This window comes from Callorhinus ursinus, unplaced genomic scaffold (assembly GCF_003265705.2).
Source record: "Callorhinus ursinus isolate GAN/ISIS: 27379988/994484 unplaced genomic scaffold, GSC_fseal_2.0 scaffold4, whole genome shotgun sequence".
NCBI lineage: Eukaryota > Metazoa > Chordata > Mammalia > Carnivora > Otariidae > Callorhinus > Callorhinus ursinus.
Genome location: NW_027397066.1, coordinates 74,534,754 through 74,606,842, shown reverse-complemented (window position 1 = coordinate 74,606,842; position 72,089 = coordinate 74,534,754). Strand labels below are relative to the sequence as shown.

The window sequence follows — 72,089 nt, the reverse complement described above, 5'->3', positions numbered from 1 at the left end:
CTATTCCCATATGAGTTTACTGCCTATTGGTATAAGATTTAAAGTTTTATAATGCACTTTTTCCTTTAAGTGATTGTTTAGCAAAAATTAAAATTTACTCTCCACACTTTATATGATAGCAGATTATCACATACAGGAAATTCCGTACAAAATTCTGGTGTTACACAGTTTTGCTAAATATATACTACTGTAAAGGCTTCTAAAAATATAGTTAGAAGGTTTTTTTAAGTGTTAGGTACAATCTTTAGGTTTTAAGAGTTTTATACCATTTATGTATGTTGTGTTATTATGTGACACACTGCCTCACATGTCTTTTAAAAATTGTTCAAAATGCTTTTTTTTAAACTTTTGCTACAAATCAACTCACATGAAAATTTGACATCTACAGTAGGCAACTACAATGTGCTAAGTACTTCCTTTTTTCTAATTTTATCATCTATTGTCATACTGACCCAGTAAAGTATATTAATACTACACAGTAATATGTAGTGGTTAAAAGCATGGAGTCACACGGCTGTGGCTTAAATCTCACTTACTGTATCATTTACCAGCTCTGTGATCTTGGGAAAGTCACTCAACCTCTGCAAGTCTCACTTCCTTCATCTTTAAGGGGAAATAATAATAGTACCTACTCTATAGGTCGGCTGTAAGCTAATATGCTCAAGCCTTTTAATGCAATGCCTGACAGATAATAAACAAACAGTAACTATTCTTCTTGGTGCTATACTTATTAACATATACAGTAATCAAATGGAAGATAAAGGCATTAAAAAATATGGAAACATCACCAGGTGTAGACATAATGGGGTTTTAAAAATAAATCCCACTAGCACCATGGATTCCAATGATCAAAAACTCTATTCATTGTACTTAAGATCCTGGAACGCTCAAATTAGTATAATTTAAGAAAGATTGCCCTAGGACTCTTTACATGGGCAAAACATGGAACTAAAAGGGAAAATGCAGAACTCCAGAGTTATTTACAATGGGGCCCCTTTAAGATTCTTTTCGGGGGAGAGAGTGAGCAGTTACCGGAATCTGATGAAAAAGACGATTTTGTTGACAGGGCTGCATGACTGAAGCGACTGAGACCTTTGGCCAAGGGGACTAGCCAGCTTGCTGAGTCTCTGCAGATTGGGCACCAGGGAAATCAATATTTCAAAATTGCTCTCCTTGCCCCCTCCAATCTTCTGCCCTTGTTCCTCTTAGAGAAAATCAACTGGAAGCCAGAGGGTAAGGAAGCCCAGTGATAAGTCAATACAGGAAAAATCCTAGGGCACAGAGCAGAGTGGGCAAAGATGGAGCTTGGGTACAGAATTGCAAGCAGATAAAATGCAACCTTCTGTCTGCCTGTCATCTAGCTATTTATTGATCTACCAAATGTTGAATTTGGGGCAGGTAAACAAGATATAAGTACACATTTAACTTCTGGAGATTATGAATGCAGGTACTATTACTTGTTAAAATACTTCAAGTCAATAAATACTCCATAGACTCAAAAGTTGCCAGAACATTCGCTTAGTCAAATAGTGTAGTTTTTTTTTTTTACACAGAAGTAGGCATAAATTTCCCATGGAATTGTTCTTACAATCGTTGATTTTTTTCAATCTGAAATCTTCACTATCCCCTGCTATTATGCTTTTAATTTCCCAAGACTTTTACATTAAAAAACGTTAACCATCTTCAAAATTCAAATGTTCCTGGAAAATACATTTCACACTGGTGTGAATTAATAAGTCAGACTGTGAATAGAAGAAAGAACAAGAAAGTTGGTTTGTGAAGGGACAAGAAGAAAAGGGAAATGTCAAAGTTGCAGAGGTGCCAAAGGTGGCTTAACTCATATTTTAAGCTTACTACAATCTTGTTTACATAATCAGCAGCTTACTGGCTTACATGATTCCATATCTTGTTTATACACAGTCTTTTTTATGTATGCATTATCAAGTTGATACATATGTAGAATCTAAAATTCAAACCCTATTACAAGGATCAAGATGAGAGATGCTTGTCTCCTGACCCAACTTTCCCCTAGAACATTCCCTCGCCAGGGGCCAAGCACATCCTATCTTTCCACTACTTCTTCTTATGTTTATCTCCTATTTCTATATATTTTTAAATTTCTATTTCTCAATTTTAAAGCTGAGGAATGTATAGGAATGAACAGAAATTACTTCGTGAAGACAAAACAAAAAAACACCAACATAGTCCTGAAGGTTATTTTTTGTTGTTGTTAAATTAGTATAATAGCCAAATATCATATTTTGTTAATATCATAGTTGGTTAAAACAATATTTAGAGCTTACATTATGAAAAATGAATAAATAAAATTCCTACTCAACCCACGTATATAATAATGACATTTTTCTTTTTCCAGATATAAATTGTTTTAGTCATGAGTTAACTGTTAAAATTTATGAGTTGTAAGAATTTTAGTATTATCCAGTAATGCTGTTAAAATCCTCTAGTTGATGATATTTGAGAAGTATTTACCCTTTATTTTATATATGCAGCATAAAGGAAAATCATCTGCAACAATTTTATTGTTGCTAAATAAACAAAATTTACAAAGTAAAATTATTATAAAAGACCACACCTGAATAAAAAGTGATTTAAGAAAGCAGGTTTAATCTATGGACAAATGGGAATGCAAAGATATTCACTAATTTCTTTGTTTGGCCTTTCATTCATAATTTCACTTATTGAGCAAATTTTTATTGAACTTCTATCAATGTGCAAAGCAATTTAGTATATCAAAGAAGGTTTATATATATTCTATTTGGTTTTAAGTATGCTAAAATCTAATAGGAGAGAAATGCCATTCATTTATAAGAGAGTAAATTATTACAGCTAAGAAACAATATAAGGCAATAGTATGTTGGCAAATAACCTAATGATAGTAACATTAGTAACAACAGCAAAAGCAGCAACACTTGTACCATGTTTATATTTTCTATAGATTAATTAATTTCATCCTCATAGCAAACCCATGTGATATTAGTGCTATTATTTCCAATTTTGACCAGTAAATATAGAGCACAAAGATTTTCCATTAATTGCTCATGGACATAAAACTGATGAATGTCACAGTGGAGTTTCATATTCATATAAACTGACTTTAAAGGACTATACAACAGAGACTGGCAGAAAGACATCAGGAGATGGATGGATCTTTAAAACTATTATCATTTAGATAGAGAAGGAAGAGAACAAAAGGAATTTAATGAGACGAATCAATATAAGCAAAATCATAAAAATGCATGCAGCTAATTTGAGTACACCTATTTGGAAAAAGTATGAATTGGCAAACAGTAGTGGCTAATGAAAATACAAATTTAAATAGGCTTTGGAAAAGTGACTAGGTGCAGACTGAGGTTGCCTTGAATGGAATACCAGCTCTCTAAATTTGGTTTAAATTCTGAAGATAACATACAATCACCAGAGATTTGTGAGGAAACCATTTTATATGGAACAATGTCTCTAGGCATAAATGATTCGCATATCTATTTGTAACTATTTTCTCAGCTTGGTTTAGATATACTCCTTGCAGCACATAGAGAAATAAGCTACATAGCTTACTGTGAACTCTGCTAATATTCTAATGCTACAATAAAAACAAATCAAGGTATAATTGAAAACCATATGAATGAACAATTTTTATTAATTCATCTTATTTTAGTCACCTAAAGATTATTGATGGAGAAATGTAGGGATGATGGGCTTATGGAGAAGCTTGTGATGATTTCTTCATCCTTCTCTGATATACAAGCAGAATTCAACCTATTAAATCCAACAAAAGGGCCTTTCAAATTCAAGTGCTCAGCAATTTATTCTAAAGTCACTGCAATTTTTATATTTGATTATTTGACTTATCTTGTCTTATACCAATAATCACAGACAGCCTTCAGCAAAATTGAGAGAAAGAGCTATTTGTCTTCTAAACCTATTCTCATTCACTTTTCTTGCCCTCTTTCCATCCATATTTCAACTACCTAAATCCACACCCCCACTCCATCCTCCCCATTCTCATCTTTATGAGAGGTTATAGAAGAAACTCCAACATACCTCATAAAATTAGATAAAATGCAGCTCCAAAACTCTTTCCAGAGTATCTGAGATTTTATAATCATATGAAAAGGTATGGCTTATTTTATATTGTAGAGATTGACACTCTAGTAAGTGTCAAATGGGAAGGAATTTGCTTAACTCATCCATATTAATATTTTAAAACTTCTGTCACTAAAATTAGGTGAAAAGCTAAAATAATTCTGTAATAAATGGTCTAAAGTAATTACTATGAAAAGAAGAGAAGTGAGGTAGAATTAATTATTCAGCTCTCTGGTATATGTTAATTAATTTTATAAATAATAATTTATTATCTCTGCATTTACCTGAACACATTTAAATGCATTAGTCTTTCTGTTCCCGGCACCTAACATATAGCATATAATAGGTAGATTATAATGTTTCTTGGATGAGTGAATAATGAAAATCAACGTTGCAAAAATTAGCTGAGAAAAGAAGGAATTAAGATAATGATTAAATCTGAATTTCAACGTGGTGGTTCAAAAAGTGAATTTTAAGGCATATTTCCTTTTAACAGTCACCAAAGCTTTCATATTTATCAATGATATCTCTGTGAGCTATTTCCACAATGGAGATATAAATATAATTTCTTCATTCCTCTTGGAAAGAGTAACTTTTAATGGAAAATATGCTAACCATCAAAATGTCCACTGATTATATGGATTTTTGCTTTGCAAATTACTTTGTCTTTTTTGATTCTATTTTCTTATTCCCAATCTAGGAACTATTACAGTTAGCTTAAGTGTATGTCATAATTACCTAATGATAGTGCAGATGAGATAAAAATCAATGAGATTTGTTCCTTTATATAGTAACTACTCAGACTATATTTATAACTAGATGAATACTTCCAAAGCATTAGAGAATCAGTTATCCCTAATAATCTCTCATCTTCTAGTTTGAAAGGCACCTAAAATCCAACTGTTAAAGACAGTCAGAAAACAGTAGTTGAAACCTTCATTTTAGAATTTATCACTGTATATAAAAATCCAAAATTCCTTTCCAGTATGAAGCTCAGTGATATCCCCAGCTAATTATCTGAGCTTTCAATTAAACTTTATAAATAGCTGAGAATTTTAAGTTTCTTGGCTTTTGTCTTGAATTTCTCAAGTCTGTTTAAGAGCAATAGTTATATCATGGTGAGGAGAAGTTCTGATTGGCTGTTACATGTTAATGATTTAGGAAATTTTAGGAATAAATAATTTCTTAAGTATTTACTATAGCACAGTTTTTTATATCATAGCATGTAGGGTAGGGTAGGAGAGCTTAGGGAAATAGGAAGATAAGGAATTAGGGGAAAAAACAGTAATAAATGAGTATTTAATGCTTTAAAGAAATTCTAAACTAAATATATATCCTAGTAACTTTAAGTGGGAATGGGGGGGGGGGACTGAAATATTGCTTCCTCTGAAGATTTGATTAAACCATCACAGCCAAATCTATTATACTCCTACCTTTTATCTGTGTCATTCATTTGCAATAAATTGTGTTCTGCTTTGTAACACCTTTCATGCTTTGGTACTGGTAATTTTAACTTATTTTCTCTACTATATTATAAACTCTATGAGAATAATGCTTATTAGATGATTTTGATAAGAGTAACCAATTGTTATCACACTTTTGACATCTCTTTTAAATGTTTTCTCCTTTTCATTGACTACTGACTTTCCAAAGCTTTAGTAAGTTTTGCTATAATTTTTTGGCATTTTCTTATACTATTCTATTTTACTTAACCCTTGAACTCCAAAAACAAGTAAAATGAATAACTCACTACACTGGAAATTACAAGAGAGGCTACTTCCATATGGCTAATAAGATCTCCAACTACTATGCTCCTATAACAAGGTTGGGATATTTTAGGCAAAGAGAAAAGGCAACACATTTTATACGGTGCTTACTATCAGATCTGAAAAGAGAGTAATTCTCTAATTATTAATCTTTAAACAATGTATATAATTAAATAGGGTCTCATTTTTTTAATTCCAGATTTTCTTTGATTTTTTTATACCTCTTATTAGAATTAAATTTGTCAATGCCTTAGCCTAATTAGTATTTGTGTACATTAAGTTGGAACTGTTTTAGTCATCTTTTTAACGTGTGCAGGGCCTCATAAGGTACCTGGTACATCTTCAATAAATAGCTGTCAAATTTTTATTGAATAAATAATTTTGAACAAAAACACAAGGTTCTTTACAGCAGACTGCTTCTTTGCCTTTTCTTTTTTCCTTGCTAGGCACATAGTTGTAGAAGCCAATAAGCTAGAGATTAGAAAAACAATTGTAATGGCTCCACATTTAACAATTAGCACATCTATGAATTTAATAATGCACTTTTTAATGTAATTCCTAATTTTTTTAGTAATTCCATTTTTAAATATTACAATTTATCTGATATGAAAAATACTAAAATCAAATTATACACAAGAAATAAATAGGTAAAACTGGGGCGCCTAGGTGGCTCAGTTAAGCGACTGCCTTCGGCTCAGGTCATGATCCTGGAGAACCAGGATCGAGTCCCACATCAGGCTCCCTGCTCAGCAGGGAGTCTGCTGCTCCCTCTGACCCTCTTCCCTCTTGTGCTATCTCTCATTCTCTCTCTCAAATAAATAAATAAAATCTTTAAAAAAAAAAAGAAATAGGTAAAAGATAATGAACAACTCCAAGCTAATTTGATTTTATCTTTATTAAAGACTAAGACTTAGAGTGAAAATAGCTATTACTTTGAGTTAAACATTATTTTGAATAAATTCATTAAAGTGATTTTTAAAGAACTATCTCTTGGGAAAATGGTAAGTTTTCATGTCATGAGTAGAAAACAGGAACTATCAAAGTGTAAATAAATGGACAATGTACATATTTGTTAAAATAAGGCCCAATAAAACATTATTATAACAGACTGTGCAAAGTATAGAAAGTTAAATATATCTGACAAAGCCAAGAATACAGGTAGTATCAGTGGAGCCCTTACAAGATGGACAATTGGCTTGTTTATTCATTTTTACTGTTTTGTTGCTTACAATAACAACAACAGATTTGGAATAACTTTTTTTAAAAAAGATTTATTTATTTTAGAAAGAAAGCATGTGTGCCATGTGTCCACGACCTGTGAGGTCATGACCTGAGCTGAAACCAAGAGTCTGATGCTTAAGCCACCCAGGTGCCCCCGGATTGGCAATAACTTTTAATAATTATCTGTAGCCTTTTAGACTTTATTAGGCTAAAACTAAAAGTTATCTCATTTTTAATAACTTTTATAAATTAATCATAACTTTCACACGTTATATAGATGTAATCTAAATAAGTTAAAAAATTAGGCTACCATATTTATTATTGTATGTAATTTAATATATGCCTTTAATAAAAGCATATGCTTTTAATAAAAGAACATATGCTTTTTGTGAGACTCAAGGTACTTTTATTGATCATTTTCCTTTTTTATTACCATTGTGAGGTAAATTGATTCAGTGATTCATTTGGATTAAGAATAATATTCAAGTATGATACATCCATAGTTTTTTAAAAGGCATTTTATTCTTTAGATGCTTTTCATTTCTGATTGATTTACAGTATTAAGCAGATATGGAAATAGTTCATGATAAGGGGAAATACTCCTGGGATATGAAATTGCTTCAGGGAGGAAATGTAATATGCATTCAGAAAGAAAATAAATTCCCGGGGTTGGACCTCTCATGTGAATTCTAGTAAATATCTACAACCTGTTCCGTCAATACTAATGATCAGAACATGTATCAGAGATGCAGTAAAGGAGAGAACACATTCAGACAAAAATCTATTAACTTTCCTTAGCAGGTCAAAAGAAATCAAAGAGAGACTTCTTGACTAGGGGAAAAGAATAGCTTAGATCTCTTTGGCAACTACTCAATCTAATGAACTACTTAGTAGCTTACCACAAAAGATAGTCTCAGCCACATATAAAACAAACCAACAAAAAAAGCCACTTATGTTTCTACATTAAACAGTGACAATGTTTTCTGTTGGCTTCACATGATTTCTAAACTATTACAACAAATGAAGATAAAAAAATGAATAGTAATAAATGGTTTAAGCATGTGAAAGCAAACCAATTAAAATATTTCTATTTAATTGAAACCATCAAAATATGATTAAGAAAACAACGGATTTTTTAGAATCAACATTTAACTGGAAATTCCTTGTTGCCCTATATGGTTCTTGCTGGAACCAATATTACCACTAAAGCTATAGAAAGTAGATGAACACATCAGAATACTTTTTTTTTAAAGGACACATATCAATAAAAACTCTTTACAATTCCCTATAATTCTCTAGCTTAATAAATAGTCTATAGCAATTTTACTGCTATTTAAATGACCCACTCCAAATTTTCCTTCATAAAACTAGTCCTTTCTTTTTGAAACTAATTTAACTTATACGTATACCAATATAGTTAAATAGAACTCACTGCCAAGAGAATGAGTCAAGAGAGTAATCTGATAAAAATCAGTGATATTGGTGAAGCATTAAGAAACAAAATTGGGGGCGCCTGGGTGGCTCAGTTGGTTAAGCGACTGCCTTCAGCTCAGGTCATGATCCTGGAGTCCCGGGATCGAGTCCCGCATCGGGCTCCCTGCTCAGCAGGGAGTCTGCTTCTCCCTCTGACCCTTCCCCCTCTCATGTGCTCTCTCTCTCTCTCTCTCTCTCTCATTCTCGCTCTCTCAAATAAATAAATAAAATCTTAAAAAAAAAGAAACAAAATTGGTCAAGTCAGAAGATGGCAGTGGAGAAGGGGGACCCAAGATTCACCTCATCCCATGAATACAACTGGTAACTATCAAATCATCCTAAATACTCTAGACATTGACATAAAGCCTGGCAGAACAAACACCATGACTAAAGGTAGAGAAGAGGCCACACCAAAGAAAGTAGAAAGTGTAGAGACACAGTTTGGGAGATAGATAAATCTTAGTTGCTCTGGTGGGGAGGGAGCAACAGTCATAGAGAAAGGCAAGATACAGATTAACACAAAGGGGAGCACATGGGGAAAATAGCCAAAGCAATTGGCTTGGAAAGTTGGAGGGGCCAAATTTCTTGATTCCAGCAGAGCTTAAAGCCTGGAGTTTAAATGGTCAGCAGGCTTGGTTGGGATAGAGCCCAGAAAGCACTGTGCTGCTCCGGGACAGAAGGCAGGCAAACAACTCTCAGACATACAGCATGAAATATCGATCTGAAGAGTGCCTGGGGCACACAGTGGAGAGGTTATTTGCTCACTTGAGAGTGCATCACAGAGAAGCAGCATCACAGAAAGATCTATCTGGGAACAAAGGAACTGGCAGACACCATTTCCACTCGTGGCCCCTTAGCATAAGATTAGGAACACCTGTCAGAACCAGTGCAGTGCCAACACTCCCTAACTAACTGGCTTACACCCAGCCCTGCCCGCTCCCCCCCCGCCCCCATGACATGCTCATGGGTAACAGCTTTCCCAGTCTCACTAGCCTCAATCCTGGGTCCGCTCCCCCAGAAGACCAGACCAAAGCCCTACTCACACTATATCTCCCAATTCATAAGTTTTGCTGAGCTTTGGTTCTGGCAGTGGTAGTACCAGGTCTCATTTCACAAGCAGACTAGAGCACACCTCATTAAAGCACAGCACATTCAGGCCAGAGACCAAACACTGCTCACAACAGTCAAAAAGAGCCTTAGCAGTTGACTGGCCTGAAGGTAAAGCAGTCAGGAAAAAAAACAGCAGAGCACACAACACACACTGGAGACATTCCCAGAAGCACCAGACCCTGGGAAACAGGGTACACTACATAGTAGGGCGCTACAGGACTACAGGACTTATTCCTTATAAAGTCATTATCCTCAAGAGCAGGGGACATAGCTGATTTTTCTAACACAGAAACAGAGAGACATAGATGAAATGAAAAGACGAAGAATTTTATCCCAAATAAATGAATAGGACAAGGCCACAGCCAGGGATCTAAGCAAAACAGATAGAAGTAACATGCCCCAACTTATCCCCCAAAACACTGAGAATCTCCTGGCCTCCAATGTTTCCATCCCAGACCCCCTGAAGAAGGGGAGGGGCTTGGGGAGCCTTACCTTGTCATGTACCATCAATAAAGCATACTGTACCTAGCCAAAAAAAAAAGTAACATGTCTGATGGAGTATTTAAAGCAATGATCATAAGGATACTCATTAGACTTGAGGAAAGAGTGGAAGACATGAGTGAGACCCTTAACACAGAGATAAGGAATAATATAGCAGAGATACCAGGCTCAAAAAGTAAGAAACATGCTAGATGGAATGAACAGCAGGCTGGAAGAAGCAGAAGAATGAATTAAGGACCTAGAGAGAGGGTAATGGAAGTAATCAAGCTGAACAAAAGAGAGAAGAAAGAATTATGCAAAACAAGAATTGACTTAGGGAACTCAGTGACTCCAACAAACATAATAACACTTGTATTATAAATTTGAAGAAATAATAACTGAAAACTTCCCTAATATAGGAAAGGAAATAGATATCCAGATCCAGGAGGCAGGAGGCCCCACAACAAAATCAACAAAAGCCAATCTACACCAAAACATAATGTAATTAAATTTGCAAAATATAGTGATAAAAAAAAGCAGCAATACAAAAGAAGACAATAACATATAAGGCAAATTCCGTAAGGCTAGCAAGGGATTTTTCAGCAGAAACTTTCCAAGTCAGGAAGGAGTAGCATGATATATTCAAAGTGCTGAACGGGAAAAATCTGAAGCCAAGAATAATCGATCCACCAAGGCTGTCATTCAGAATAGAAGGAGAGAAAAAGAGTTTCCCAAGCAAACAAAAACTAAAGGAGTTTATGACCACTAAACCAAGAAATATTAAAGGGTACTCTTTGAATGGAAAGGAGAAAGCAAAAGTGACAGAATGAAGGTAAGAAATGCAAAAGCCATAAAAATGAATATCTCTGTAAAAAATCAGTCAAACAACTCACAAAGGATGTAAAATATGAAATATATACCTAAAAAAAAATAGGGAAGAGAGGAGTAAAGAATGGGTTCAAACTTAAATGACCATCAACTTAATATTGATGGCTATTTGCAGAAAAGCTTATAAACAAACCTAATGATAACCATATATCAAAAACCACTAATAAATATGCAAAGAATAAAGAGAAAGAAATCCAAATATATCACTAAAGAAAGTCAGCAAACCATGAAAGAGAGAGAGAGGAAAGGATCAGAGAAATCTTCAGAACCAACAAAATAAATAATAAAGTGGCAATAAATACATGTCTACAAATAATGACTTTGAATGTAAATGGACTAAATTCTCTAATCAAAAGACATAGGGTGACAGAATGGATAAAAAATAAGACCCACCTATATGATGCCTACAAGAGACTCATTTTAGATCCATAGGCCCCCTACATTTTGAAAGTGAGGGGATAGAGAAACATCTAACATGCAAATGGATGTCAATTGAAAGCTTGAATAACAATACTTACATGGACAAAACAGACTCTAAACCAAAGACTATAACAAGAGACAAAGAAGGACACTATATATAATAAAGGGAACAATCCAAAAAGAAGACATAACAACTGAAAATATTTATGCACCCAACTTAGGAGCACCCAAATACATAAAACACATAAAAAATGTAAAAGAACTGATCGATAATGATACAAAAATAGTAGGTGACTTTAACACCCAACTTACATCAATGGACAAATCATTTAAAAAGAAAACAAACAAGAAAACAATGGCTTTGAACGACACACTTGACAGATGGGCTTAACAGATATATTTAGGACATTCCATCCTAAAACAGTAGAATACAAATTCCTTTCAAGTGCACATGACATTCTCCAGAATAGATCACATTAGGCCACAAAACAGGCCTCAACAAATACAAGAAGACTGAAGTCATACCATGCATATTTTCTGACCACAACACTATGAAACCAGAAATGAACCACAGGAAACAATCTGGAAAGACTACAAATATATGGAGGAAAAAGAACATGCTACTGAACACTGAATGGATATAAAAAAAGAAACTGAAAAAGAAGTATATAGAAAACAGTGAAAATGAAAACACAACTGTCCAAAATCTATGGGATGTAGCAAAAAAAAAAAAAAAAAAATACTGGCATACCTCAAGAAACAAGAAAAGTCTCAAAAAACCTAACCTAACACCTAAAGGAGCTAGAAAAAGAACAACAAACAAAACCTAAATCCAGCAGGAGAAAGGAAATTGTAAAGATCAGAGCAGATATAAATGATATAGAAACTAAAATAAACAAAACCAATAGATCAGATTGATGACACCAGGAGCTGATAATTTGAAAAAAATAATAAAATTGATAAATCTCTAGCCAGACTTACCAAGAAGAAAAGAAAAAGGACCTAAACAAATAAAACCAGAAGAGAGGGAAATAACAATGAACATGACAGAAATACAAACAAGTATAAGAGAATATTAAGAAAAAATATTTGCTAACCAATTGGGCAATATAAAAATGGATAAATTCCTTAGAAACATATAAGCTACCAAAACTGAAACAGGAGGAAACAGAAAATTTCAACATACTGACAACCAGCAAAGAAATTGAATCAGTAATCAAAAAACTCCCAATAAACAAAGTCCAGGACCAGATGGCTTGACAGGTGAATTCTACCAAACATTTGTAGAAGAGTTAATACCTATTCTTCTCAAACTATTACAAAAAAAAAAAAAAAAGAAAGTAAAGGAAAACTTCCAAATTCATTTTGTGAAGTCAGCATTACCCTGATACCTAAACCAGATAAAGACACCACAAAAAAAAGAGAACTACAGGCCAAAATCCCAGGTGAACATAGATGCAAAAATCCTCAACAAAATACTGGCAAATTGAATCCAATAATACATTTAAAACAATCATTCACCATAATCAAGGGGGATTTATTCCTGGGTTTTGGATGCTTCAATATTTTCAAATGAAACAATGTGAAACATCACATCAGTAAGTGAATAAGAGCTATATGATCCTTTAAATAGATGCAGGAGAAGCATTTGAGAATGTGCAACATCCACTCATGATAAAAACCCTCAACAAAGTAGGTTTAGATGGAACATAATAAAAATAGTAAAGGTCATCTATGAAAAACCCACAGCTAATCTCATCCTTTAATGGGGATAAACTGAGAGCTTTTCCTCTATGGTCAGAAACAAGACAGGGATGTCCACTCTCACCACTTTTATTTAGCATAGTACTGGAAGTCCTAGCCATAGCAATCAGACAACAAAAAGAAATAACAGGCATCCACATCAGTTAGGAAGAAGTAAAACTGTCACTATTTGCAGATGACATGATACTGTACATAGAAAACCCTAAAGACTCCACCAAAAAAACTGCTAGAACCAATATACAAATTCAAGAAAGAAACAGAATACAAAATCAATGTACAGAAACCTGTTGCATTTTTATACACCAATAACGAAACAGCAGAAAGAGAAATTAAGAAAAAAAATCTCATTTACAATTGCACCAAAAATAATAAAATACCTAGGAATAAACCTAATCAAAGACATGAAAGACCTGTACTCTGAAAACTATAAAACACTGGTGAACAAAACTGAAGATGACACAAGGAAATGGAAAAATATTCCATGATCATGGATTGGAAGAACAGTATTAAAATGTCTATACTGCCCAAAGCAATTTACAGATTTAATGCAAACCCTATCAAAACACCAACAGCATTTTGCACAGAACTAGAACAAACGATCCTAAACTTTATATGGAACCACAAAAGACCGCAAATAGCCAAAGTAAACTTGAAAAAGAAAAGCAAATCTGGAGGCATCATAATTCCAGACTTCAAGTTATATTACAAAGCTGTAGTTAACAGAATAGTATGGTACTGGCACAAATCAGACACATAGATCAATAGGACAGAAGAGAAAACCCAGAAATAAAGCCACAACTACATGGCTAATTAATCTTAGATAAAGCAGGATAGAATATCCAATGAGAAAAAGAGTCTCTTCAATAAAGGTATTGGGAAAACTGGACAGCTACATGCAAAAGAATGAAACTGTACCACTTTCTTACACCATACACAAAAATAAAGTAAAAATGAGACCTGACACCATAAAAATCCTAGTAGAGAACACAGGCAGTAACTTCTTTCACATCAGCCACAGCAACTTTTGTCTTGATATGTCTCTCGAGGCAAAGAAAAAAAAAGCAAAACTAAACTATTGGCACTTCATCAAAATTAAAAGCTCTGCACAGCAAAGGAAACAATCAAAACTAAAAGGCAACCTATGGAATGGGAGAAGATATTTGCAAATGACATATCTGATAAAGGGTTAGTGTCCAAAATATATAAAGAACTTATATACATACATTTGTTGTCTTGAAAAGAAAAAGAAACAAGGGTTGGTGAGGATGTGGAGAAAAAGGAACCCTCATGCACTGTTCATGGAAATGCAAACTGGTACAGCCATTGTGGAAAACTGTATGGAGGTTCTTCAAAAAGTTAAAAATAAAATTACCCTATGATCCAGCAATCACATTACTCTGTATTTATCCAGAGAATACAAAAACACATATTCAATGTGATACATGCACCCCTATGTTTATAGCAGCATTATTTACAATAGACAGATTATAGAAGCATCCCAAGTATTCATTGATTGATGAATGGATAAAGGAGACACACACACACACACACACACACACACACACACACACACACACATATAAGCAGATACTTTATTCACTCTGGATAGACTTTCTGTGAATAATGTGCTTATTTACAATTTATTTTATTTTACAGGCACACCCAATCCTGAGCAGAATAGACAACAGGGAGGAAAATGAAGACATTACACAGAAGGGGATATTTAAAAAGCACGGGGCAGGAGTTTTGACACAGGAAAGGATGAATCTTTTACATCAAGCACCCATTATTTGACTCCTTGAACAAATATATATTGTGTTTGATATGTGCCAATGATTGTGATGGATATAGAAGTGAAAAATATATATCTATAAGCCATCTCTGTCATCAAACCAACCACTTTAACCTAGCATACATTCCTGAGGAAATGAGAGACAAAGATGAAATATATATTTTATGGGGAAGTGGAGTTAAGAATAAGATCTATTAAATGTGTATTACTATGAAAGACAATGGCCAAGCATTGGGAATTAGGAGAGGATTGTACACCAGAAGTCAGACTAAGAGGTTTCTAAAATATAACTCATTTTCTTTCACAGTTTTTAAAGGGCCACCCTGGCAATATGTTTTAATAAATCAAACGGTAGTGAATAGAGTTGACAGTGGGGAGCATTCTGGACTTGGGGCTCTTTTTCAATACAAAGAATAAAACAATTTCCTTGAATGAAGAAACAATTTAGAATGAAGCAGTGACTATATCCCCAAATGATTATGGGAGTATATATTCAGTTTTCCACACTCTATTTCACACATGTTAATATCCAGGATTGGCATTCTTATGGGTGGATACAAAAATACTAAATTTGGGAAGTATTCAAGTAGATGACCAGTAACTACTATAAGCATATCTATAAACATATAAAGTTATCAGCATATACCCAATAAACTTCTAATCTACAAATAAACAATATATTATTTGAAAATGTAATTGATTAGCAAATCTCTTTTCCAAAGGGAGAAATATTCGGTAATAATAGCAATGTTGATGTCATCTTTCCACTGTAATGTTTACTAAAGACAGTTAATCCAATATAATTGTATCTGGCAACAAGTTAAAATAAGAATCTTCTTTTTAGGGCGCCTGGGTGGCTCAGATGGTTAAGCGTCTGCCTTCGGCTCAGGTCATGATCCCAGGGTCCTGGGATCGAGTCCCGCGTCAGGCTCCCTGCTCCTTGGGAGCCTGCTTCTCCCTCTGCTTCTCTCTCTCTCTCTCCTCCTCTGTCTCTCATGAATAAATAAATAAAATCTTTAACAAAAAAAAAAAAGAATCTTCTTTTTAATTTTACTTAACAAAGCGAAGCTGATTTTTCACCTTCATCAGCCTAGAAAAAAAAGATTACCACAGAAATTATCTATTTCTAAAAGAAATATCAAACTGCGCTTGATGCTTTATACTTTATCACTTTCTTAATTATTATTAGTTGGTAATTTAGTTATTAAGAAGCAACCACTGTAGGAAAATGCATTATGGGAAAATATAACAAATACTTTACATCTGTGTAATAAATTGATTCTTTATTATAAAAACAAGGATGTTCCTGGGCAGTACATGTCCAGATCGATAATTCCAGATGACCTGTCTCCTCTATTAGCTTCAGACATGAATTGCCATTTGCCTTTAGATTATTATGTATGCTAATACTTTATGTACATCATACCAAACATACCAAAATGACTTTTAATCATATCCCCTCAAACATATTCCAGTGCTTTAATGTTCCAACTCAGGACAAAGTATGATCCATTTATTAAATATAGAAGCCTATGTCACTATTAAACTTCTTTTTCTCCATAATCCAAAACCATATGTTTTTGATAGTATTTCCAAAATATTTCCATCATTTTTTTCCTTTCTCTATATCATTTCTCAAGATACTTTCATTTCATCTCTTATTTGTCATAGTGGCTTCCACTGGTCTCTTCCCCTTCAAAACATTATTTCGCATTAGTACTAGGATTGTTTTGCCCAAATACAGATCTCATCATATTAATCATGCTCAACCACCTTTAGAGGTTTCTATTGTTAATTACAAAAATAAGGTTTTCTTTTTAAGCTTAACATGTAAGACACTTCAGATTCTGACACCAATGTGTATTATCAACTTGATCCAGAGGACACTCTCCTTGGCATATGTGCACTCTACTACCTTCAGTAGTTGATTCACTCTTACCAAAATGTTATGCACTCTAAGATGTAGAAGACTTTATTCAAGGGGCGCCTGGGTGGCTCAGATGGTTAAGCGTCTGCCTTTGGCTCAGGTCATGATCCCAGGGTCCTGGGATCGAGCCCTGCATCGTGCTCCCCCTGCTAGGCAGGGAGCCTGATTCTCCCTCTGCCTCTGCCTCTCTCTCTCTCTGACTCTCATGAATAAATAAATAAAACATTTTTTAGAAGACTTTATTCAAACAAGTCCATCTTCCTAAAATGCCATTTCTCTATACATGTGTTAACATTCTACTCATTCTATGAAGACCAGCTCACACAACACTACTGGTCCTTTTAAGTTTAATCCATTGCTTCCTTCTGCTATGTTCTTAGTATATTTAATTCTGTTTATATACATTACTTCTTTTGAAGAGATTAGGGTTGGGGCTGACTAGTCTCAGTGCTGGCCTAATGATTTTGTGTCAAGGGCTGGTTTTCCTACATTGGAAAGAAAATAGGATGTTTCCTATGCAAGAGAGTATATAATCTATCTCAAGAGAAGGGAAATCAGTATCAAAGTCCATAGGCTGTATTTATAATACAAATTATACAAAATAATTTGTATATTCATTCTGTCAAGAAACTCTTCATGCTCCCTGATCAGCAGGATAAGAGCTCTGGAGACCCTGTGACTGTTGCTATGTGATGAGAACAGAGGTCTTTCTTATTTTGAGAGGAAGAAAACATAACCATACATTTTAAGACCCTGCATTACCTTGTTATTTTTCTATACCTTTTAGTTAGTGATAGAACTCAAGTGGGATACTTGTTTCCTGTGATTTGATCACTTTTTGCTAATTGTTGTAGAAAACTACCTGTTTATTCTTGGGACCTGTTTATTCACAGGTTCTAAGAGCAGCTATACAGGGCTCCTTTCTCTCATTTTCTCTGGATATCTTCAATAACTAAGCACAACCACTTGGTTATTATCAGCAAATCACCAGCAGTTAATATCAAAATATCAGACTTCTATCCACTGAGAACTGGGGAGAAAAATCTTTAAGAACTTGACAAGTGTTCATTAAATGTTTGGGGTTACTTACACCATCTGGTAACTATTTCATTTAAGAGAATTATATTCTTATCCTTCTGAACTAAGTGAATCTGTTTTCCTTTTTTTCTGAAGAACTGAAATTTTCTCATTTATTTTAGTACTTGTGATTAATTTAAAACATTTATAACAGCAAGTTAGTAACTGAAAATGCTCCAAAAAATGTTATAACCACTGTCATTAACAATGTTACAAAATAAAGAAACATCTCAAAAATACTAAGAATTTATAAATTGATGTCTTTCAATGTAATGGAAACATTTCATCTGACCTTGAAGTGAAACTCAAGTTAATAAATTACCAATTGGATGACAGGGAAAATTATATAACTTTCAAAACATTTAATACTATCTGCCACTGATACACATGTCTTTTTCCTCTCAGAAATATTCTTAAAGATAAAATGATGTAAAGCCATTTTATAAAATATAAAATTTTTCCAATGCTAGATTTTCTTTTATTCAATATGGTCACTGGCTTTAAATAGATGACTTTTGTCATTCTAACCTGAGGAATATTTCACATTTAAAACTGACCTAGAGCAGTATTCTCCAACTGATATTTTACAGTTGTCAGAACTTTATAAAATAGTTATGCAGAGTTCTCATAGATAAAAGGGCAATGAAAAAAGAAGTACTAATTAAGATACCAGAGATTAAAGAAAAAAAAAAGAAATTGAGGGGATTTTTTGTTAGTAGACCTGTTCTACAAGAAGCACTAAAGGGGGGGCGCCTGGGTGGCTCAGTCGTTAAGCGTCTGCCTTCGGCTCAGGTCCTGATCCCAGGGTCCTAGGATCGAGCCCCGCATCGGGCTCCCTGCTCCGCGGGAAGCCTGCCTCTCCCTCTCCCACTCCCCCTGCTTGTGTTCCTGCTCTCACTGTCTCTCTCTGTCAAGTAAATAAAATCTTTAAAAAAAAAAAAAAAAAAAAAAGAAGCACTAAAGGGAGTCCTTCATGATGAAATGGATAGAGACTAAACAGTAACTTGAATCCACATGAAGAAATAAAAAGTACCAATAAAGATAACTACATAGATAAATGCAAAATATAGTAAAAATATATTTTTGTTTTAAATCTTTTCTTCTCATATCAAATTTAAAAGCACTTGCAAAAAACAATTATTATAAAGCCACATTGCTAAATTATAATATATAAAGATGTAATCTATATGACAAGAGAGTACTAAGGATGGAGGAGACAAAGCTCTATTGAAACAAAGGTCTGTATACTACTGAAATTAAGTCGGTATTGATCTGAACAAGATTGTTTTAAGTGAAGGCATTAATGATAATCACTAGGGCAACCATTAAGAATATATATCAGAAACATAGTGTGAAAGATACAAGGAAAATAAAATTGTACACTAGAAAATATCACAAAGAAGGCAGTAATTAAAAGAAGAACAAGTCCTAAAACATAGAAAAACATATCAAAATGGTAAATATAAATCCTACTTTATCATTAAGTACATTAAATATAAATTGGCTGATTATGAGAAATACTATGAACAATTATATGACAAAATGTGACTGGTATTTTTGCCTAAGCATCATTGCCACAAACATTTTTTTCCATATAACTAATTGGCTGTCAGGCAATTTTGCCATAAAAGATAAAAAAAAAAATAACTGGTTGACAGTTTGGTTTGATAGTTTGGTTTCATTTCTACATTGATGCAGTACTCCCATTAGTACATTATATAAATCTTATCCCTTATAATGCTCTATACAGTGGTGCATAGTTTTGAACCCACATTTTCCACAGAACTTTGGAACATCTATCAAGAGACATATGACAATATGAGAACAAAAAACAGTGTGTAGAAGGCTTTCACAAAACAATACAAAGGTCAGTTACAAATATGCATCCAAGCCTTTGTAAACTGACACCCCTCTTAATGAAGGAAGAAATTTTAGCAGAAAAAGAAAAAATACGATACCAAATGAGACAAATCAAAATGCAAAAACCCCCCCAAAAACTATAATATTATGAATGAAAGACATCGAAGACAAGTTCTTAGGAATAATCTGCAAAATAAAATAAGTTATTTGCACAGCATTGCCATGAATCGACACCATACATTTTAAATGTATTAAAATATTTTGTATTTCACAATAAAGTCTTTTTAATTTTGTTATTCATATTTCATGTTTTATTATGTCCTTTTAAATGAATGTTCCTCTTTTACTTTTTGTGATTTTATCTTTATGGCAAAATTGCCTTATGACCAGTTAGTTATGCAGTGAAAAATGTTTGTGGTGAAAATGCTTACATCAAAACTATCTAGAGCCACTCTGGAGAACAGTATGGAGGTTCCTCAAAAAGTTAAAAATAGAACTACCCTCTGACCCAGCAATTGCCCTATTAGGTATTTACCCAAAGGATACAAAAATGCTGATTTGAAGGGACACATGCACCCCAATGTTTACAGCAGCACTATCAACAATAGCCAAATTATGGAAAGAGCCCAAATGTCCATCGACTGATGGATGGATAAAGAAGATGTGGTATATATAATGGGATATTATTCGGCCATCAAAAAGAATGAAATCTGGGCACCTGGGTGGCTCAGTCGTTAAGTGTCTGCCTTCGGCTCAGGTCATGATCCCAGGGTCCTGGGATCCAGTCCCACATTGGGCTCCCTGCTCGGCAGGAAGTCTGCTTCTCCCTCTCCCACTGCCCCTGCTTGTGTTCCCTCTCTCGTTCTGTCTCTCTCTGTCAAATAAATAAAATCTTTAAAAAAAAAAAGAATGAAATCTTGCCTTTTGCAACAATGTGGATGGAGCTAGAGTGTATAATGCTAAACAAAAGAAGTCAGAGAAAGACAAATATCATACGATTTCACTCATATGTGGAATTTCTTGAAGAAGTTTTTTCTTAAATTCAATTAGCCAACATATAGTACATCATTACTTTTTGATGTAGTGTTCAATAATTCATTAGTGGAATTTAAGAAACAAAAGAGATGAACATAAGGGAAGGGAAGAAAAATAAAATAAGATAAAAACAGAGAAGGAGGGTCCCTGGGTGCTCAGTCGGTTAAGCGTCTGCCTTCAGCTCAGGTCATGATCCTGGAGTCCCCTGATCGAGTCCCGCATCGGGCTCCCCTCTCAATGGAGAGTCTGCTTCTCCCTCTGACCCTCCTTTCTCATGCTTTCTCTCTCTCACACTCCGTCTCTCAAATAAATAAAATCTTTAAAACAAAAACAAAAACAAAACAAACAAACAAACAGAGAATGAGCCAAACCATAAGGGGCTCTTAACTATAGAGAACTGAGGGTTGCTGGAGTGGAGGTGGGTGGGGGATGGACTAAATGGGTGGTGGGCACTAAGGAAGGCACTCACTGGGATGAGCACTGGGTGTTACATATAAATGATGAATCACTAAATTTTAATCCTGAAACCAATACTACACTATAGGTTAACTAATGTAAATTTAAATATTAGAAATTAAAAAAATAAAATGTGCATAATAAAAAAAATTTAGAACCAAGCCAAAATTTATTTTTTAAAGTTTTTATTTAAATTCCATTAGTTAGCATACAACTTAATATTAGTTTCACAAGTATAATATAGTGAGTCAATACTTCTAAACAATAGCTGGTGCTCTTCACAACAAGTTCATCCTTAATCCCCATCACCTATTTAACCTATTCCCCCCACCCACTTCTCCTCTGGTAACCATTAGTTTGTTCTCAGCAATTAAGAGTCTGTTTCTTGGTTTGCCTCTTTCTCTTTTTTAGCCTTTGCTCATTTGTTTTGTTTCTTAAATTCCACATATGAGTGAATCCTAGACTAGTATAGTCTAGAACCATACTAAATCTAGACTAGTATAGTCTAGAACCATACTAAAATTTACATAATCTAGATGAATGGACAAATCCCAGGAAGGACACCAAACTACCAAAACTGAAGAAGAAACTAAACATCTGTATAAACTAAACAAGAAAACAAAAAACCCTGAGTTAGTTTAAAAAAAAAAAGGAAACTGAGATGGCTTCCTTGGTGAATTCGATGAAGTAGTCTAAAAATATAAGTTTTCCACAAATTCATCCATAAAAGAGAAGAGGATTAAATACTTCTGCAATGATTATATAAGGCCAATATTACACTTATACCAAAACTAGACAAAGACAGCAAGAAAACTACAGACCAACAGTCTTTATGAGCCCAGGTGCAGAAATGCATTAAAGTACTAACAAATCAAAATCCATCAACCTGTAAAAACATTTATGCATCATATCCAAGTGTTATTTATTCTGGGAATGCAAAAGTGCTCTAACATACAAAATTCAATTAGTGTAATATACCACATTAATAGACTAAAAGAAAAAAAATCTACATGATCACCTCAATAGATCCAGAAAAAGTATTTGATAAATTCCAACACCTTTTCATAATAGAAGTACTCAAGGCAGTAAGAACAGAAGGGAACTCCCTCAACTTTAAGGCAACTATGAAAAACCCACAGGTAAATAGCATGCATAATGGTGAAAGACTGAATGTTTCCACCTAAGATCAGGGAGAAAACAAGGATATCTGTTCTTTCTACTTCCATTCAATACTGTACTAGAGTGTCTAACAGGGAAATTGTCAAGAAAAATAAATAAATTCAGATTGTAAAGGAAAACATAAAACTATCCCTATAGATGGATGACATGAATTGTATTAGAAAATCCTAAGGAATTCACTGAACTCTTAAACTAATAAACAAGTTGAGATATGTTGCAGGATTCAAGAGCAATATATAAAGTAAATTGTGTTTCTGTACACTAGCAACAATCTAAAAGTAAAGTTAAGAAAACAATTGATCTACAGATTTAATGTAAGCTCTATAAATATTCAGGTTGCCTTTTGTTTACAAGTTGATACTGAAAAATGCCACTGAAAGGCAAGAGTCATAGAAATGCCAAAATAACCTTGAAAGAATAAAAAATAGGGAGTGCCCACCATTGGGACTAGAAATGGGGTATTAGAAATGTTCTGAATTTGACAGTGATGATGGATGCTCAATGGATTTTACTTAAAACCATTAAATTGTATATTTTAAACAAGTGAAGTTTATTTTATGTGAATTAGATCTCAATAAAAGACATAAAAGATGCCATGAAAAAGGAAAACTGATTCTATTTCATTTCCATTAAAAATCAATAAGTATAATAACCATTTACTTTTTTTAATTTAAGAATAAAATAACTGGAGGATTTAGGAACACAGCAAGTAAATAAGAAAAATAAATGAAAATCCGTTGGGCATGGTCATAATTTATTTAGATCACTACTCTGACCTGACTCCTTGTCAGTGTGATAATTTTGACTGTTAAACACTTTTAAAATGTATTCATATTTAGTCATGTTTTTCTTTAATATATACATGTATAATGGCCCACTGGCTAAATAATGATTACAATAGGTGATAGGAAACATAAGAAACATTGATTTTGAAATAAAACTTGGAATAAATGATAAAATATTAATGATAAATTTTTTTATCATTAACTTATTAATTATATCATCCATTAATCAATATTAATGATAAAATTTTTATCATAAAAATTATAAAATAAATGATAATGGCTTTGCAATTTTTCTTTAGAGATGATTTCAATGATAAGAATAAGAAAATTGCTGTTCAGTACTATTTAATAAAACAATATGGGGCTAAGTGACAGTATGATGAAACATCTATAAAATTGTATACAAATGCTTATTTTTTATGAATCAAATGATAGCATTACAATTAAGACACACTCAAACATTATTAGTGGGTAACATATGACTATTCTTGTCTGGATTAAGATCTATAGCTCTTATACTTTATTTCTTTTGGTCATGTTAGGAAATTTTAGATTTTGGGGGAAAAACAGTTAATAGGTAAAGAGAGATAAGTAGAAAAACAATTAATAGCTGGTGCTTCCATATTTTAAAGCACAGTTAATGAAGATTCAGTTAGATATAATTTTCCTAACTCTAAAAAGTATAACACTTTCTCTAAAAATAAATTATGCATTATCCTAGACTCAATGTTTAATAGCAGTATCCCCTACAGAGTGGCATCTGCCATACTTTAATACTTAAGAACGTGCATATAGTCTGTGAATGTAGCTTTTCAGCTGTAATCCTGTGCATTTATAACCCAAAACCTCAGTGATTTAAATTAATTCGGTTCAATAAGTATATAAAAAGACTTTTATATGCAGAGTGGACAATAATGTAAGAATTCTGTCTGAAATAAATCCAATGCACTCCTTCAATTTAATGGTACATCTCATTAAACTCTCATTATATCCTGCCACTGACATGAATTCAGGAAACTTTTGAAAATCATCAATATAATCATATATTTAGTCATGAGGGACTACAGAAAAACTAATGAAGAGATTTTCTTTCTAACAATCTTTAATGTGTCTGTTGAGTCACTTGGGTGGCAGTCTTTCTCAAGTTCTAGTCTAAATTTTGTATTTTCCCAAAAGTTCTTTTCACATATTTTAAGATATAGAGTCCTTAATTATATCTTAAAAGTAAACATAACAAAAGGAAATGGTGTGCATATTTCCAACAATATATTCTATTATTTTAATCTACTCTTGACAATAATATTGTCTGTCTTTTAAACAGGGCACATTGTATGTTCCTGTTGCAGTATCTATTTATTGTTTTTCATTTTCAAACCCATAACTATTGAATTTAATACCCTTCCTAAAATGATTCTTCTAATCCTTTCCGTGTATGTTTTTATTATGTTAATCCTGATGAAACCTCCAAAGTAACTCCTAAGGGCATTTTTTATTGTCACAATTCATTGAAACATGAAAGAGATTATAGAGCATTCACTGCATTCTATCATTTCAGTCATTTCAAAAGACATTTAGGTAATGCTAGATTTAAGATTAAATATCAAGAATAATATTCATTTTCTTTTCTACCATTTGCATAAATTAAGTCTAACCAATTACTGTGTAGTCATTTCAAAGACTAGGCTAAATATCTTTTTAGTCATGGAAAAAATACCACCAAGAGTTTGTCAAGTTCAAACTTTCTCCTATTTGCAGACTTACAATTTATCTCAGAAAGATCATGACTTAATTTTACTTCTGTTAAAGTCTAGATATTCACCAAATAATTTAAAAAATTTAAAAAAAAATTTAAAGCCCTAAGAGCCCATTTCAACACTTGGTAATGGATTTCCATGTTTGTTCTGGGCATAAAATAATTCTTAGGGATACATTTTTTTGAGGCGGTATACTTTTTTTTTAAGGATTTCATTTATTTATTTGATGGAGAGAGAGAGAGAGAGAGAGAGAGAGAGAGAGAGAGAGAATGAACAGGGCAACTGGTAAAGGAAGCAGCAGACTCCTCACCAAACACAAAGCCCTACACAGGGCTCAGCCCCAGGATCCTGAGATCATGACCTGAGCTGAAGGCAGAGGCCTACCAACTGAACCATTTAGATGCCCCTAGGGATACATTACTTTAAGTAAAGTTTTCACTATAGGTTTTCAGGGTTTTTTTGTTTGTTTGTTTCAGCATCTCTTATCACAATTTTTACCTGTATATTTTATGCTATATATTTTATATAATTTTAGCCAGCACCTTAAACACTAGCCATATACTCTAATTTTGCATGTAATACTTATTCTAGAATGTTAGTCATTACTGTTACAACTTTAAAACAAATTCCTATGTAAAAAATTATACTGTTTCACCTCATGTTTCTCTCATGTCATTTACTATCACTGCACACACAGGATGGATGGCTGTAGTAGGGACACCCGGTTAATGGTAGGCTCTCTTAAACTCTCTAACGACCAATAGCCTTGCTTAACTAATTGCTCTGTGATTACTGAGTAAATTAACCTCTTTGGTTTTGAGTTCATAATCCCTAAAAGGAGGATATTAATGGAAGATACTTCTGAGGATTCCAATGAGATTAAATGAGTTAATAACTTGGCATATGGAAAATGATAAATGTTTATTATTGTTGCTATTAGTATTATTATTAAATGCTTAGAAAAATTTTAATGTAATTTTACTTAATTTTTTCAGTAAGATTATGACAAACTCCCCAAACCCAGCAATTCTACTTTGCTTTTAGAGCAGTCACTACTTTTAATAGCTTTATTGAGGTACAACTTAAATGTCATAAAATTTACCCTTTGAAAGTGTGCAATTCAATGATTTTAATAAATTTAGGTTGTTTTTGCACCATCACGATGACGAGTTTTAGAATTTTCCATCCCTCCAAAAAGTTCCCTTACACCTGTTTCCAGTCAGAACTACCCCTAATCCCAGGCAACAACTGATTTGCTTTCTATCTTTATAAATTTGTCTTTTAAGGACATTTTATATAATTGCAACCACACAATAAATAGTCTTCTGTATCTGTTTCCTTTCACTTAATATAAAATATTTGAAGTATATTGCTGTTGTAGCATGTTTCAGTAGTTTGTTACTTTTTGTTACTAAATAGTATTCCATTATATAGATACACCAGATTTTATTAATCTATTCACCAATTAAATGACATATGGATTGTTTCTGGTTTTTGCTATTATGAATAATGTTGACATGAACATTGTACATATATTTTTTATTTCTATAGAATAGATTAATAGGAGTGAAACTGACGAGATGTATAATAGGGTATATTTAACTTTTTAAGAAACTGTCAAAATGCTTTTCAAAATGTTTGAGCTATGTTACCTTTCCACCAGCAATGTATTCGAGTTTGCCCACATCCTCAGCAACACTTGACTGTCCATTGTTTGATTACAGTCTTTCCCTTGGTAGCTCTTTGTGGTTTTAATTTGTGCTTCCCTAATGACTAATGATGTTTAGCATCTTGTATGTGTTTATTAGGCATTCACATATCTACTTCTGTGAAATGTTTATTCAGAGCTTATCCAGCTGTAGTAGTTGTAAAGTTGCTTTCACAAACTGAATTAATCTATATATAGCCTTTCTTTAAGACTCTTATAATAAGTTATTCAAAGAAAACATTCTCATTGTTTTGGTCGTTAGTAGATTCTAATGTTTTAATAAAATATTTTGAATTCTGGATCCTTTGCATTCTAGCCTTCTGAAAGTTTAGATACTTCTGTTTTTAACCTTTATTAACTCAGAATAAGTCATTTCTCAAAAGATAAATAGAAACACATATTCAGAGGACAGTGCTTTACCATGCTTCAGATATATTAAAAATATTTTCCTAATACTTTTCACGTTATATTTTTATAGTGATTATTTTATTTCTAATATTTTCTCAAATTCCCTGTCTATAGCATATACAGCATTGAGAATATGCAAGTCTTATACAGGCTTCTCATGAACAATGGTTTCAAGGCAAAATTTGATTTGGAATTCAATGACATATTGATTCAAAATATTGCAGGTTATTCATGGATATCTAATTGAAAAATCCATACCATAATTATGGCTCATTATTATTTTAGAAGCATGGTTGGCCATTGATGACTATCTGTAATTCAAATATAAGTTAAGACCATATGTAGCCAATTCATTGATTTCTCAAATATTTAATAAACTACTACAAGTCAGGTACTACTTATAACACATGATATTCACTGAAGAACAAGATCAGATAGTTTTCTATATTGATTTTACTACATCACATTGGCAGAGGCCAGCAAAACAAAGAGAAAAAGAAAAATGAAACAGAAAAATTATTTAACAATAATGAAATAGATTCACATTAGATTTATGAAGGAAATAATAATCTAGGGTCTCTTAATGAGGAATAATTGTTGTGTGAGACCTGCTTTGGGTAGAAGATGTATTTTTGTGGTTCAGCTTCATTATCTCTAAGAGGAGCTATTAATAGTAGCTACTTCATAGGATTATCATGAAATCAAGAAGGTTAAAAGAATTGGCATGCAGAAAACACTCAATAAACATTATTATTATTAATGTTGATATTGATATTATCATTACATACCTAGAGGATGTTTGACTTAATTTAATTTTTTAAAGATTTATTTATTTATTTATTTGAGAGAGAGAGAGAGCACAAGCAGGGAGGAGGGGCAGAGGAAGAGGGAAGAGGAAAAGCAGACTCCCCACTGAGTGGGGATTCCCCATGAAGGGCTGGATTCCAGGACCCCAGGATCATGACCTGAACTGAAGGCAGATGCTTAACCTACTGAGCCACCCAGGTGCCTGTAATTTATTTTTTTAAACTACATTTACTTTAGAATGAAATGAGCATGCTCTATAGTAATTATTATAAAGGCAAACAAAATTTTTTTAAAATAAAAGTCTTAATTCTCCCTGGAGAAATGAAGATGGTATAAAAAAGCTGATAATAGAAAAATGAAAGTTAAGGAATATGGAAATAAATGTTAAAATGTCAATATTTGTATAAAGGGAGCCTCAGAGGAAATTTTTTAGAATAAATAAATAAATGAGAGGAAAATACAAGGAAAAAATTGGTAGCTATTTTTCCAGAATTTAGGAAGAAATATCCAATTTTAGAAGCCTATAAAATATGAACAGGGAAGTTAAGGAGACACATACAAGCACACAATTATAATGTGCTATAATAGAAAACAAAAGGTAACTATAAAACCTCCTAGAAAGGAAAAGTGGATTACCTATAAAATAATGTTATAAATTAATAATAAGACCCCTTAACATCAATATTGCCTGTAAGAAATAATAATGATATATTTCAAAGTCTGAAAAAAAGCCATTTTAAATGTAGAATTTTATATCTAGCAAGATTATCATTTATAAGGTGAGATTTAAAAATAGAGATATACTGGGGCACCTGGGTGGCACAGTTGGTTGAGTGTCTGACTTTTGGTTTTGGCTCAGGTCATGAACTTGGGGTCTTGAGATTGAGCCCCATGTTAGGCTCTGGGTTTGGCACGTAGTCTGTTTGGGATTCTTTCTTGCTCTCCTTCTGCCCCTCCCACTCTTGCTCTCTTGTCCGCTCTCTCTCTCTCAAACAAATCTTTAGAAGAAATAAAAATAAAAACATACACAAGTTAGATATTAATATATAACTGAGTTAGTAGTTATTGTTCTCTAAAATAGAAAAGATTTTAAAAATATAAGATCCTAGAAAAAATTAACACAATGGTAGAAGCAGAAGTATGGGTACAAAATCAGAAAAGAGGGAAGGAAGAGTACATAAAAATACAATTTTTATTTAAGGAAAGTTACATGTACTAATAAGCACAAAAAATAAGATAAAAATAAATATCAGTCCTAATAGAGGTAATCTTAAAAAGAATATAAATGGATTGAGCAATTCTGCAAATTAGCTGAAGTAAGTGTGAAAACTCCAAAGGAAGACAAGAAATGAAAATAAATAGAAAATAAAATGGAAGAAAGAAATCTTAATTATCAGTGACTCCAATAAATGTAAATAGTTAAACTAAATATAATCAAAGATCCTCAAACAAATAAAAATATAAGGACAAGGTATATGAATATAAGAAACAGTTAAGTCAGAAGGAGGCTAAAATCTAAAAAGAAAGGAATAAGACCATGAACTAAAAGAAATCCAGAAGTCATTTTTAATATTGAATAATTTGTCATTTAGTGAAAAATAAAACAAGCAAAATACTAACAAAATGTCATAACATGACATTACACATAACAAAGTGGTGTATGATATACTGGTAGAAACAATGTCAATATAATGTTTTCAGCATGGGACATACCTAATAATAAAGATTCAGACTATATTCATATAAGTATAGCAACTTCTATGTAGTTATAGTAGCAACTACTACTATAGCAAACTATGAAAATTTTGGAAGTACTTAATATAGTCTTATCAGAAACTGATAGTTTAAGGAAAAAATATAAAGATACAGAAATGCAATGAAATTCACAATTAGTCTAAACTAATAATAATCATGAGTGTGTTTAATACATTACCAGTTATTGTGTAAGTACCTATATAAATTCATTCACTTAACCCTCATTCCAAATTTATGGAGTTTGTTTTAGTGTTATCTAAATTTTTCATCTAGAAAAAATAAGAAAACTTGTCTTAGAAAGAACTGGCAAAACTGGATTTCAAAATCAGTTATTCTGAATTTCAGAGCCTATGCTATTAACAGCACATTATGTTGAACTTTAAATGCCCTAATTGAAGCAATAAACATTTTGCAGAACTTATGAGACATTCACAAAATTTGACCATGGACAAGGCTAAAAATAAAGCAACAATTTTAAAAGAATCATATCACTTACTCTGGTCTTTGGCCATAATGAAGGAAATTAGAAAAAAAAAGATTAAAAAAATTGTCCACATCAAGAGAATAAGACAAGCCACAGACTGGGAGAAAATATTTGCAAAAGACACATCTGATAAGGACTATTATCCAAAAAAGTCTTTAAACTTAACAATAAGAAAATGAACAACCCAATTAAAAAATAAGCAAGAGACTTGCGCTGACATCTCACCAAAGAAGATATACAGATAGGTGATGGGCATTAAGGAGGACACATGATATGACAAGCACTGGGTGTTATACGCAACTGATGAATTGTTGAACACTACATCTGAAACTAATGATGTACTATGTGTTGGCTAATAGAATGAAAAAAAAACCTATATATTGTCTACACATAAAAAAGAAGATATACAGATGGCAAATAAGCATATGAAAATATGTTCAATATGTGTCAGTGAAATTCTAGTTAATATGAGATATGACTATAAAGCTATTAGAATGGTCAAAATTGGAAACACTGACAGCACTAAATACTAGCAAGGATGTGGAGCAACAGGAACTGCCATTCATTTCTGATGAGAATGGAATATTGTACAGCCACTTTGGAACACATTTTGGAAGTTTCTTACAAAAGTAAACATAGTACTACCATATGATCCAGCAATTATACCTCATGTTATTTCCCAAATGAATTGAAAACTTATGTCCTCACAAAGACCTGCACATGGATGTTTACAGAAAATGTATTCATAATTGCCAAAACTCAAATGCAACCAAGATGTCCTTCAGTGGGGGAATGAATAGAATATGGTACATCAGACAATGGAATGTTATTCACCACTAAAAAGAAAGGAGCCACCAAGACATGAAAAGATATGGTGGAAACTTAAATGCATATTACTAAGTGAAGAAGCCAATGTGAAAGGGAAACATACTGTATGACCTCAACTACATGACACTTGGAAAAAGCAAAATTATGGAGACAATAAAAGATCAGTGGTTTCTAGGAGGAAAGGAAGGAGGGAGGGGTGAATAGGCATAATTCAGTAAATTTTTAAGTCAGTGAAACTATTCTCTATGTTGCTAAAATGATGGAGAGATATCATTATACATTTTCAAAGCCTGTAGAATTTATACCCTACCATAAACTATGGACTTGGGATGATAATGAATATCGGTGTAGGTTCATAGATTGTAATAATATACCACTCTGATATGAGATATTGGTAATGGGGGAGATTGTGTATGTATGTGGGAACAGGTGGTATATAGCAAGTCTCTGTACTTTCCTCTCAATTTTGCTGTGAACCAAAAACTACTCTAAAACATGGTTTATTAACAACAAAAAATAAATCCATATAGCTGGATCCTTAAAAAGTATAGATAGTAACTATACAATGCTGAAAACCAAACAACAGCAAAAAATGGTAATATTCAAAATTTGGGGAGGGGCACCTGGGTGACTCAGCTGGTTAAGCATCCAACTCTTGATTTCCACTCCAGTCATGATCTCAGGGTCCTGAGATAGAGCCCAACATCTGGCTCCACCCTCAGCGTGGAATCTGCTTGTCCCTCTCCCTGTGCTCCTCCCCTGCTCGCTTTCTCTCTCTCTCTCCCCCCCTCTCAAATAAATAAATAAAATCTTTAAAAAAATGTTGTGGCTACAAATATCTACTTCTTTGATGAAAATTTAGAGCATTATATAAATTAAACTAGATTGAAATAAATTAGAGTAAGCATTTCCTTTGACCCAGCCATTCCAGTCACGATTTTAAGCCTTAGAAAAATTCCTGCACAAGTACTTGAGGGTACATAAAATAGAATGCTTTACCTTAGCATCATTTGCTGGAACAACAAAATGGAAGTAATCTAAGGTAGACAGCGGCATCATTAACATAATAAATAAATTGGGGTGGATATGCATAATGGAATTCTACACAGTATTTAGAAGCATTTGAATTAATATCCATAGATATTTTAAATATAGGATTGAGTGAAAAAAGAAACTGAGTTATAGCTCTATGAATCAAGCATACATAATGCCATATTTTTAATTTGAAACATGGTCATCAAAGTGCATATATCACACTCATTAGAAAAGTGCATAAAAGGAGAAGTGGGGAGTAGGAAAAAATACTTAAGGGTGGGTCATGAAGACAGTGTGCTATAAACTGAGACCTATCATTAGATGGTCCCTCTATACCTGAGATGCCCACAAAAGAGAAATAAAGAGTGCCTGGGTGGCACATTTGGTGAAGTGTCTGCCTTTGGCTCAGGTCATGATCCTAGGGTCCTGGGATCGAGCCGCATGTCAGGATCCCTGCACAGTGGGAAGTCTGCTTCTCTCTCTCTCTCCCTCTGCCCCTCCCGCCCACCACTTTGTGTGCTCTCTCTCTCTCACTTGGTCGCTCTCTCAAATAAATAAAATCTTTAAAAAAGAGAGAGAAAGAGAAAAATTACTATAAATTTTATTTACCTAAATAAATCCAATCAATTAATAATCTTTTAATCCATCCAGAAAAATGAAGCATGTAATTATAGTTATCAATTATTATTATACTTATTTAAAATGAAGAAAGAGAAGTATAGAAAAACATACTTTCTCAAGGTCATCCAACTCACCCAACCAGTAATAGAAGCATAAATAGAACAAAGTTTATGGATAACTTCCAGAGTAATGTTCTATCACCTACGTACCACTTTATCTCATTATGGTAAATATAAGGGGAAAATGTTAGGAAATGAAAGTATAGTTATCCTGGGGGGATAATATACAGTGTAAATAATTCTCCCTTTTGTCTGTAGCAGCAAAAATCACTGAATTATTTTCTAGCTAAACCAGCAAGGAGGAAGTGAAATATCTTTTTTTTTGTTTTTACTGATTTTCTTTAACTTTTATTTTAACTTTACCATGCAGTAGACATGGATTTCTCATTTTGAAACCAACAAAAAATGTCATTTTGCTTTTCTCACTCTGACCTTGGGTCGATTTTCCATTTGCATATTCCATCTCAACTGCTATATTTCTCAGTATCAAGGACTGTATGCAAGGCAGAGCTGTGCTTCTTAGTGTATCATCTGTTCACAGTTGTTTTGCATAATAGCTATATATTGCTTGGAGATGCACAGTTAATCGCAGTAATCCACACTATAAACTGTAATGCTGCATACTTAAATTACTTTGTTTACATACTGTTGGGGGTGATTGTGGGGAAAAGGTACTTCTAGAGGTTAAAGGAAAATTAAATTTTTTCCATAACCAATATATTATCAAATATTAAATGTCAGTTCATTTAGTCTGACCAGTCCTTTCATTAAGAACTTTTTAAAGGTTGATGTAATAATGAAGTCTGTATATCTTTTCTTTAACAAAGGCAAGCTGAGGAAAATCCTATCTTCATTTCAATTTTAATGCACATGTTTTTTTATTATGTTAATCACCATACATTACATCATTTGTTTTTCTTGTAGTGTCCCATGATTCATTGTTTGCATATAACACCCAGTGCTCCATTCAGCATGTGCCCTCTTTAATACCCATCACCAGGCTAACCCATCCCCCAACCCCCCTCCCCTCTAGAACTCTCAGTTTGTTTCTCAGAGTCCATCGTCTCTCATGGTTCGTCTCCGCCTCTGATTTCCGCCCCCTTCATTCTTCCCTTCCTGCTATTTCTAGCTTTAAAATCTCCCAAATGTCAGTGTCAATTACTGAACATGGAACTTCCCTTTAAAAAAAAAAATCACTCATTACAGCCTTTCAAAACCTGTCTTAAAGCCATGGTTCATTATTATTTCATTATCAGAAGAATCAAATTTAGCTATTTCATATGAAGTACTAAACATAAAGGAAATGATCTATGCTTACAACACAGGAATTTTTACTGTATTAAACTTCATTTTTGTATATTCAATTTTCACCCATCCTAGATATTTATTTCTCCTCCCTGTAAAGAAATTTGGACACTTTAGCACTAACAGGATTTTTGAAATTGTAAAACTGATATTAGGAGTGCACTAGGGCTTACTGTTGTTAGGGCTTAGATTTAGCACCTTATTGAGGCATTGTTCTAAAAACTTTATTTTGTTTAATTCTTAAAAGCACTCTATGTGGTAAGTATTCTTATTTTAATCATAACTCATAGGAGAAACTCAAGCTCTCAAAGAGGTTAAGAAACTTGACCAAGTACAAGTAATAATTAAGTGGGAATCTGGGATCTGAACTCAACAGTTTAACTTCAGAGCTCGTGTTTTTAATTAGTATAATATGCTGTCACTAAGACTGTGAAGAGATCAAGTTTTATTCTAAGTATGGAAAGAAGAATACCAGAAATGACAATAAGGATGGAAAGGGACATACCTAAGTATTTGCAACTTGGTATTCTCCACCTTCACAGCCAAAAGTTAATACCTCAAATTAACTTTTTATGTAATTTAGTTTGAAATCTATATTTTAATTGAATATATATATACACCTATAAATGTTTATATAAACTATAAAGCCCATTTTCATATGTTTGTTGTAAGGAGGGTTTATACAACACCAACATATACAAGAAAATAGTATATCAAGAAAAAAATTATTTCAAGGAAAAATGTAATTGAACTATAATTTTAGTGTGCAACATTAAGGAAAGCATACTGGATATTTTGGTAACAGAATATAGCATTTTAGGCCATAACGTTCTTGAAAGACAAGATGTGTTTGTTTAACTTTATGCATTCTAATCTGCCAGGCTGTGATGCAAACACAATAAATCAAGCCCCTGCCCTCAATCACCAAGCAGAGCAGATCACAGAGTAATTCTATATTCACTTTATTTCATTTTATTTCTCCCTTAATCCCACATCTGAGTCATGAAGACAAAGTCTCAAGCATTTCATTTCGGGTTGTCTCCAAAGGAAATAAAATTATCATCTGTGGCCAATTACATTGGAGTTTCTCAGGAACTCTGCTATTTTTTATCTAATGTGGGAGATGAGAATCATTTGGGAATGACTCTCACATGACCTAGTAGCATAAGGTACAACTTAACACACTGTCTTAAAACAAAATTTTATACAAATTTACTTATTTACTACTAACTATGCTAAGCTGTTCCAGGGTTAAATTTTCATGTTTTTATTCAAAACTTTATCATACATAAGCCTTTAGTATTTTGAATTTTTATCTAGTACTTATTGGAATGATATAAAGAAAAAAATATGAGATTCATTTCAATTTACAGTAATTTTTATTTTTTTTACTATTTTGTAAAAAAAAATTTTAAAAAGAGGAAAATAGAATAGACCAGTATTGGTAAACTTTGTATTTTACTTTTTAAAAAAAGATTTGATTTATTTGTCAGAGAGAGAGAGAGAGAGACCACAAGCAGGGAGAGTGGTTGGCAGAGGGAGAAGCAGGCCCCCTGCTGAACAAGGAGCCCGATGCAGGACTCGATCCTAGGACCCAGGGATCATGACCTGAGCTGAAGGCTGACACTTAACCAACTGAGCCACCCAGGCATCCCTGTATTTTACTTTTTTAACAGATTTATTTATTTATTTATGTATTTGAGAGAGAGAGAGAGAGAGAGAGAGAGAGAGAAAATGAGCAGGGGAAGTATAGAGGGAGAGGCACAAGCAGCTCTGTGCTGAGTGCAGAGCCCAATGCGGGGCTTGATTCCACACCCTGAGATCATGACCTGAGCTGAAATCAAGAGTCAGTAGCTTAACCAACTGAGCCACCCAGGTGCCCCTAAACTTTGTATTTTACTTTAACATTTAAATTTTCACTCACTGAATATAATCCTGACAGACAATATGTTTGGAAAGAAAATATTTCTAAATATTTCTGCTCAGAACACATAACAAGGTTGATAACTGAACAGTAACTAAATGGAAGACTCAACAAATTTTTTAAATGGACCAGAAAGGACATAGTGAGATAGTTTTTTCAGATATTTTACTGACTCATCATATTGCTTTATATATCCTAAATAAGTTACAATATGATTGAATCTGTTACATTAACTAAGATACAACTGATTAAGTGGACTTCACAACCTTTACTAAAATAAATCTTTATCACTTATTTTGTTATGACAATAATCTCTATTACAACTTACAAAAAATAAAACAGAAGATTGTAAAAGTCACTCAGCAACTGCTAGTAAGTGCAAATCCCTCCTATCTCCCTTAAGTTCTTATCTTTTTTAATGAATGACATACTATTTTTTCATCTTCCTCTGACTTTCCTTACCTGGAACAAGTTAGTCATCCTTGAAATTGTCCAAAAATAGCTTTTCTAATTATAATTCCTTTCATAGCACTGTCCAGCTTTTTTTTTTTCTACAGTCCTCCATCAACCAAAGGATGAAGTCCAACTCAGTAGTATGAAATATAAGGTTTTTCATGACCTCACTTTTGTCCCTTTATGGACATTTTCATTATATTATATTCATACTTCCCTGAATATATCATAGAGTTGTTTCAAAATGTTACTTGGGCCTTATCTCCACTGTGAACATTTACCGATCACTACCTACCACACCATCTGCAAGATAGCTTACTATATTTTCTTGTTAAAATGAATATTTTTTTATTTTTATGGATTCATTATCTTTCTCAGTATATTAATAGTGTCTCTATGCAAGTAAATATTAATTTTTGATTAAAAGGACAAATACCAAAAGAATATTATGAAAAATTTTTTCAAATTGTTATACTGACTTAAGTAGATCTTAACTAAAATTTTAATGGATAAAGAAGATGTGGTATATATATATATATACAATGGAATATTATGCAGCCATCAAAAAAACCCTGACATCTTGCCATTTGCAATGACGTGGATGGAACTGTAGGGTATTATGCTGAGCGAAATAAGTCAATCAGAGAAAGACATGTATCATATGACCTCACTGATATGAGGAATTCTTAATCTCAGGAAACAAACTGAGGGTTGCTGGAGTGGTGGGGTGTGGGAGGGATGGGGTGGCTGGGTGATAGACATTGGGGAGGGTATGTGATATCATGAGCGCTGTGAATTGTGTAAGACTGTTGAATCACAGACCTGTACCTCTGAAACAAATAATACATTACATGTTAAAAAAAAAAAAAAAGAAGAAGAAGAAGATAGCAGGAGGGGAAGAATGAAGGGGGAAATCAGAGGGGGAGATGAACCATGAGAGACTATGGACTCTGAGAAACAAACTGAGGGTTCTAGAAGGGAGGGGGGTGGGGGGATGGGTTAGCCTGGTGATGGGTATTAAAGAGGGCACGTACTGCATGGAGCACTGGGTGTTATATGCAAACAATGTATCATGGAACACTACATCAAAAACTAATGATGTAATGTATGGTGATTAACATAATAAAAAAAGCTGTACATTAAAAAAATTAATTTATATTATCTCCATTAAGTAGATATAAGATAGATGCTCTCATCTCAGGCTGCTATAGCAAAGTAATATAGATTGAGTGACTTATAACAATAGAAATTTATTTCTCACAGTTCTGAAGGCTGGAAGTCTGAGATCAAGAAGCCAGCATGGCCAGGATCTAGTGAGAACCCTTGCCTGAATTGCAGACTACTGACTTATATTGTCACATGTAAGAAAGAGAGCTAACTAGCTCTCTAGCCTCTTTCTAAAAGAGCACTAAGCCCATTCATGAGGGCTCCACTCTCATGACCTAAGTATATCCCAAAGACTCCACTCTCAAATACTATCACATTATGATTGCATTGTTATTACAGTTTCTACATGAATTTTGGGAGGACACAAGCATTCATTCCATTGCCAAAGAACAGATGATTGATAGATGATGTTAGATGGATGACAGATGATAGATGATAGATAGACGGATGACAGAATGAGACTTACCAAAGAGCTGCTTTATGTATTAAAAAGTTAATATCCTACCAAAAAAATCCCTAAACTTTTACTCTTAATGTTTTTATAGTTCTTACAGTAATTTGGAGATTAACCAATAAATTTATCTAATTGTGTTTTTAAAGGAAAATATTACTAAATTAAAAACATTCATAAATGCTTAAAATCTATCTTTATATAAATTTAGGAATTTATTCCCTAAGGATTTGGCAATTGCATTTTCTTCAAATAAAATTTTAAGAAAATAACTGAAAAAGTCTTATCTACAACTATGGCTTAAATAACTATCTTGAAATAAAAGAAATTAATAAAATATATCATTTCTTATACTCTTTAATACCTTGTAAGATTACACAGTCCCCATGATATATAAACACACACACTTAAATGTAGTACCTAGTATCTCTCTCTCTCTCTCTCTCTACACACACACACACACAGGCAGCATGTGCAACAGTGAATCCGGAAGTTACTCTCTCAACAAAATAAGAACATAATTGTTTACTTTGCAGTAGTGTGGAAAATAATACAGGCACGTAACAAGGTCACAGAGAACTCAGATTAGAAAAAAAAAAATTGTATGACTGTGAAAACAGAAACAAGATACACACCAGACAATAAAAAATTGTAGAGCATGATGAAAGAAACCTTTGTGGTACAGTTGATAGTTTATATTTTATATAATTATATATATCTATATTTTTATATCTTAGTTTATAGTTTACATTTTATAATGTAAACTTAGTTTACTTTACATTTTGAACAAGAAGTAAAAAATAATTTTTTATAGATAATATGGTCCTCATAAATGAGGTCAAAGCTCAAAGAAAGGATAATAAAGGTATGGGGAACAAAACAAGGTTATTAGAACCAGAAACATCAAAGAAGAAATATCTGTACCAAAACAGAGCTAATTCTCTTAGAAAATAGTTTTCACCAGTTCCTACACTTAAGTATGTATATGTATCAATAATATATAGAAAAAGCATATGGTTTGCATTTCATACCTGTGTTTTTCTTTTTTAATTAATGATTTTCTTTCTCTCACTCCATACCAAGCTCATTCAAGTATTGTTATTTGTAGATAGCAGGCATTGGCAAACCATATCTGATTATTTTTCTAATCAAAATCATAAAATTTAAAGTAGGCAAAACAGGTAAAAAGTCTTTTGTTTTCTTTATTGGACAATTATTATATACTAGGCAGCAAGTATATACTCATTTTAACTGTCCACATTTTACAAGGAAATATGAGAAAATTAAATCAAAATGAGTCAAATCAGTCAAAAATCCAAGCTAGAATGTGGCACAGGCATTTGGATACCTGAGTACCTGAGCCTTAAATGCTCCGAAAAAGAAAGACGTCCATGTGTAATGCTGCCTAGGAGTATGTTAAGCCAGATATCTTCCTTAAAGAAAATTAAGAAGACATTTTTAAATGATGATCTCTTCCTCTGAACAGAAATCATTTGTGAAAAAGTAAAAATTATGTCATTTGTTCTAATCTGTCTCCATAAAGACTAGATTGAGAGATGCTCTCTTAAAATTCAAAATGTTTAAGTTTGAAAAACATTGAGAAAACATTGATCATTGCTATGAAAAAAATCAATCATCTTCATATTATGAAGTTATGTGAAAGTTTAGCTTTGATAATTTTTTAAGTGTGAGGGTATATTTCCTGATTTTTCATAAGCTATAAGTGATGTTCTATTGAATACCTATCCCATGAGACTGTGAATATTTCTAAAGGTTATATTTCTAGTTGTTCTTTATAACAACAAATACTGTTATTGCTAGTATTATATGCAAAATATAGACTAGAGAATATTTTAATTCTGGGCAAAAATTCCCAAATACCTAAATTAAAGATTTATGGAAACTTTAATTGCATGTTACATGATATTCATTAGAATCACATTCAAAATTATCAACAGAAATAGATAGTGCAAAATATTGTTTTGCTATTTTTTTGTTGAGTTGCTTGCTGCTGATATTTCATCTTTACATGTGAAATACTGAAAAGAACTCCAGTGTAGAAAGATAGCCACAAACAACTACCTAGTGAGTTATCTTGCCTTGCTTTCAACATTTCTGAGAATTACTTCTTTAGCTCAGTCCATTTTTAAAAATATATAGATATTTGTTGATATTGAGAAAAGAAATTAAAAATATAATTTCATGGGTAAGGAAGCAAATTCTGTGAATAAAGTCAAATTATAAAATTTTAAAGTATATCGACAGTCTCCTTATCAAGAAGTTCCATCCTTCTTAGGACGGTTTCTTAGAGCTTCACTCAATCTGCTAACTTGAGGACCCTGATTTACGGATGCTTAGAAATAATAACTAGGGCTTTCACATCTTGCAAGATGGCGGGCGAAAAAGCTGAGAAGCCGGATACTAAGGAGAAGAAACCTGAAGCTAAGAAGGCTGATGCCGGTGGCAAGGCTAAGAAGGGTAACCCCAAGGCTAAAACGCCAAAGAAGGGGAAGCCCCACTGCAGCCGAAACCCTGTACTTGTCAGAGGAATTGGCAGATATTCCCGATCCGCTATGTATTCCAGAAAGGCCATGTACAAGAGGAAGTATTCGGCAGCTAAGTCTAGGGTTGAAAAGAAAAAGAAGGAGAAAGTTCTTGCTACTGTCACAAAACCAGTTGGTGGTGACAAGAACGGTGGTACCCGAGTGGTTAAACTTCGCAAAATGCCTAGGTATTACCCTACTGAAGATGTGCCTCGAAAGCTGTTGAGCCACGGCAAAAAACCTTTCAGTCAGCACGTGAGAAAGCTGCCAGCTAGTATCACCCCCGGGACCATTTTGATCATCCTCACTGGGCGCCACAGAGGCAAGAGGGTAGTTTTCCTGAAGCAACTGAGCAGTGGCTTGCTACTTGTGACTGGACCTCTGTCCCTCAATCGAGTTCCTCTGCGTAGAACACACCAGAAATTCGTCATTGCTACTTCTACCAAAATTGATATCAGCAGTGTGAAAATCCCCAAACATCTCACTGATGCTTACTTCAAGAAGAAGAAGCTGCGTAAGCCCAGACACCAGGAGGGTGAGATCTTCGACACCGAGAAAGAGAAATACGAGATTACAGAGCAGCGCAAGGTTGATCAGAAAGCTGTGGACTCGCAAATTCTGCCAAAAATCAAAGCTGTTCCTCAGCTTCAGGGCTACCTCCGCTCTGTGTTTTCTCTCACAAATGGAGTTTACCCTCACAAATTGGTGTTCTAAATTTCTTACAAAGAACGTAATTAAATAACTGATCCATTAAAAAAAAAAAAAAAGAAATAATAACTAGGATTAGAGATGAGTCAGAAAAGACCATACCAAAAACAGAAGTGACAGCTAACAGACTAACAGCAAATTCAGAAAGACTACATAATTTTGCTGTGATAATGATGTGTTCTCAATATGGTGATTCTTAATCACCAAGAAGGATGAAGTGATAAGTATCCTGTAATTATTGCCTTTTAAATTGTAATTGGAAAATAGCAGTGATTACATTTTAAGCGCTTCATTTAAAAGTATACTTTTAAATTTTCTTTTATGATAAACGCATCTTGGCATTTGAACATTTAAGGTTTCAAGTACCTGAAAAATAATTTACATCCCACTAGCCATACTTCAATAATATAAATATTTATATTTATATCATATTTATATTATATATCATAAGTATGAAAGTATTTATTTAATTTCATTTTTTATTTCATTATCTTTGCATTCTTTCCTAGGTGATAAAGTTGATCAATTACATTCTTTGAAGGTGGCACGGGAAAGCAATATATTTGAATATGTGTCTGACATAAGTGATATATAAATGTCGTTCTCTATTAATCTGAATAAAGCTACTCATATAAAGACTCACATCCATCAGATTTTCTATGTCTAATTGTGTTTATTTCTATGGGAAACTTACCTTGTTCTCAAATTTGTATGCTCATTATGGGCTATATTTATTAATATTTCACACTGCTCTCAGAGATTTTCTACCATTATGAGTTTGTTCCTCAAAAGTTTTTATTATAACATGCAAAATAATGTCTATACTATGTACAATGAGAACTCATGTATATAGCAATCATTCTTAAAATGGTTTTCTATGCATTCAGTTCTACTAACACACCAAATCACTTGTTCCCTGAGCTTACCATGCATCTTTTCAAATCTATAAATTTCCCTCCTCTGGAATGATCCTATAAAATAATCCATCATAAAATGGCTGGGTTCACAGATCACTATCTCTATGAAGATTGCCCTCTTACCCTCAATCAGAAAATTGTCCAGAAAAGCCTAAGAGCCTATAGAAATTCCTCCTGAGCATCCTCATAGTGTAAATCAATAAACATCTTCAACAACATCTTTACTGGCTTAATAATGGGCTACTTCTTATATAGTGTTCTTTAGTACGGCCATGCCATCATCTGAAAGCACAGATCTACGTGAAGCCAATAATTTACAGTAAAAAAGCATCACTAGAAAACAGGCTTCTCTGGGCTTATATCCCAGAGTACCTAATGCAGAAGTTGCTCCTCAGACATCTGAGGCTATCCTAGAGAAGCCCTGGGAATACTGAGGATCACCAATTTACCCAGGGCTCCCCGAAAAATTAAACATTTTTGATTTTGTAAATTTAGTTCGTCATTAGATTTCATTTGAAGGAAGGATTCAGCAGCTAAGAGTTCAAACACCACTGATCCAAAAGAATGGACTGGCTTTCTACTGAGCTCCTCACAGATCTGGGGCAGCAGCAAATCTCTTATACTTCTAGCCAATAACACTGTTGCCAGTAACATTGGATTTATATTCCTACAGACAGTGGGGTTGGTGTGGTGTTGCCTCTGCTTCACTGTGTTCAATGTTCAGCTTCTCTTACCCTAGAAAACACAGTGATTTGATCATTAGAAAACAAAACAAAGTAAAAATCGGCCCTTCCTTGAATGCAGGCAGGAATGTACAAGATAAAGGGAATCTAAAAGCAACTTAATATTTTGAACTTCATTTTCTTTTACATCACTTCATAATAAGTTTCTGAAGTAATGGGAGAAACTTTGGAAAGTTCTAAGAAAAATCCCTGTCAAAAATGGTTAAACAGAAAGAAAAAGGGCCTTCAAATTGGTTCAAACCACATTGTAAGGAGAAGAAACTCAGATAAAGTATATAATATAAATCCAAAGTAGCATTCTAGCTACTTCAGTTAGTCTGGAGAACAGATGCCATTGCCAGGCACTCCATCCCCAGGACCCCAGAAATAGACCGTGACTCTGGCTGGGTCAGCTAAGCATGAGGTGATGTTGGTATTCAGGGTGGGGACAGTGATGAAGGGCAATAATATGCTTAAAATCATGTCTCCACTTCTATTTGGCTATATTCACGTAAGCCAATTTCTTACCTTCTCTAAGCCACCATTTCCTCACTTGTAGAGTGGATATAATAGTTTTTGCTTCATATGGTTAATGTGAAAAAATTAGTTAAATTAGATAATGGATGCAATAGTATAAAATGATAGCCAATGCTGCTGCTGTTGTTTTTATACATAAAGTTTTGATCAGGAAACAACATCTCCCAAAAAGTCCTTTTGAAGTTTTACTTTGTTGTGAAGGGGAAAGTGGAGACTGGGAAGACATTGGAGTCAAGATCTAACTGTTCCACAGGCTATGTAAATACTGCACAGGCAAGATAGTAAGGGACTAATGAGAGTGGTGGCTTGAGAGAAGAAATATCATGAGAAACAGAAATAACTCTAGTTACTTTCCATATCATCCAGAATAAAATTGAAAACCCTTACGAGTGCCTGCAAGGCTTGGCATGAGCTGCCTCTCCAACCATCTACTTCTTGGAGTTCACCTTCCACACCTCCATCCCTTCTACCAGCTCTGCTTTGGCCACTTAATTCTAGTCACAATCTCTCATTCATTTTCTTTTAAAAGGATTTTCATGTTTCTGCCTCAGGATATTTGTACTTGCTGTTTCTTCTGCCTTAAACATCATTGCCCCATGTGTCCATACAGCTGGCTCAATCACTTTTTCTAGGATTCTGTGTAAATGTTACCATCTGAAAGAAATCTTCCCTGATTACAAAAGAGCACTTTCTTCTACTTCATGTCACTCTTTCCATTTTTCCTTTATATGCTTAAAATTTACCACTTCCTAACAAATTTTATGCTTATTTGTTTAGTTTTCTTATCTATCTTCCCCTCACACTCACAACAAATAAGTCTCATGACTGCAGAGACTTTATTTCATTGCAATATCCTCAAGGCTTCAAACACTGTCTGGCACATGACAATTGCTTAGAATGTTTGTTGAATTAATTAACTTATATCATCATTTGGCAGTTGGATTGGCTGTTGAAGATTCATATTTTGGGAGCAATGAATAATTGGAACTGATTTTTAAAAATCACATGAAAAATAACAGTTATACATGATGAAAAAAATACAGCTGGAAAATATAAATAATTTTAGGTGACAATAGGCAAGTGTCCATTTAACTCCTAATTTTTGGATAATTGCTTAAGAGAACAAATAAACTAAAAATATTGACCAAGTACCTTGATTTTTTTTTAAGATTTTATTTATTTATTTGACAGAGAGAGCGAAAGAGCACAAGCAGAGGGAGCAGCAGAAGGAGAGGAAGAAGCAGGCCCCTTTCCGAGCAGGGAGCCCGACGCGGGACTCGATCCCAGGACCCCGGGATCATGACCTGAGCCGAAGGCAGATGCCTAACCATCTGAGCCACCCAGGCACCCGTACCTTGATTTTTTTTAACTTTCAAATGACATTCTCAAAATTATGAGAGATAAGCAGCTATAAAGTAGCATACATGAAAATGTATTTATTTTCAAATGTTTTCTATAACAAGATTTTAAAACACTGCAAGTACACATTTAAGATAACTTTCATTTACATTTTTATTAATTTTATATTTAGCACATCAGTTAATTTTACAAAATAAAATCATAAAATTTTAAATTATATAGCAAATATGTGATATTTGTACTATGTCAAATCTCTGGATGTTTAAAACAATTTTATAATTAGCAGGAAGGAAAAATTAAGGGGGGAAATTGGAGGGGGAGACGGACCATGAGAGACTATGGACTCTGAGAAACAAGCTGAGGGTTCTAGAGGGGAGAGGGGTAGGGGGATGGGTTAGCCCGGTGATGGGTATTAAAGAGGGCACGTACTGAATGGAGCACTGGGTGTTATATGCAAACAATGAAACCTGGAACACTACATCAAAAACTAATCATGTAATGTATGGTGATTAACATAGCATAATAAAATAAAAAAATAAAACAATTCTATAATTTGAAACAGACTTTTTTTTTCAAAATTTCATTTAAATTCTAGTTATTTAACATACATTGTAATATTGGTTTCAGGAGTAGAATTTAGTGATTCATCACTTACATACAACACCCAGTGCTCATCACAACAATTGCCCTCCCTAATACTCATTCCCCATTTAGCCCAACTCACCTCCCTCCATCAACTTTCAGTTTGTTCTCTATCACCAAGAGTCTCTTATGGTTTGCTTCCCTCTCTCTCTTTTTTTTTTCCTTCCCATATGTTCATCTGTTTTGTTTCTTAAATTCCACATATAAGTGAAATCATATGGTATTTGTCTTTTATGTTAAAAATAGTTATGTCATTTTCATCACGATATATCATCAACAGACTTAAACATAAAAGTACCAAGATTTAGTTATATTAAAGTGGATGAAAATGAATGAATATGATTTAGAAGATATTAAAATAATGGAAATTTTTAGAATCACATATATTGATCAACTGTGCACTTTGTTCTTTTGCTTATACAATCAGTACAATAGAAACTATTGGAAATATTATTCTAAATCAAGTTATAGAAATCACTGGCTAATGTAATAATTTGTAGCGAAACATCCATTCTCTGCTACCTGCTCTATTATAACTTATTCTTAAAATATTTTTGTTTAAAAACATACAAATAACTTAGTATTCTCTTTTGCTCTATAATTTGACACTGGATCATATTTGTTTCCATACACAGAATCTTTTCTACAAAACACTAGTAAGGATAGTTTCCCTTGTGTTCACAGCATGCCTTATAAGTAGGCTTGTGTATGTCTTCCCTATTGCCTTTTGACTCATATTTCCCAATTTTTGAAGTAATTTAAATAAAAATCACCAAAAAAGTAAAAAATGAAAACCACAATTCCTATTAAAACTTTAATGTCATCTAAGTCTGCCACAGTGTAAACAAATGTTACTTTTTCTATTATTATATCCAAGGTATAAGTATATTCCATATTTATTTTGTAAGAAAATCTACCTTTTCTGTTTTTAAATTAATAAGGCTTCTCTACTACTTGCTTCCATGCCATTAAAAATATGAACTACCTCTTTAAACAATGTATGTAGTTCATGTATGAATCCCTCCTCAATAACTTTATATTAGTTATATGTATTTGAGCAGTTATTGAAAAGTGAATCATAATTTTATACTAGCTCACATTATATTATGATCAATTATTATGGAAAAAAAAAGTCTAATAGTTGAATGTGGAAATATCTATAATGGCCATGAAATAATAATCACAAATTTAAAAGTTTTTCTTCAGTATTTTCCCAATTTGAGCAATTAAAAATAATTAAAATCTGGTATTAAATTCTGGTATTAATTAAATATCTGGAATAGATAGTCCTTTGAAGGCCAAAAGTTTTGCTGGTCATTTTAATACTTTGAAAAAAGTCTACTTTCCACAAAGACATTATGTCAAGACATGTTACATCTATGTTCTTATCAATAGGACTACATGTCAATTATTTGCTCAGGGAAAGAAAGTATGTCCTCTTTCTATGTATATGCCCTAAAATTTAGAAGTAATATGTAAGAAATAAATTTCCATATAACTGATAATGTGAAATATCAAATATAAAAAATTATAAAATATATTTTCTTCATATTAAACAAGTTTTCATCATATGTCATCAATATTTTAATAAGAATTTTTTAGATAAAATGGAAAATGCAATTCTCAATAACTATAGTTAAGTGAATTGGGATATACACAAAGTAGTCTAAAAGAATGAGTTCATAGTCTCAAATTTAAAAAAAACCTTGTTTTAATTCTATTTTGTTATAAATCCTGTTTCCCTACCATACTGTGAATATTCATTTTATTATTTTAGAAATGTGTGTATGTGTATTCTAAATGAAGTCCTTATTAGTCATTATTTTTATATTTATATACAATGGTCCTCAATTTTATTCCCAAATGATTTTCATCATAGCAATTCTGATTTTTAACTTCATCATTTTCATTAGAAGATAAGGATACAGTCAAAATATGAAGAGGTGAAAATAATCTGATGTATTTAGGGGCCAAGGATTTCTGTCTAAACTAGAGAGATGTGGGGACCTGGATGGCTCAGTCAGTTAAGTGTCTGGCTTTGGCTCAGGTCAGGGTCTCAGGGTCCTGGGATGGAGTCCTGCATCAGGCCTCCCTGCTCAGTGGGGAGTCGGCTTCTCCCTCTCCCTCTGCCCCTCCTCTGCTCATTTTCTCTCTCTCAAATAAATAAATAAAATCTTTAAAAAATATAAATAAACCAGAAAGATGTGCTTCTGTGTAACCGTCTTCTTTAAGCATAGTATGTTACTGAGAAGAAATATTTTGACAACATAGGCAGCTTGCAAACATTGGGTAATAATTTCATTTCTGTTTGTAGGGCAAAATTGCAGTTCTGTTTGTAGGGCAAGAATATAAGTGAGTTCACTACCGGTGGAGATAAAAGCCAGAAGCATACTCAATCATTGGCTCCTGCTTCTTCAATAATACATGCTACTTATTTCCTTTTTCATAACAGACCCATATTTTTGTCATAGTATAAAAACAATGAAGTTTCTCCCTTATAATTCTATTATCTTCATGCCACAAAAGAATGGTGACATATATTATCTGAATTTCAAACATGTATTCATAGCATAAGTCTCTCATGATTCTGGAACAAAATATTTTGCCCGACATTTAAGAGTCTTTTTGGAGCTTGCCAAATCATCCCTTTGTCCTCTACCAGAGCTCGTAATAATGTATTTGTGAAAATGATATTTAAGGAATGACAGCAAGGTTGATAAATAGTACTGGGTTATTGTCATTTCTTATTCATTTTATCCTGTCCCATACCAAAGAAATGTAATGGGAATTAGCTTTTCATCCATGTTTCAGGAAATGAACCCAAGTCTCCAAGTCTACATTGACTTTTAGCAAAGATATTAGGTATAGGGTTCTTGGATCATTTTGAGATGCCAAGCATGTGAATGGAATTATAAATCAGAGTGATAAAAGACTGATTTTCTACAATTATATCAGTAGGTTCTAAAATCATTGAAGAAGTCCAATACATTCAAATGGCAATGCTACTATTTTAATTCAAATAGCCATAACTATAGGGGCGCCTGGGTGGCTCAGTCAGTTAAGCATCTATCTTCGGCTCAGGTCATGATCCCAGGGTCCTGGGATAGAGCCCCATATCTGGTTCCCTGATGAGCAGGGAGCCTGCTACTACCCCTCCCTTTGCCCCTCCCCATGCTCATGCTCGCTCGCTCTCACTCTCTCTCAAATAAGTAAAATCTTAAGAAGAAAACAACAAATAGCCATAAGTGTAGGTTTAGAGTTGATTATGTAAACCAGTGGTTCACAAAAGAGTCATCTAAGCTTCTGTTAAGATATAAATAACTGGACCCCACCTCCAGAATTTCATCAGTTCTTCTAGGATGGGGTCCAAAATTTACATTTCTAATAATTTTCTAGCAATCCTAATGCTTTGGTTTTGGAGACCACACTTGGGAGATTCACTGAAGTAAATCACTGACAGGTGAATCCCTTGGAAGCTTAAGAATCACTTGTTTTCAAATAAAAGGCTTTATAAACTCATAAATTTTGTGTATTATAGGAAAATATTTAGTCAGATATTGTCTACAATTTTCAGTCAATGTTTACTTAAGACATGAAAATGTAAGGATAAGTATGAAATTTACAATTTGTTTTGCTGCTTTCATTCTTCAAATATTCCACAGGATTCAAGATTGATTCATTGACTCATTGATTTTGTTTAGGAAAGACATATTCACTGATCCTAGGTATTGCCAGCCATTTTACTATGCAGTGGTGACTGAGGCTGGAAATGAGCAATCATTTTAGCAAGGTTACTCAAGGAAGGTCTTTGAGAGGTTGACATTTGACCTGGAATATGTAAAGAAGTAAGTTATTAAAAGATCTAAGAATAGAGTGAGCAGCAGTTCAAGGTTCTGAAGTAAGAACAAGTTTGACTAAGCTGAATACAGTTTTTCAGTTTGTCAAGAAATGCTATATAAAGTGCTATTTGACTAAAAATTAAAATTGGACTAGAGGTTTCAAAGAAAAATAAATTAAGAGCAGCTAGGGAAATTTCTGAATTTACTCATATAAATATTTTCACAGAATAGGAAGACTAGCACTGAATAGTATTTATCAAACAAGTATGCTGAAATTAAAATCATAAGCACAGTAGTGAAGATTCCCAAGAGATCAGCTGGCTGCTTAGGCAGGACTGTTCAGGAGCTCATGTTATCCTGCCAAACAATCCAGAAAGTCAGTCTATTCACTTATAACTGGGGACTTTTTTTTTTTTTTTGCTGGAACTGGAACCTGGAATGAAAAAATATATATATGGGCTCTCCATGGACTTCTCATTGTTAAAGCATATGAGAAGCCACATAGCTGAATTTTGGAATAAATTACACTTGACAAAAATGACATCAAAGTGAAATAAAAAAAATAACATTTCAATCCAACTGACTTTAATGAGTCCTAATAAATCCAGTCAAACCCACAAGAGAGAACATATCTTGCTAGTAAGTAGAGAGTTTGAGGAGCTCTCCACTTTACTTCAAGAGAGGACACTGCTGGAAATTTTAACATCGAGTTTAACTCTTTTGGCTGCTTTTCTCTAGCTTCTGTAAAAACCATCAGCACCTTCTGCCAATATGTTCCTTTTTATCAGATGGGGTATAACACAATTTACTATGCTGTAGATTTACACTTGCTAAGATAGTGACACTCCCCTTAGGACTCTACATGTGTCTACTATGATATACTTTGAGGAATCCTTAAATTCTTTAGTTTCTCATATATTTAGGGTTTGGAATGTGGTTGCTTAGAGCAACAGCTAAACTCTCTTATTATACATTTTTGTTTTTATTTTTAGAAGGTCACCTAAGTTTCTTTTGGGATATAGCTTGCAATCTCTAGGTTATGGGTTGAATTGTGTCCCTCAAAATTCATATGTTGCATTTTAACTTAGTCACCTCTTCAAAGGCCCTATCTCCAATATTGTCACATTTTGAGATTTTGGGGTAGCTAAGTTAAAATGAAATCATTAGGGTGGCTAGTATCCTTATAAGAGGAAATTTTAACACAAAAAGTGATACCAGGGATATGTACACGAAAAGGAAAGTCTTTTTTCTCTGTGTCCTCCAGGAGGACACAGAGAGAAAAGACAGTTATCTGCCAGCCAAGTAGAGTGGCTTTGAAAGAAACTAAACTTGCCAAAGCCTTAGTCTTGGATATCTAACCCCAGAACTGTGGGAGAATAAATTTTTTATTGTCAAACAACCATTCTGTGGTATTTTGTTATGGCAGCCCTAGCAAACTGAAGCACCTCATGATTTCTGACTATGAAAGCATTCAAATACCACATATCACAATGGTTGGTACCATCTTTGGAACATTAGTAGTAGAGAGGGGAGTGAAGAAGAGGTGCTTTAGTGGAGAAGAAGCAAGGAGGGGAGAGGAGGAATAACCAATAAATGGATTTCCTTTTTGTAGTAAAACAAATTAAGTTAGATATGATGGCAGTCTCTCTCTCTCTCTCTCTCTCTGTCTCTCTCTCTCATACACACACATGCAGACACACACATACCCTAAGAGAAAAAATGTCACCTGACAAAAATGTACTCCCAGTAGAACAATGATCTATGGATTGAGTGCCTGCTTCTGAGTTCAGTAATGATTGAGAAGACACTTGTAACACATTTACACTTTCCTTGGAAGTAAGAAGTATTAGATTCTATCATTTGGAATTAGGAATGGAATTTTAAAACAGTGGTAATCTAGGCTGCAGTTTCCAACATGCCAAAAACATCTCCTGAACTTATGTGACATTTAAAAAGATAAAGAAATATGACTGTGTTCTGCTATTCATTAATCCCTTGGAATTGGGCAGTGGTTTTGTGAGGTGCTCTAACAAAACAAAGTACATAAACATGAAACATTTCTCTCATAGTACATAAAACAGAAAGACAAAAACAAAAAATGGTATTAATCTCAATGACATTGAGGTTGTTATAATGGAGAAAGTAGTATGAGAAATTATTCAATGAAATGTTTTTATTTTGCTGATGTAAATGTTAACATTTAACAATATATCCTTACATTGCAGAATTGTTTTTAATTTCTTTGAATTCTTGTGGATGATAATAATTTGTCCCTCTCATAACTAGTGAAACTTTCTATTTGTGGTTGTGTTACTACATTAAAATTACCTGAATTTGCTTAATCATTAAAAAAAGGAGTCGCAAGCATATATTTCCAAAGCGTGTGTCAACTAATACCAATAAAACAGAAAAAAATAATAGATTATTTATTTTATAAAGAATAAGTGAAAAACACCACAAAGCTAAATATATAGGATTTAGTTATGTCTTTTCATATATTTCCTAATTTATTACTTAAAAACAACTTCTAGAATTTGATGTAAGAAGATTTCTTCTGGTATATATAAATATAGAACTATAAGCATGTCATATATATGACTAAGTCAAATAAATGTCTTCAAAAATTGCCCACAGGTATATCATTTCAAACTTAGATTAAAAAAAGAGCAAACTACAGCACCTATACTTTCTTGCATATATCATATTGCATACACTGTTTCTGTTATCTGTTTTTGACATTATTAAAGTAGAGCTAGAATTTAAGACATTTGCATCTGAATCCAAGGGAGAATTTTTTAGATTTTTATGGTATATTTTCTTTCAACTCTTCTAGTGACTGATCTTCACTGAGATTATCCAAATTATTCAACTTTGTTCTTTTTATAAAAATAATTGTCTATTGCTAGCATTACCTTATACCAAACCAGATAAAAACACCAAAAAAAAAAGGATAGGCCAATACCTCTGATGAACATAGATGCAAAATGCTCAACAAAGTACTAGTAAATCGAATCCAACAACACATTAAAAAAAATCATGCATAACAATCAAGTGGGATTTATTCCTGGGTTGCAGATGTAGTTCAATATTCACAATTCAATTAATATGATACACTACATCAACGAGAAAGATAAGAATCATATGATCATTTCAATAGACACAGGTAAAGCATTTGACAAATCCGTTCTTGATAAAAACCCTCACCAAAGTAGAGTTAGAGGGACATAAAAGCCATAAATGAAAATTCCACAGCTAATATAAGCCTTAATGAGAGCTCTTCCCCTATGGTAAGGAACAAGACAAGGATGTCCACTCTCACCACTTTCATTCAACATAGTACTGGAAGTCCTAGCCACAGCAATCAGATATCCAAATCAGTAAGGAAGATGTAACTTTCACTATTTGCAGATGACAGGATACTATATCTAGAAAACCTGAATGACTTCACAAAAAACCTGCTAGAACTGATAAATGAACTCACTAAAGTCCCAGGATACAAAATCAACATACAGAAATCAGTTGCATTTCTACACACCAATAATAAAGCAGCAGAAAGAGAAATTAAGGAAACAATCCCATTTACAATTGCACTAAAAATAACAAAATACCTAGGCATAAACCTAACCAAAAGGGTGAGAGACCTGTACTCTGAAAACTATAAGACACTGATGAACAAAACTGAAGATGACACAAGAAATGGAAAGATATTCCATGCTCATGGATTGGAAGAACAAATATTGTTAAAATATCCATACTAGCTAAAGCTATCTGTACATTTAATGCAATTGTTATCAAAATACCAATAGCATTTTTCATAGAACTAGAACAAACAATCCTAAAATTTATATGGAAACACAAAGACCCCAAATAGTCAAAGCAACCTTGAAAAACAAAAACAAAGCTGGAGGCATCACAATTCCAGACTTCAAGTTACAGTACAAAGCTGTAGTAATCAAAACAGTATGGTACTCACACAAAAACAGACACATAGAACAATGGAACAGAATAGAAAACTCAGAAATAAACCTGCAATTATATGGCCAATTAATCTTCAACAAAGCAAGAAAGAATGTCCAATAGGAAAAAGACAGTTTCTTCAACAAATGGTACTGGGAAAACTGGACAGCTAGATGCAAAAGAATGAAACTGGTTCACTTCCTTAAAACATACATAAAAATAAATTAAAAATTGAAGAGCTAAATGTGAGGTCTGAAACCATAAAAATCCTAGAAGAGAGCACACATAGTAACTTCTCTGGAATCGGCCATGGCAACGTTTTTTCTAGATAGGTCCCCTGAGGCAAGGGAAACAAAAGTAAAAACAAACCACTGGGACTTCATCAAAACAAAAAGTTTCATACAGTGAAGGAAACAATCAACAAAACTAAAAGGCAACCTATGGAATGGGAGAAGTTATTTGCAAGTGTTATATCTGATAAAGGGTTAGTATCCAAAATATATAAAGAACTTATAAAACTCAACAACCATAAAACAAATAATCCAATTAAAAAATGGGCAGAAGACATGAACAGGCATGACAAAGACAACATCCAGGTAGACAAAAAGTACATGAAAAGATGCTCATCATCACTTAACTTCAGGGAAATGCAAATCAAAACTACAATGAGATACCACCGCACACCTGTCTAAATGGCTAAAATCAACAACATGAGAAACAAAAGGTGTTGGCAAGGATGTGGAGAAAAAGGAACGTTCACGCATTGTTCATGGAAATGCAAACTGGTGAAGCCACTGTGGGAAAACAGTATCAAGGTTCCTCTAAAAGTTAAAATGGAACTACCCTATGATGCAGCAATTCTATTACTGGGCATTTACCCAAAGAATACAAAACACTAATTCAAAGGGATACATGCATTCCAATATTTATGGCAGTATTATCAACAATAGCCAAATTATGGAAAGAGCCCACCTTTCTATCAACAGATTAATGGATAAAGAAGATGTGGGACACACACACACATATATGTATATTATGGAATATTATACAGCCTTAAACAATGAAATCTTACCATTTGCAATGATATGGATGGAGCTAGAGAGTATAATGCTATGCAAAACTTAAGTCAGTCAGAGAAAGACAAATCCCATATGAGTTCACTCATATGTGGAATTTAAGAAACAAAACAAATGAGCAAACAGGAAAAAAAGAGAGAGAGAGGCAAACCAAGAAGCAAACTCTTAATTAAAGAACAGACTGATGGTTACCAGAGGAGAGGTGGGTTGCGGGTAAGTGAAATGGGGATGAGAATAGGCGATGGGGATAAAGGAGTGTACTTCTCATCTCCTGATGAGAACCTGGTGATGTATGGAATTATTGGATCACTATATCATATACCTAAAACTAATATAAGATGAAACAGAGAGGGAGGCAAAACATAAGAGACTCTTAACTACAGGAAACAAACTGAGGGTTGCTGGAGGGGAGGTGGGTGGTAGGATGGGGAAATTGGGTGATGGGCATTAAGGAGAGCCTGTGATATAATTAGCACTGGGTGTTATACACAACTGATGAACCACTGAATTCTACCCCTGAAACTAATACAGTATATGTTAACTAATTGAATTTAAATAAAACACTTTAAAAAATAATATAACACTGTATGTTAACTAACTAGAATTAAAATAAAAACTTAAAATTTTAAAAAGGGTCTATTTATACTTTGAAAACAATTTAAATTTTTAATGGCACATTTTTCTATATCAAGTACAATTGGATTACTTATATATTTAGGATTTTTGGGCACATTTTTCTATATCAAGTAATTGGATTACTTATATATATTTAGGATGAATAAAAACTTTCCCTAGTCTTATTGAGATAATTGACATACATTATATAAGTTTGAGTGTACTTGTTGATTTGATACATTTATATATTGCAAAATGATTACCACCATGCCATTAGCTAACACTTCCATTATGTCACATAATTATCATTGCTTTTTTGTAGTTAGAACATTTAAGATCTACTCTCTTAGCAACTTCCAAGTTTATAATAGTATCATTAACTGTAATCACTAACTGTAATGTAATTAGAATTAGATCCTCAGAATTTATTCATCTTACAACTGAAAATTGGTACTCTTTGACCAGCATCTCCCCATTTTTCTCACACCCTGCACTTTGGTAGCCACTATTCTAGTTTCTGGTTCTGAGTTTGGCTATTTTTTTTTTAAAGATGTATTTATTTATTTATTTATTTATTTATTTATTTATCTGAGAGGATGGGGAAGGGTAGTGGGAGAGAACTTCAAGCAGACTCCCAGCCAAGTGCAGAGCCTGACACAGAGCTTGATCCCATGATCCATGAGATCATGACCTGAGCCAAAACCAAGAGCCGGTCCCTCAATTGACTGAGCCACCCACGTGCCGCTGAGTTTGGCTTTTTTTAGATTCCACATATAGATGATATTATACAGTATTTGTCTACTCTCTGACTTATTTCACTTAGCATAATGCCTTCAAGGTCCATCCGTGTTGTCACATGGCTGGATCTCCTTCTTTCTCATATCTGAATGATATTCCACTTTACATATACGCCACATCTTCTTTATGCATTCATCTGTTGACAGACAGGTAGGTTGTTTCCATATTTTGGCTATTGTGAATAATGCTACAAAGAACATAAGAGTGCAGACATCTCTTTGAGATTCTGATTTCATTTCTTTGCATATATACCCAAAAGGGGGATTGCTGGATTATATGATAGCTCTATCTTTTAATTTTTAAAGCAGTTCCATACTTTTTTCTATAGTTGCTGCACCAATTTATATTTCTACCAACAGTGCACAAGGGTTCTCTTTTCTCCCCATACTTGCCAACACTTATTATCTCTTGTCTTTATTATGATAACCATCCTAATAGGAGTGAGGTGATATTTTGTTGTGGTTTTCGTTTGCATTTTCTTGATGATTAGTGATGTTGAGCACCTTTCCATGTATCTGTGGACCACTTGTATGTCTTCTTTGGAAAAATGTCTATTCAGTTCCTCTGCCAATTTTTAATTGAGTTATTTGGGAGATTTTTTGCTATTGAGTTGTGTGAATTCTTTATATATTTTGGACATCAACCCTTTATCAGATATATGACTTGCAAATATTTTTTCCCACTCTGTATTTGCCTTTTCATTTTGTTGATGGTTCCCTTTGCCGTGTAGAAGCTTTTTAGTTCGATGTAGTCCCACTGTTTATTTTTGCTTTAAGTGTCAAAAAAAATTGCCAAGACTGATGTCAAGGAGCAAAACTGATTTTTGACATACAAATGATTTCACTGGCAGAAATAGTGGAATTACCCAACAGCTAAATAGAATTGAATAGCTCTGAGTTTACAATCTGCAAGGTTAATGTGTCAGCTATCTCAGGATGAAGATATGGAATAAAACTAGATAAATTAGATAATAGATCCCTACTATCCATAGACTTTATACTGAGTCTCATACTAATATTAAAAATAATAGCCATTATTTTCTGAGTACTGGCTATGTGCCAGGCATTGGGCTAGGCTCTTCAAATACTTTTAATTTATCTTCACAAAGACCCTAAGAAGTATGTATCGTGATCTTTATTTTATAAATAAAACCTCAAATTAAAAGTTCAAATGAATTGTCCAAGATCAAAGAGCTACTAATTTGTAGGACTGGGATTTCAATCTAGCTCCGTTTGACTCCCTAAAACTCTGTTGTTTTCACTTTAACATATTCCTTTTAAAACAACATCATGACTAAAACATCCTAGGACAACTAAGGGCAAACCTACAATCTCTGGCTAATGAGACCAGCACTTGGTTTCTGCTCTTTCGTGATTTCTACTGAAGAGGACTTAAAGGAGAAGACTGTATGAGAATATAGTGTTGACTATGCAAGGTGCTAAGCTTCATGAGAAGTTTAAAATGCCAGATTTTTTTTTCTCTTTGTATGCCCTACTGAGAAGCTTCCATAATAAAATTAGTTTCCTAAAGCATATGGCCTTTTTAAGTTATCTTTTCCACTAGTTAAAAATGTTTATGATGAAGTATAACTTTACTCAAATTCCATATGTTTGCTCATCTCAAGGAGCAGCTCTGCAGATTTTGTCTGGAGCTGACTGAAGCAAAGAATTCTGTTTCCCCTAATACCATATAATATAGGCACTGGCAGAACACAGGAATATGAGATATGAAACAGAGGAATTTGGAGTTGGTAGTAAGCATAACTTAACTGGGGATAGCAAAGATCGCCGACTGTCATTGAAGGAAATAAAATTTCAGGAAAGGCATCCATAAGTAATTTACCCATCTACCTATTTTATTCATAGTTCTATTTAACTATTCGTAGATATAAACTGTTTTGATGATGGATAAAGACGACAGAATAGTTTCTGGGGGAAATGTACAGGTAAAGTACCCTTCTATAATATTTTTTTTAGTTTCCTCCTCTAGTTAAGACACGTGTTGGGGGTATGACCTGCCTCTATGATATTGCTAAGGAAACAAGTGGTCAATAAAATCTCTTAACATTCTATCAACTAGACCTGTCTCTAACTTTAAGTTGTACAAGTGACCTCAAAAAGTTACAGCAGGGCCAGTCGGGTAGATTGTGCCCATGAAAGTGGCTTGGTACTGGTAACAGATATAATGATACCAAGATGTCAGTGGTTATGCTAGCAAAGATTGTCATTCAAACACAAAATCTGTCATTTTTTAATTATGAAAAATCATTTTAATAAAAATACTATAGATAGGATAATATTATTGGAAGTCTCATTTGGCACAAAAAGGCTTGTATACTTCTAATCAATCCAAAAAAAAACAAAAATCAGGGGGTTACTTACTGATTGATCTGGATAGAAAAACGTCTTTACCCAAATAGCACCACAGGCTCAAGTGAGAACAGTCAGATTCTTGAGTTCCCTTTGTTCATTTTAATATCAATCCCAGCCAAGACATTTTAGTGGCAGTTATAATTATTTTACAACTGCCTTGGAAGCTTGTCATATTGCAGCACTTACAGAGATGCTATCATAATAGCCTGTCTCAAGAAAGCTTCAGCGAAGACAAAATTAAAGCTCATCAGTTGGCAAAGTCACAAATTGATAAAGTACAAGTGAATTGGAAATTCACCAGGTAAACAAAGCTCCAAGTCATTTAAAAGCAATGAAAAATAGGTCACTGCTTTCATGTGTGCCAATCGCACCAGAATTCTAAAATAAAACCTAGCAACTTCTTACTAAGCACTTAAATAAAATCTTTAGATGTTTTTAAGGCAACATGACAAAAATACGTAGTTGTGCCACACACACACACATGATAATATGAGTACACACACAGTCTTCTTAATGCCTTCAAAAGCCTCCTAAATCAGTTCAAAGGGAAAAGAATCTCACCGCCAAGTACTGACAGGTCTAGTGAGAGAACTGTTTACTGCATGCTGCAAAACAAGAAGACCATGGCCCAGGGGAACAAGTCATCACAGCTCTTTTAATGGCCTATCCATATTACTTCCTGACAACTGTGGGCCCAGCACCTCCAGATCTGTGTGGTGTGGCTGGATCACCATGAATCTGCATGATATCATCTCCTAGGTGTATGTCTGGCTGTTTCAGCTGGCTGTGCACAGAGTTGTGCAACTTATTTGGGTAGATGATACTGGTGGTAACGATGTCCGATAGATTTTTCCACAATGTAGGCATTTCTCCTAATGGTGTTATTATCTTCCAAATTCAGTGATGAGGCTACAGAGTTTCCTTGTGATGCTTTGCATCTAACATTCATCCCTAATACCTTACCCACTTGTCACCTTGTCATGTGCTTTTAGGATGGTGCACTGAGCAGTGTTCCCAATTTATGGTAGGAGGAAAAGAGCTTTGTCTTTCTTCATTTGAAAAATTTTGGCCCAATTAGCAGCATGATTTGGATCTTAAGCAAATAATGTTGAATTGAACAAATTAGTAAAATAGTATTTTCACCCATGGCACTGGAGAAGTCATCTGAGCAATATTTATAAAAGTAGACTATTTGTATCTACAGATTGAACGGTTGCACTTTCAGCTGGTGAGTTAATTTATACTTTTCCTGAAACCCAAGTTTGAATCATATACATATGAATGTGCAAGAGTGGGTATCTTAACTGGTGAATGAGCAAAACAAATAGATTGATATTCATCTCTCAGTACTACTTATTCTTTGTGCATATATATTTTTGTAGAGGTAGAGAAAATCATATGTTCCAATTTGAAAATGGAAATTCATAGAGATCCTATGAACATCTCTTGCAAAAATCAAAGATCTACTGACAGATGGCAAATATCAAGAACCCACATCAAATATATCTTAATAATCATTCTCTCTTCTGAGATTATATTCAACCTAAGCTTCCTTCTTACAGAGTCCTTCTGGTAACCATTACCAATCTATCAGAATAGGCATGAAAGATAAAATCTATTTGCCAAGTCCTTTACAATCTAAATGTTGTTAACAAAATGAAAAAGGTTAATTGCATTAGAAGAGAGCTGGAATATTTAGAAAAAGGGACAATAGAATTATTCCCAACTATAAATGATCTAATATCTTCAATATTAACACATCAGCCTTTAAACCATCTTAGAAACCTTTAATGTAAAAAGGTGCTGAATGGCTATAATCCATACAATACCTTATGGATGTAAGTTTCTATTCAAATTTAACATTCAATTTAACATGTTCTTACTTTTTTTTTATTATGTTATGTTAATCACCATACATTACATCATTAGTGTTTGATGTAGTGTTCCATGATTCATTGTTTGCGTATAACACCCAGTGCTCCATTCAGTACATGCCCTCTTTAATACCCATCACCAGGCTAACACATCACCCCACCCCCCTCCCTTCTAGAACCCTCAGTTTGTTTCTCAGAGTCCATAGTCTCTCATGGTTCATCTCCTCCTCTGATTTCCCCCCCTTCATTCTTCCCTTCCTGCTATCTTCTTCTTCTTCTTCTTCTTCTTTTTTTTTTACATATAATGTATTATTTGTTTCAGAGGTACAGGTCTGTGATTCAACAGTCTTAAACAATTCACAGCGCTCACCCACAACACAAACCCTCCCCAATGTCTATCACCCAGCCACCCCATCCCTCCCACCCCCCACCACCAACATGTTCTTACTTTCTTAACTTCTTCCAGAATTGCACCCTCAGAAAGACACCTGGCAGTCACTATTGACTCTCTTCCAAAGCACAGAAAATTAACTGTATTACCCCTCTTAATGTGATTTGTGGATTTTTATATTTGATAAATATCACAGATTTAACATAGGTTGGCTATGGTTAAATTCAATCCATGTAAGTGAAATTATGAGATTTAAGTAAGTATTTGTGATTTATACACAGAGTGTGTTGGGTATATGATTTGGGTCAATTTAGGGAAGTTCTCTAGTCCTTCACCTATTGTGCCATGGCTCTCCTTGACTCTAACATTTTAAGCACACCCTTTAAGTTGATGTGAGAGACAAGAAAGAAAAAAATAGTTGCCAATTTCAAGAAAAGAAATGGAATGAACACACACCCATTGACAATTACGTTTCTAAAAGACCAAACTAAACCAGAAGTCTTTCTTAAAGAAAAATACTATGTGTAGTACACTTCTTCCGAGTCATAACATTTTTAAAAGTCATTCTCTATTGAAAAGGTTTTTTAAAGTAGTTCTTGTCTTATTGTTATCTTATTTCATAAGAGCCAGTGGGATTTCTCAGTTGAAATGTCAAATTTATAATTAGGATTCCTATGATACAAAGTTTATCTTGCTTAAAGACATAAGTACCTTTTCAAAGATTTGAAATCTGTAATACACCAATTAGATAAATCTTCACTGAATGTTCCACATATAAATTAATTTTATACTACTTTTTTCCTTTTGAAGTTCTAATAAAATAATAAAGTATTTTGAACAGTGAACTTTAAGATTTGTAAGGCAAAATTTATGAGATTGTACAATTTATGTAGATAAAAGATTGAATTTTGCCTAATTCCCTTTAAGATAAAGGGAAATATTTATTATAGTAGTGTAATCATTATCACTAAAACAAGAATCACTTATTTACATTTTAAGATACACAATCCTTCAATACAACTTTTTTGTGTGTGATGTTTCTAAAACATTATTACATCTCTCAAGTAAAGTGATTTGTTCCCTTTTCAGTTATAGAATTAAGTCCATCATTTAAAAAAATGAGTTTTAGTAATTTTTAAAGTTAACTCTAAATAGAAATTTTAAATGTCATGAGAACATATCGAACATATCTATACAACCAAAATGAAAAAGAAATCATTCTCATTTCTTGGATTACTAATAAAATTTACTACTGTGATGGCTTCCTTTTCATCAAATAACCTATTCCTATGATCATAATGATTGTTTTATTATCTTCATATTTTCCTTTATTTTATAGATATATTTAGCAAAAATAAAATGTTAAGTTTCAGAAAATGATTTCAATATTTCATATACACAGAATATAATGACATGTATTTCAATAAAATGCTGTGAATAAAAAAGGATTTAAATTGTCTGTTAAAGAAGAAACTAGGTCAGTTAAAATAATTCTCTTTCAATTACAGGGTAAAAAAATCTCATTTATTCAGGATTTTTATTACTTTAGAATTCATGACACTTAGGGTAATGACTAGATTGAAGTTTACCGTTACATTATCTCTGAAGAAAAAGTTCACTCTTTAGCACAGTCAACTTTCCCCTATATCTTTTTTTTCCTTCTCAACTTTTTATTGGCCTCCTGCTCTCTAAAGAGTACCCTGCGTCTGCCCCCTCAAAGCCTCAAAATTTTTGTGTTATTGGTATCAAACGCTTTGCCTTCCACAATTCTGTAGGCGGTGGTCTTTTGGATGGTTTGCATGGAGTTGCATTTGTCCGGGGTGTCACCAAGGTTGAAGTTCTGTCTGTTTACCAGCAGGTAGTGGTAGGTGGTGATCTCAGCCTCCAGCTTGACCCTGATATTCATCAGAACCTCCTATACCTGGGTCTGGTGTTGCCCTTCTGCACAAATCTGGGACAGCTCCAACTCCAGGTGCAGCAGGATCCCCTTGAGCTGCTCCAACTGCATAGCATAGCAGGCCTCCACCTCCCTCAGGTTGTTCTCCAAGCTGGCATTCAGATTTCTCATCAAGTCCTGGTGGGTCTCCAAGGACTGGGCCATACATTTCAGCTCCCTGAGCATCATTTCAGCTGTTCCTATTTCAGTGGCCTACACAGTGGCCACTGTGGCATTCTCCTCAGTCTTCAGAGATCATTATTTGTCCAGCTCTTCTGGATTCTCCTAAGCGAGCTTGTGGTACTGGGCCTGCCTATCTGCCATGATCTTTCTGAGATCCTAAGATTTGGGGCATCCAACTCCATGGTCAACCCAGAGTTAGCAATCTGTTTTTGTAGACCTTTTAGTTCCTCCTTGTGGTCCTTTATGAAAAGCAGCTCTTCCCTGAGAATCTCAATCTCCATGTCCAGCTGCAGCCAAGTGACAATTGGTGTCATCAACAACCTTGTGAGGTCCATGGATGTCACTCTTCACAGACTGGTGCATGACCAGCTCTGTCTTATATTTGACTCTGAAGTCATCAGCAGGAAGAAGGGCATTGCCAGTCTGTAGAATGATGCAGACACTGTCCACAGAATTTGTAAAGATCTGAGTCCTCAGCTCCTTGATGGTCTTGAAGTAATGTCCCCAGTACCTGACCCAGGTTTCTTTCTTCTCCAGGTGTTCCCAGATTTTGATCTCCAGTCTCTTGTTATCGGCCTTCCAGCTCCTTACCCTCTCTACATAGGAGGGCAGACAATCTTCCAGGTCTTACATGGTCCCCTTCTCACCCTGGATGTACCCTATGCCCACCAGGCCCCTGGCCATCCCCATGGTCATGCCCCAGGATTTCCAGCTGGCCTGTAAGTTGGCAGAAAGGGACACCAAGATCCATAAGCCTGACTCCCAGTGCCTGCATAGATTCTGGCCATGCTGCTGAGAAGCTGGACCCAGTGTCTGGGTAACTGCATGGAGCTTGGGGACCAATAGCTGGAGGAGAAGGTGAAGTGAGTGGCCAAGCTCACACTGTTCCAGGAGGAAGAGAAGATGTCAGAATTCAGGCTTGGGCCACCTCCCTTACATCTTTTTACCCTTTATTATGAGTATGCTTTTGTTTTAGTAAGCATCAGTAGAAACTGAAATTATAATTTATGATTAAGCAAACTAAAGAGCTGATGAAAGGCTCTTAATTTGTCCAAAGTTAATGCATTCTCACCAGTTACCTGCTTCTCCCTTGGTTTACTCCATAGACTGTGGTCCTCAGGAGGAAAAAACAGAATAGACTATAACTATTTATGATAGATCAGCTACATGTGTACTCAGAATCTGTTCTTAATCATTTGTTCAAAAATAGTTACCAAGAGCTATTCTTTTTGAAAGATACTGTGTTGGCTTTAAGGGGGCCAACAATAAACAAAGTAAAATCTCTGTTGTGTCTTTGTTTTCTCATCTGTAAAATGGGATTCAAGTGGTAGTCATCTCCTTGGGTTGTAGTGATTAATAAGATACTATAAATTCTAAGTAACACATTGCAATAGTTTTATCACATGAAAAGTGCTCAATAATATTAGCTTTTTGACATCATTATCATTGCAGGCTGTTGAGAAAATATTTTAATATTTGTGCAGTATGCTGACTCTCAATACATTGTGTTGAACCTTGAGGTTTGGGCTATGAGCAACACTTGGGAAATCAGTTTACAATGTATAGATAGTGAAGGAACTCAAGAGTATTTACATAACTTAGGAAGTATGTGTTTACATTTCAAGAGACTGAGACTCAGGATCTTGGTGACATCTCTAGGTCATATAAGCGGGAGATGATGGGGTTTGCCTGTCCATTGGAGAGATTTATATTCCAAAAGGTTGGAGAACCCATTACCCTTTTCTTCCCATCTCGAAGGAACAGAAGTTTTTCTTTTTCCTTTCATTTTTTGGATATGTGCAGAAGGTAGCTTTTCTACAGTATAGAGGCATCTAAAATCCATTTTCTTTCATCCCCTCATGGGGTGTGAAGTCATTCTCATAGGAGATTTTACTAGTTGTCTTTCGTTGTGTGCTGCAGGAGTAAACACTGGGGTAAAAGGGGACAACAACAGTGACTAATGACTGATATGTTTCTAATCCAGAACATCTTAGGTGGACATTCAGGATGAAATTAATAACAATGATTATTCCAAACCAACAACCATCATTATCATCATTATCATGGCAGAGACTAGCTACAGCCTAGCTGCTAAATATGCAACAAACGGTATCTTTACTTCCTGGGCTTTGTTGTTCATCAGTATAGTCAGGTAACTAAGACTTGGCCCATAGAGTATGGGCAGAAGTGAATGCCACCTTCGGGGCCCATAAAACCTACTCTAAAATTCCCTGCATATTTTCTCTCTTTTCATCTGCTGGATGGAAACAGAAAATCCAGTGGGATACTCAAATCTTAGATGTTAATCAAGCCACTAGACTGAAAGAGCCTGGGATTCAGCAAAACTGTATAAAGGAGCCTTCCTCTAAACCCACCCTACCAATTGTCATTATTCTTAGATGTAAGTGTGAAAGAAATCACTTCATTGTCAGAAGCCTCTAAGATTTGCATGTGGCAGAGGGATGTTACAGATTTTAGCCTATGCTAATAGAGAAATTGAGCCTTATTAATTATTTAAAAAGATTCACGGTTGTACATGTTAAAAAAAGGACCAGTGGAGCTCTTTGTATTCTCTCCTTTCCAACGGAATCCAGATAACTTTATGAATCAGGCACAGTATATGTGTGATTATCTTATTTCATCCTCACAACAATCCTTTAAGGTAAATATGTTCTAAAATTCATAGAAAATGACTTTTCTATCATTTCTTATAATGAAGAAACTATTTAAAACCCTAAAAAGGCAAGAAAATGGAACTTTTGTCCATTGTTAAAATGACAAAATAATGTGAGAAACAAACCACCTCATTTTTTTCACGCAATTTTCAATTCCTGCCATGAGTTAGAGATCCAGGAAGACATAGGCTTAGGGGCAGAGAAAGAGTTAAACACTATCTAGCAGACAAAATACATATAAATAGTAAGATCCTTGACTTCATAAATGAAGTGTATATTCAATCTAAGAATAAGAATAAGAATCCACTTTATATTGAATGATCTCCTTCTTAAATATTTTGATTTCTACTTTAAACTCGCAATGTCCGTATTTTATTTCTTTAGACTAATTTAAAATAACAATAGAACATATTATGTATATGTGTGTGCATATATATATATATATTCTCTCATTTGCAAATCTAAAAGAGATTTATTGATTATGTTCACACCTCCCTAAAGAAGGTGCTGACCATGATTTCTACTGCTTAGTCAAATGTTCCTGTGATATGCTCTAGTATCCCTTGATGCTTACCCTATCTCTTGAAATTATGCAAGAAGGTCTACACATCTTCCCTTTAAATGCTCTGCATGTCACTGACTGGGTTGAGTCATCATGTCATTTCTATCCCTCTGGTCAATAGCGATGTTAAAGTAACAGCAAGGTGATGAGCTCTTTTAGCAGCATAGGATGGTTATCATGTTTAGGTGTAAAATAATCCAGTAAGCAAGTAAACAACAGAATGGTATAAACTGGAATAATTGTAACAACAACAACAAAAAAGTTAAGAATATTAATGTTAGAGGAAAAGGCAGGACTTGAAGAGAATGTGATGTTAAGGCCATAGATTTTTGAACAAGATTGACCCTCTAGTATACAGATATTAGAAATTGTACATAGGTCTTAAAGACAGAATCATCTCTAAGGTAGTAGAAAGAAGAGACTCTTCTCCCAATAATTTTTTATTTTGAATTGTTTCTGGGAACCAGGAACCAAGAAACTATGTTACCACAATCCCTAAATAGTCATTCTGCAGCTCCTTGACCCTCCACTTCACATAACACTCACCATCTATATAACTAAATAATAACCATAACTTCAACTCTAACAGTTGGTTCTCCCCAAGCTTTTCTTTCACTAAAATTTTCTATTAGAATAAAATACTTGTATATGAATAGGACTTTGTAAACAAATTGATATGTCAAAATGTTACCATTTTTTGATTAATAAAATCTATAAGAAACATTATATTTTATGTCCCACAAAGCACTTAGCAAAAAACATATTTTATTATTCCATTTTTTTCATTTTTTTACTCAACAAATATTTACAACAATAAGATTAATTGAAGTTAGAGAGAAAGTGCCCCTTATTTCAAGAATGTCACTATCACTTCAAAAAGGTCTCAAAGAAACTACATATTTAGTTGAAAGTATATGGTAAAAAATTATCAAGGGTTACTTTAAAATTGACATATTATAAAAAACTCAAATCAAACAATTAATATTTTAAAGTAAATGTTTTCTGGACTAAAAAAAGAAAAATAGAATTTGAAGATATTCTTGAACTGGGATAATAAAGGTAGAAATAAATTGTACATGACATATATTTTCAGTCAAAACAAACTAAAGAATTAACTAAGTGTATTTGTATTATTTATTCATGTGATTTACCTACAGTAGACTAAAGAAATAATAGGAATATTTAGGTGTGTCAGGATAGGGATGGGAGCCACACAGTCAGTCTTTGGGAAGATGTAGATTTGGAAAAGTTTAAAAATTGGATGAAAGTCCTCAACAAAAAGAGAGACAAACCAAGAAATGGACTCTTAACTAGAGAGAACAAACTGCCAGTTACCAGAGGGGAGATGGGTGTGGCTTTGTGTGAAATAAGTAATGGGGATTAAAGAGTACACTTATCATGATGAGCACTGAGTAATGTATAGAATTGTTGAATCACTATATTGTATCCCTGAAACTAACCTAACACTGTATGTTAACTACACTGGAATTAAAATTAAAAAAATTTAAATTGGATGAAAGCTTTAAAACACATGGATTATGTGCTCCTTTCAGTGCTATGAATGTAGTAGTTATACAACAAATATTTCTTGAATTAAATAATTAAATGATTCATCTTCTATTTTATTTTTATTACAGGGATTGTAATATAAATGTATGACCAGAAAGAAAGACTTGGATCAAGAAAAGATTAAATTCATAAAATGTCATTTTCACAAAGTAAAGTTAGTATTGGAAATTTTTATTTATTCATATAGGCAAATGAGATAACATTTATTGGACACAGTAGAAATGTCTGTATTAGTATTTGAGTGAATCTGATTCCTGACCAAATTAAATATTACCAAAGCAACATTGGGAAATAATATTAAAGCTCTAATTCATAAATACAGAAGGTTTGGCTGAATGGTGACTTGCACCTAGTAACTTGAAATCATTAGACTTGGAATAAATAAAATGATGGAAATACTGCAGGAAGTGGTGAAATATGATTTTTAAGATTCAGTTTTCAGAATAATAACTTCAAAACCTGGAAAAATCTTCCAAAAACAAAGAGGCCAAAATTATGAATATTGCTTTCAAGCTGAATAATAAAGTTTTTAAAAATGCATAACAAGCTTGCATACAAATACATTAAAAGATCCGGTTGGCAATATTATCCTAGCCCTTTTCCTTTGAAATTTTCCTTCTTTCTTCTACCCATCTGTGTTTTTATCTCTTCCTCTACATTCACTGATTTAACCATGAATCAGACTCTCATTATCTTGGGTCAGAATTAAAGACTCTATGAACTGCCCTTTACTGTTCAATCTTAATGTAGTTTGCGGATCAAATTTTCCCTCTTTGTTTTAAAGGATTTCAATAATGTGACCCATTTCTATTCTTACGTGCTTCCACTCCAATTCTTACACATACATGCATTTTTGCTTTGATCAAATTCATATTTCACATCATACAATCCAATCCAATTTGCTTCAAATATTTGTTCTGCAATTATATTCCAGACATAGAACTGGAAGTTGAAGCTGCAAGGAAAAGCCACAATCCTGCCTTCAGTCTGGCTGGAAATAAAGTAAGTGATCCCAGCACAGTAAGTATTAAGGGAACATAAAAGGACACTGTTCAGTTTGTAGGTCAGATCCCATGGTAGGTGACACATGAACTTTCTCTCATCTCTACCCATGGTGTTATTTTCACTTAAAACATTTTCCCACTTTCCCTCCACTGATTTTTATCGTGCTCATTTTTTTCTCATGTGATCTAAATATTTTAGCTGCTTTTTTAATATAAAGTACACAATCGAGCACTTATATTTTAGGTTAAGAAGAAAATAGTTGGGAAAAATAGAAATCCTTGGCAAATATTCTCCTTAAAGTTAAGACCTAAACAGATAGAGATAACTCCAACTGCAACTGTCCCTGGCAGCAAACAGGATGGTGGGTAATTCAAAATCAAAATGCTGAAACGAGAGGATAGGGAGAGGGCATTTTCTATGTTTACACTGGCTTAGATTTCATTAGTTTTCAGAGAACGGACTTTGAAAGGAACATGACATACAACACCTCAGTTTAATGTTGATAGTTGAACATACACAGATATGTTTAGATGAACTCTTTAATAAACTGCATGGTCTTTATTTCATAGTGCAAATTTAATCATTCACAATAAGTGGCTTCATTTAAAAAATAAATTAAAATCCCTAGATAAGGAGCTGCTTCAGACTCTGTGATAGGCTGATAGTGACCCCAACAATGCCCAGGTCCTAAGCCCTGGAACCTGTGAGTGTTCACTTTTTTTGGCAAAAGTGACTTTAAAGATGTTAAATTAAGGATTTTTAAGATTGTCCTGGATTATCATCTGGTTGGGTCCTAAAAGTAATTAGGTGTGTTATAAGAGGAAGTCAGAGGAAAACTTGACTACAAAAACAGAAAACAATGTGACTGTTGAAGAAAGATAAGATTTTGCTGGTTTTAAGGATAGAAGAAAGGCCCACCAGCCAAGGAATACAAGGAATGCTGCTCCGGAAGCTGGAGAAACAAAGGAAGAGATTCTCCCCTTAGAGCCTCAGAGAGAGCACAGCCTGCCAACACCTTGATTTTGGCCCAATGTAACTAATTTTGGACTTCTCACCCCCAGAAGTGTAAAAGAATAAATGTGTGTTGTATTAAGCCACCACATTTATGGTATTTTGTTAAAACTGCAATAGGAAACTATTACAAACACTATTAAAAATAATTTCTTATTCATAATGACTTTGAAGTTCCGGAGCCTATATATGTTAGATTAAAAAATATTAGAAGAGAACATCGTTTTAGTGATGCTTCTTCCTATTTACATTTGTAAGAAACTGTAAATATATCTAGTTATAATACCAGACACAAAGTAGGTGTTAATTATTAGATTTTTTTTTCAAATCATTCATTTGTGTACCAGGAGTTATTAGTTTCATAAATTACCTACCTTAAAACTAAAATATAAGGTATAGTAATAAAGCTACATATACTTTCTTCCATTTTTTTCCAAGCCTAGTATAGACTCATCTCACAATGCTGCAAAGCAGCATAGATTCAGCCAAGATATATAACACCTGCTAGATATGCTTGGATTCTTTGGAAGATAGTACTGAGCAGCTAGGTAAAGGTGAAGTGGTAGATGTACTTTGTCTAAAATAGATGGAAAACTTAGCACACATCATTGAATTTGTACGCTCCAAATGCTTAGGTTTAAAAGTCAGTAAGCCTGGCAAGGGAAAGGTGACAAAACATTTAAGTAGATGTAAAATTTTCTTTGGGAGAAAAGATGTGCTCTGGAAAAAGTAAACACTTGTAACAGAAAAATAAATGGCCTCTCAACTTCACAAGAAGTAGTCTTGAGAGATTTTCTGTGGCCTGACATAGAAATGACCCAGAGGAAAGCAGAATTCAAAATAAAATTGAGCAAAAGAAATCACCTATAAATGAACATGATCACTTTCTAAAGGAGACAGTGTTATCAGGTTGATGAGGGACTTATTTCTGGCTCTGCTAATTTACAGAACAGTATTTTTACCAGGAAATGTCATAAAACTCCAAATGCTAGGAATATTTATTTTTTAAATTTGCAGAATTACAATGAAATATTATCAAGCACAATTTTAAATGTCCAAATGACCATGTAGAAATAATAATCTATAGTGGGCTCAAATCCCTTACCCTTATTTTCTTTAGTTACATCAACTGTGAATTATGAAACTCAGTAATGAAATGAAGTTAACTTCATATATGAGAGAGTAATCCAAAGGTTGCTCAAATTCAAAGTATAAAGGACATCTGATAAACGAAGGCTGGAGGATTATTTGAACAATTAAATCTTTGCTTCATTCAGCAACAGTTAGTAATCAGCACGAGGTTAGTGGTCTTTTTTTGTTATGTTAATCACCATACATTACATCATTAGTTTTTGATGTAGTGTTCCATGATTCATTGTTTATGTATAACACCCAGTGCTCCATTCCGTATGTGCCCTCTTTAATACCCATCACCAGGCTAACCCATCCACCCCCCCTCCCCTCTAGAACCCTCAGTTTGTTTCTTAGAGTCCATAGTCTCTCATGGTTGTCTCTCCCTCTGATTTCCACCCCCTTCATTTTCCCTTCCTGCTATCTTCTTCTTTTTTTTTTTTTTTTAACATATATTGTATTACTTGTTTCAGAGGTAAGAGGTTAGTGATCTTATATTCCACAACTAAGGCAAAGTAAGGAAGAGCCTTTATCTGCAAGAAAATGAGTTAGAAAAAAAATCTTAGTAGGAAAGCTCTTCAGCTTGAACTGCAAGCAAAGAGCTCAACAGTGGTTGTCAAGAAGAAAGGGAGGTCTCCAGTCTTTATTAGCTTTACAGGTCAAACACTGAACCCGCTATGACTAAAAATGAAGGAATTTACCCAGTTGTTTTAAGAAGTTTGAATTATATTTTCCAGGTTTAGCTTCCTTAATACCTCAGCACATTTTGGAAGACAACGTGCAGTTACTTATCTTTTTTTGCTATCATTAGGTTCATATTATTTCTGGAAATATTTTCAAAGGAGAAACCAAGATATATATTTAGATACGCTTGACATAAGTGCTTTGCCTGTGAAGAGCTATACAATTTTTTTTTTTTAGTATTTCTGGTACTGTACAGGTAAATGTGTAGAGTCCCCAATACAAATCAGTCTTATTAAGAGAAATTTACATACAAGGCAATGGTTGCCTACTTTTGCCTTTGTCTCTTGTAGTCATGTGGAGTTCAGGCAGTTCAGGAAACCTTGTAATATACCCTCACAGAAGGAAGTCACAATTCAAATTATTTTAGAGGCTGGGTATTATGGAATCTATGGCAACATGAAGAAGACATGCACTTACCTGAAGGCATTCAAATTAAACTTTAATTGTACTAGCAAAAGAGAGGATATCTATGTGTCAATTTTGCCCTCTATGGATCACCATTTTGGGACTTTTGCCATAGAAGTTACTTTCCAGGATTTGTTGAGAACATCTATATACATTCCATACATTCCATAATGAGAACTAGATGCTAATCATGTATGTGTCATAGTATATAGAGAATGTTTTGATGCAAATTCTTACTAACATAGCCATGACAAAGCCTTAAGGAACTCAACTAAGAAGTTGTTATTGCTCCAGTCCAAACTACAGTCCAGTCTCTTTTGGACTACACTGGGCCACCCCACTCAGGCTCATCAGAAATGTCCATTTCTTATTAATACCAATACTTATTAATACTTAATACTAAACTGGAACTTTGCTTTTGC

At 33.8% G+C, this 72,089-nt stretch overlaps 2 pseudogenes; one reads left to right on the top strand and one right to left on the bottom strand.

Annotated features, from left to right (window-relative positions):
• The first annotated feature begins 40,472 nt into the window (after positions 1-40,472).
• LOC112825415 (large ribosomal subunit protein eL6 pseudogene) lies at positions 40,473-41,385 on the top strand (annotated as a pseudogene).
• Positions 41,386-62,160: 20,775 nt separating this feature from the next.
• Positions 62,161-64,316, bottom strand: LOC112825474 (keratin, type I cytoskeletal 18 pseudogene; annotated as a pseudogene).
• Positions 64,317-72,089: the final 7,773 nt, after the last annotated feature.